The sequence below is a fragment of the Carassius carassius genome, chromosome 34, assembly GCF_963082965.1.
Source record: "Carassius carassius chromosome 34, fCarCar2.1, whole genome shotgun sequence".
NCBI classification, from domain to species: Eukaryota; Metazoa; Chordata; class Actinopteri; order Cypriniformes; family Cyprinidae; genus Carassius; species Carassius carassius.
In genome coordinates this window covers 2,077,555-2,149,643 of record NC_081788.1, presented here as the reverse complement: position 1 = coordinate 2,149,643, position 72,089 = coordinate 2,077,555, and the positions used below count along the sequence as shown (strand labels likewise).

Below are 72,089 nucleotides of genomic sequence, written 5' to 3'. Positions count from 1 at the left end.
TGAAATCCCTTGCACTTGCTTGGGGAACCGTTATACTTCTCTGAAAGTGAGAGACGGACGCCATGAGATAGTAGTGATAGTAGTAGTGAGCGTGGTGGCGGGTGCTGATGCAGGTGTAGCACTCACTGTTGGGGCAGTGACATAGAGAGCTTGTAGCGTCTTTACTAGCTGCTCTGTGAGAGAGTTAAGTCTCTGTAGCTGTTGTTGATGGGTGGCCAGCACGGATAACTGGAAGAACATCGCAGGATCCTGAGTTGGCGAAGTCTTCTGTAACGAGGAGTCAGAGACATTCGGATCCATGTGCAATGTTTATTAAGAACTCGTAGTGATAACAGGCAGGGTTAAACAGGATAAACACTCAGAATTGCAAGAAGGGCTAAACAAGACTTCACATTGAGTGAGTGCTTGGCTTCAGTTTATATAGGCCGTGGAATGTCAATGTCAATGTCACCTTTATTTATATAGCGCTTTAAACAAAATACATTGCGTCAAAGCAACTGAACAACATTCATTAGGAAAACAGTGTCAATAATGCAAAGATGATAGTTAAAGGCAGTTCATCATTGGATTCAGTTATGTCATCTCTGTTCAGTTAAATAGTGTCTGTCCATTTATTTGCAATCAAGTCAACGATATCGCTGTAGATGAAGTGTCCCCAACTAAGCAAGCCAGAGGCGACAGCGGCAAGGAACCGAAACTCCATCGGTGACAGAATGGAGAAAAAAACCTTGGGAGAAACCAGGCTCAGTTGGGGGGCCAGTTCTCCTCTGACCAGACGAAACCAGTAGTTCAATTCCAGGCTGCAGCAAAGTCAGATTGTGCAGAAGAATCATCTGTTTCCTGTGGTCTTGTCCTGGTGCTCCTCTGAGACAAGGTCTTTACAGGGGATCTGTATCTGGGGCTCTAGTTGTCCTGGTCTCCGCTGTCTTTCAGGGATGTAGAGGTCCTTTCTAGGTGCTGATCCAGCATCTGGTCTGGATACGTACTGGATCCGGGTGACTGCAGTGACCCTCTGATCTGGACACAGACTGGATCTGGTGGCCACGGTGACCTCGGAACAAGAGAGAAACAGACAAATATTAGCGTAGATGCCATTCTTCTAATGATGTAGCAAGTACATGGGTTGTTATGGGAAGTGTTTCCGGTTCCGGTTTACCTAATTAATGCAGCCTAAAAATCCTTTAACGGATTTGGATAATAAAAGCATATTAGTATGTTATGTGTATGCCAGGTTAAAGAGATGGGTCTTTAATCTAGATTTAAACTGCAAGAGTGTGTCTGCCTCCCGAACAATGTTAGGTAGGTTATTCCAGAGTTTGGGCGCCAAATAGGAAAAGGATCTGCCGCCTGCAGTTGATTTTGATATTCTAGGTATTATCAAATTGCCTGAGTTTTGAGAACGTAGCGGACGTAGAGGATTATAATGTAAAAGGAGCTCATTCAAATACTGAGGTGCTAAACCATTCAGGGCTTTATAAGTAATAAGCAATATTTTAAAATCTATGCGATGCTTGATAGGGAGCCAGTGCAGTGTTGACAGGACCGGGCTAATATGGTCATACTTCCTGGTTCTAGTAAGAACTCTTGCTGCTGCATTTTGGACTAGCTGTAGTTTGTTTACTAAGCGTGCAGAACAACCACCCAATAAAGCATTACAATAATCTAACCTTGAGGTCATAAATGCATGGATTAACATTTCTGCATTTGACATTGAGAGCATAGGCCGTAATTTAGATATATTTTTGAGATGGAAAAATGCAGTTTTACAAATGCTAGAAACGTGGCTTTCTAAGGAAAGATTGCGATCAAGTAGCACACCTAGGTTCCTAACTGATGACGAAGAATTGACAGAGCAACCATCAAGTCTTAGACAGTGTTCTAGGTTATTACAAGCAGAGTTTTTAGGTCCTATAATTAACACCTCTGTTTTTTCAGAATTTAGCAGTAAGAAATTACTCGTCATCCAGTTTTTTATATCGACTATGCAATCCATTAGTTTTTCAAATTGGTGTGTTTCACCGGGCTGCGAAGAAATATAGAGCTGAGTATCATCAGCATAACAGTGAAAGCTAACACCATGTTTCCTGATGATATCTCCCAAGGGTAACATATAAAGCGTGAAGAGTAGCGGCCCTAGTACTGAGCCTTGAGGTACTCCATACTGCACTTGTGATCGATAGGATACATCTTCATTCACTGCTACGAACTGATGGCGGTCATATAAGTACGATTTAAACCATGCTAATGCACTTCCACTGATGCCAACAAAGTATTCAAGTCTATGCAAAAGAATGTTGTGGTCAATTGTGTCAAACGCAGCACTAAGATCCAATAAAACTAATAGAGAGATACACCCACGATCAGATGATAAGAGCAGATCATTTGTAACTCTAAGAAGAGCAGTCTCAGTACTATGATACGGTCTAAATCCTGACTGGAAATCCTCACATATACCATTTTTCTCTAAGAAGGAATATAATTGTGTGGATACCACCTTTTCTAGTATCTTGGACAGAAAAGGGAGATTCGAGATTGGTCTATAATTAACTAGTTCTTTGGGGTCAAGTTGTGGTTTTTTGATGAGAGGCTTAATAACAGCCAGTTTGAAGGTTTTGGGGACATGTCCTAATGACAATGAGGAATTAATAATAGTCAGAAGAGGATCTATGACTTCTGGAAGCACCTCTTTCAGGAGCTTAGATGGTATAGGGTCTAACATACATGTTGTTGGTTTAGATGATTTAACAAGTTTATACAATTCTTCCTCTCCTATGGTAGAGAATGAGTGGAACTGTTCCTCAGGGGGTCTATAGTGCACTGTCTGATGTGATACTGTAGCTGACGGCTGAATGGTTGCAATTTTTTCTCTAATAGTATCGATTTTAGAAGTAAAGTAGTTCATAAACTCATTACTGCTGTGGTGTTGGGAAATGTCAACACTTGTTGAGGCTTTATTTTTCGTTAATTTAGCCACTGTATTGAATAAATACCTGGGGTTATGTTTGTTTTCTTCTAAAAGAGAAGAAAAGTAATCGGATCTAGCAGTTTTTAATGCTTTTCTGTAGGATATGTTACTTTCCCGCCAAGCAATACGAAATACCTCTAGTTTTGTTTTCCTCCAGCTGCGCTCCATTTTTCGGGCTGCTCTCTTTAGGGTGCGAGTATGCTCATTATACCATGGTGTCAAACTGTTTTCCTTAACCTTCCTTAAGCGTAAAGGAGCAACTTTATTTAAAGTGCTAGAAAAGAGAGAGTCCATAGTTTCTGTTACATCATCAAGTTGTTCTGAGGTTTTGGATATGCTAAGGAATTTGGATACATCAGGAAGATAACTTAAAAAGCAGTCTTTTGTGTTAGAAATGATGGTTCTTCCATACTTGTAACAAGAAGTAGAATTTACAATTTTGGCTATATGAATTTTGCAAAGAACTAAATAATGATCTGAGATATCATCACTTGGCTGAATAATTTCAACACCATCAACATCAATTCCATGTGACAGTATTAAATCTAGAGTATGATTTCGACAATGAGTAGGTCCTGAAACGTGTTGTCTAACACCAATAGAGTTCAGAATGTCTATAAATGCTGATCCCAATGCATCGTTTTCATTATCAACATGGATATTAAAATCACCAACTATTAAAACTTTATCTGCAGCCAGAACTAACTCAGATGTAAAATCACCAAACTCTTTAATAAAGTCTGTATGGTGCCCTGGTGGCCTGTATACAGTAGCCAGTACAAACATAACAGGGGATTTATCATTAACATTTGTTTCTTTGGATAATGTTATATGAAGTACCATTACTTCAAACGAGTTATACTTGTAGCCTGCCCTCTGAGAAATCCTGAAAACGTTGTTATAAATTGAAGCAACACCTCCACCTTTGCCTTTTAGACGTGGCTCATGTTTATAACAGTAATCTTGGGGGGTGGACTCATTTAAAATAATGTAATCATCAGGTTTTAGCCAGGTTTCTGTCAAACAGAGTACATCTATATTATGATCAGTGATCATATTATTTACAAAAAGTGTTTTCGTAGAAAGGGATCTGATATTCAATAAGCCAAGCTTTATCATTTGTTTATCCATATTGCTTCTGTTTTTTATTTGTTGAACCTCAATTAAATTGTTAATCTTAACCTGGTTTGGACGTTTTTTGTTTTTTCTAGTCCGGGGAACAGACACAGTCTCTATAGTGTGATATCTAGGTGAAAAAGTCTCTATGTGCTGAGAATTAACTGACCTCTGTGACGGGAGGCAGCTAGCAGACGGTCGGTTTAGCCAGTCTGTCTGCTTCCTGACCTGGGCCCCAGTTAGTCAAGTATAAACACTAAGACTATTTGCCATATTTCTAGAGAGAAGAGTGGCGCCACCCCAGGAGGGATGAAGACCATCTCTTTTAAACAGGTCAGGTCTGCCCCAAAAGCTCGTCCAATTGTCTATGAAACCTATGTTATTCTGTGGGCACCACTTAGACATCCAGGCATTGAGTGATGACAATCTGCTATGCATCTCGTCACCACGGTAAGCAGGGAGGGGACCAGAGCATATTACAGTGTCTGACATCGTGCTTGCAAGTTCACACACCTCTTTAATGTTATTTTTAGTGATCTCCGACTGGCGAAGTCGAACATCATTAGCGCCGGCATGAATAACAATCTTACTGTATTTACGTTTAGCATTAGCCAGCACTTTTAAATTTGCCAAGATGTCAGGCGCTCTGGCTCCCGGTAAACATTTGACTATGGTGGCTGGTGTCTCTATATTCACGTTCCGTACAATAGAATCACCAATAACTAGAGCACTTTCATCAGGTTTCTCAGTGGGTGCATCACTGAGTGGGGAGAACCTGTTTAATGTTTTGATCGGAACAGAAGAGCGGTGTTTTGACCCACGACTACGCTGCCTCACTGTCACCCAGTTGCCCTGCTGCTGGGGCTCTGTTTCCGGAACCGAACAATGTACAGGAATCCCTGAGCTAGACGCATCCAAAGCCGTATCTAGAGCCCTAACATTTTTACTATCCTCAATTAAAGTTTGGATGCGTGTCTCTAATTCTGAAATCTTCTCTGTCAGCCTAACTATTTCCCTGCATTTATCACATGTGAATCCCTCATCAGCGACAGAGATAGATAAACTGTACATGTGGCAAGAGGTGCAAGAAACAATGATAGGAGAAGCCATTACTCACCGTGCTTGATGAAAATTCTTACTGCGGTTGTTTGATGAACTTGTGCCTTATACTGGAATGAGGAACGCCTGGTGGTGATTAGTCCGAGGTACAGGGCTGCTGGGTAATGTAGTCCATGAGAATGTCAGAATGTCATAATGAAACTGATATACATATCTTTTGGGATTGTCCTCATACACAGCTATTTTGGATTTAATTTTCTAATGTTTTCCATCGGTTAACTCTCTGTTTTTTAAGGATGTACTGTTTGGCTTCTTTAATATTCAAAAAGACAAAATTTATTATTTTATTGTTAACATATTATGACAGTATATCCAAACTATTTAATCTTCCAAAATCTTAAAGCTGAATTTAATTTATTTTGTTAAAGCTTTCGTTTAGTATTATTTATTTTTATGTTTTACATCCGTTTGGAAATGGTGCTTTGCATGTAATGCCACTTCTTTGTATGTAATTATTGACATTCTCTGTACTTTTATCTTTGGTACCTTGGCATTAATAATAATAAATAAATAAAATGAACTAATCAATTCTCTTTCCGGCTCAGACTACATTGGTAACACTTATAAGTCTGTCATGTGATAAAGGAACGACTCAAACCAAAAATACCTTATGAGATGAACTAATCAATTCTCTTTCCGGCTCAGACTGCTTTGACCTAAACAGGTAAAATACTAGACTAATTCCAGTACAGAACCTTTAGAATTTTGCACATGCACAACTGAACGAATCACTCCCCAAGACGCCTCGTTCTTCCCGAGTCACATTAAAGATTCGTTCAAAATAAACAAATCATTCAAAAACGACCATATCTGTATTTGGGCCATGGAATATCACAAAGCTTTCTTAAACAGGCCCACACAGACTCTGCAACCACAGAACTCTGCAGCAAGGAAATGCTTACTTGTTGTTGTTTTTGTTTTTTTTTGTCTTTTGTAAAATTTTATTATGCTTTTAGCGGTTTAATTAGAGTGCAGTCTCTCGGCTCAATTTAACCCTTTTTAAATTTATGAAAATTGACTCGTACTCGAAAATTGAAAAGTACAGATTCTGTTGGGCCTTTACAGTCAAACAACACAGTAGTGTCAATCCCTTTCATAGGTTCACTCGATGCTGCATCCGTAGTTACGGGAAGCTGATGCCTTATACTGAGCCACTTGATGTAGTCTCGCAAGATTGCCCTAATCTGGCCCAGACAGAAACAGAGTCTAAGTTAGACAAGCATTTCTTGACTAGTGGTAACACTTGCCCATGCAGGCCACTGCACTTCTTCCAAGTGCTCCTTAAGAGTTTGGGAAAACAGCCTTTTCAGCATGATTGACTAACCCAGCTAGTCTAACTTCACCACTGTGGTGAAGGTTATGGAGCAGGGATATACAGCTATGTCGGCAGTTGAAGATTGTGGACTATATCTGACCATCTATCTCTTGGCATGGCCTACCTTGAACATTCTGAGCCAGCACCCACGCAGGAACATTGACCTGAAGTGGAAGCCACTTAACCTTCGGGTCAGGCTGCCTGTTTCTGATCAATTAATCAGTAAAAGGAGGCAATGTGTAATGGCCTCAACGTGTCTATCATTTATATTTGCATATCACCACCTACTGGGCAGTTGTGCAATCAGTTTTTAATCTTATTCAGTTTTTTCTCTTTACATTACTTTGTGAAGAACTGTTCAGTTTTTTAATACTGTGAACAAGACTGATATTGTTTTGTTTATTAATTAGTTAAAAGTCATCTGGTAATATAATGTCTTATTCACAGAACTGGAAGGAAATGCATTGTGCGTTGCTAAAGTCCTGGTATAGTTTCACCTCACCTTATCACTCTGAAGTGTGGTGCAAGAGTATGCTCTGCTGACCATCAGAGGAGATGAGACTGACATTCATCGTGTCAATCTAATGGCTCATACAGACAAAAATTCAGCCACATAGAATTTCATTCAAAATGTGTGCCATGATTCATTATTAAATAATTCACTGTTACTAAATCCTCTTAAATTGTTTAAATCTAGTTATAGATTTTGATGTCACCTTTATTTATATAGCGCTTTAAACAAAATACATTGCGTCAAAGCAACTGAACAACATTCATTAGGAAAACAGTGTCAATAATGCAAAAATGATAGTTAAAGGCAGTTCATCATTGAATTCAGTGATGTCATCTCTGTTCAGTTAAATAGTGTCTGTGCATTTATTTGCAATCAAGTCAACGATATCGCTGTAGATGAAGTGACCCCAACTAAGCAAGCCAGAGGCGACAGCGGCAAGGAACCGAAACTCCATCGGTGACAGAATGGAGAAAAAAACCTTGGGAGAAACCAGGCTCAGTTGGGGGGCCAGTTCTCCTCTGACCAGACGAAACCAGTAGTTCAATTCCAGGCTGCAGCAAAGTCAGATTGTGCAGAAGAATCATCTGTTTCCTGTGGTCTTGTCCTGGTGCTCCTCTGAGACAAGGTCTTTACAGGGGATCTGTATCTGGGGCTCTAGTTGTCCTGGTCTCCGCTGTCTTTCAGGGCAGTAGAGGTCCTTTCTAGGTGCTGATCCACCATCTGGTCTGGATACGTACTGGATCCGGGTGACTGCAGTGACCCTCTGATCTGGATACAGACTGGATCTGGTGGCTACGGTGACCTCGGAATAAGAGAGAAACAGACAAATATTAGCGTAGATGCCATTCTTCTAATGATGTAGCAAGTACATAGGGTGTTATGGGAAGTGTTTCTGGTTCCGGTTTACCTAATTAATGCAGCCTAAAAATCCTTTAACGGATTTGGATAATAAAAGCATATTAGTATGTTATGTGTATGCCAGGTTAAAGAGATGGGTCTTTAATCTAGATTTAAACTGCAAGAGTGTGTCTGCCTCCCGAACAATGTTAGGTAGGTTCATTATTGATCATTGATCATTATTGATTTTGTATAGGTTTGTGTTTTTTATGCTCTGTATAAGAAGTTTGTCATTTCTCATTTCAGTGTTTTCTTTTATGTAATGTGCAATGAAAACAAAAGTAAATACCAATGACATACAAAACATTTAAGGATAACTTTTTTTGTTGTCTTTGTTAAAGCAGAAAATGATATTTAAAAAAAAAAAAACTGCAGATAAGCAGACATAACCTATAAAAAATGCTGTAACCAGTAGCATACATAATTGTCATTTATATTATAAAGGATTTAATATTGTCATTATTTACCCATATGCTGGAATGCAATATATATATATATATATATATATATATATATATATTGAAGAATGTGCAGGTCTTTTCCATACAATAACAGTTTAAAGTGACCAAGCCTATCTAAGGACAAAAACTCCTATGATGACTGTGTGAATAATCCGATTTTCACTGTAGACCTTCTCCTTACAAATCTCATTTGAACTTGGTACATCGATTTGAATATCAGAATGGAGAATTTGGGTTCAAAAACCAAAGAAAAATAACTGTCTTAGTTGCAAGATAGCATGTAGTGCTTAAGTGCAGATAAATCAGAGACAAAAATAATGAAATTAGTATCTGCAAAATTTTTTACACTTTATAAAATACAATTTTTGCTCCAGTCCTGGAGGACAAGTGTTCTGCAGACTTTAGTACCAATCCCAAGGCACAATATGTAAGATTTTTGTAATAATATATCCAAAAAGCGGTTTCACATCAGTTTCCACTTTTAGAAACTATATCAACACACATGGACAAAAATGCTGCTGAACAGTTAAACTAAATCCAGTATGGCTGTCGCAAATAAAATGAAAATTAAATGAAAAGTATTGACTGCAGCATTAAATTTAGATCTGCTCAGTGTTGCCCCATGATGAATCTTTTTTCTGATTTTTAGTGTTGTGCATTATCACACTTGAGTCTGTTGAGCTTATGAATGCAATGGCCAATCAGAGACGTTCAGATGAGTCATTACTGAAACACCAGAGTTTTGTTCAGTGTGCGCTTGCTGACTGAATTTTGCTCTGTCACGAAATCTCTCAGCTTAAACCACAAATAGCAGATGTACGTATGATGTAAGTGGGAGATTCATTCATCAAACAGTGTAGACAGTTTTACTGATTATAAGGGGAGTTTTCTGAGAGTGCTTAAACTCATGCTAGACTGAAGTCATACTGTTCCTTGAAAATGTAAATGTTCTTTGCTTGCTTTCCCTGTATAATTTAGTCGCTGTTTGAATAACTTTGGAAGGTACAGGTAATAAAAAAATATTTCATTACATCCGTGAACATGATTTGGACATCTCTGGATGGTGAAACAACATCTCCCATCGTAAGAGTTTTTCAGGTGAGAATGTAACTGATTAAACCTCAAATATTTGGTCTATTTATAAATATAATGGCTATTTGAAAATTTGCTCCAGCATTTTTCTGTTCTGAGGCTCACTAGGCACAAGGATATATTTGTGCTGACATTTTGACAAATTTGTGCAATTTGTCATTTCTCTTTCTCTCTCATAATACATGAATAATACTCCGATACACCAATAGTTTCCCTGCAGCAGCATCACTGCTAGTGGGACAGCTGTGGCCTAATGGTCAGAGGGATGGACTTGTAACCCGAAGGTTGCAGGTTTGAGTCTCGGTGCTGGCAGGAGTTGTAGGTGGGGGGGGTAAATGAACAGCGCTCTCTTCCACTCTCAATACTCATGACTGAAGTGCCCTTGAGAAAGGCACTGAACACCCAATTGCTCCCCGGGTGCTTGATCTATAGCGCCACAGTTGTTACTTGTTTATTCACATGTATGTGCTGTTGAACTGTTGTATATTGTCTATTTATTGCCTACACATCACTATTTAACTACTTTTTCCTGAAAGAAATGAAAACTATCACCACATATTAAAACATCTGTTGTTTTTAAAAGCTGTTTGCTATTGTGGTAGACAATTCCCATGAGGGATAGCTGTGGGGCAAAAGTATTTTTTGATTAAACAATTTATAAACAAATATTTCTTGGCGGAAAGTTTTGCACAGAAGTGAAATTACTTTTCAAAATCATTCGGTTTTACAGATTTACATATGAATTTGTAGGTGTGCTAAAAGAAATTACATTGCAATCATACTCTGCTTCCTCAGCGAGACGAGGTGAATGGCACAGATCTCTCATCATGTTAGTTGCATCATACACAAGTGTCTCATAACTAGCTAACACAGCACTTGTTTTCGTTTACTACATGTACTCTCAACAGCACTCAGACCAAATCCCCCTAGCTTGACTCTAGCAAAACTACATGTGAGGCCTGTCACAAAAAAAAAAAACTTAAATAAAGGGAACAAATGAAAAGGCAAGCAGACAAGGGACCACTGGAATATCTGTGGAAGGGGTTAAGGGAGGCAGTCTCAAGCCCACAGCTAATTATCACCGGCAGCTTGACTGAGATGTTACTCCATGGAGAGTCAGAGGCACACTGGGTAGCGCTGTTACTTAGAGACTAGGAGCACAATATACCCTCCCTGATCAATTACCCACAGGGTCTATTGGGCCTTCACATCCCTAACTCAGACTTTACCGAGGAGACAAAGGCCTCAACAGATGCCTCTTTTCTGGAGCTCTCCCACAATTACTACCAACCCATACTAGTCACTAAACCAGGAAGTACAGAGATTGAAAATGGGAAATAGCCATATGCTCAATATATGTACATTTTAGGAGTTCAATTGATTAAAAACAACGGGTATTGTTTTTGACTACAACAGATAGAACCTACATTGCCAGCAGGGTAGTGAGATATATAAGTGTAAGCCAAATCAACACACTGGATGTTGTAGACTGTGTTTTGCATGCTCTTCTGTGGGTAATGAGGCTTAGGTGTTCTGAAATGAGGATCAAGATTTTACAAGGACAAGCTGAATGTGGAGTCAGCTCATCATCTTTGTTGAATTAATAACTTACATCAAATTAGAATAGCCAACAATTGAACCAGCACAATTCTTAATGTGCTCTAGAGTGTAACAAGAAAAAGAATGATAAGCAAAATATAAAGCATTTGACCCTATTCATAGAGGGTCATGCAACTTTCCTAATGTCTACTACATGGTAAATTAACTAACTGTTCTGAATCAGAATCAGGTGCTGCAGGTGCAAAATTGCCCACAGTGGATTTCAATCCTATTGTGAATTTGTTGTCCTGGATACGTTCTCTGCTGCATGTGTTTGCAGCTACATAAAACATCCCGTGAGAGCTGTTGGCAGAGCTGTTGCACTATTACCTGCGTTACACAGATGCTTTACTTTTACCAGCCAGTTCAGTTATCACAATCACCCTGACAAAGATATATACTATCATCATTTTGACATTTTCTTTGATGAAAGTACACCTAATCATTTTGAGCAGTAAAGTTGTGTTTGTTGATGAAGCTGTATTTTTTTATAAAGTGGAGAATTACTGCTACAGATCCTAAGATCATTAAGTGTTGCATTGCAGGGTCACTTTAATATGTTCATTTCTTGAAACTGGATTCCAGTTATGGATCTCCAATGGTATTTGTCCATTAATACAACATTGTGGGTTAGTGGTAAAGACAATTAATTGTAAGTTTATTACTACAGTATTTTCATTAATACTCAAATATATCATCATTTAAAAATCCATGTCACAGAAAATTTAGAAAAAGATATCATGCCTTTTATTTCAAAGTTATTTAATCTATTCCAACATAGAGAGGCACAGCAAGTTACTTCAATTTTCTAATGCTTGTTTTTCCATATGGAAGTCTTTGAGTGGTATATGATTCAGCATTTAAAAATGATCAAGATTAGTACTTTAAAATGAAGTAAAATACTGTTTGATGTGATACATTTCATAAAAGAGAATGGCATTATATGCAGTTAAGCTTTTAATAACCTTGCTTTTTATAGCAGGGTTGGGGATGCAGTAATCTGATTTAGTGTAATCTGCTCAAATCTGGCATAAATGCTGACTGTATGCCTCTCTCCAAATGGACAGTGCCTATTGGCTGAGCCACATCATTACTCTTATGTGCTGTGAAATTGGAACATGTCATACTGACATTCAGTATTAGATGAGTCTCAAGGAAATATTCCATCTATGTTTCAGAGAACAAGTCTGATATGCCTGCAGTACAGGTTTAAGACCCAGATGGTAGCAGTTTAACAATTTGTTGGAGCAAAGCAACATTTTACCCTGCACTCAGGTCATTTTTATATGATTTAAGACAAGAGAAGACAAATACAAACTCTTAGTGTAGCAAGTAACAAATTAAGAACTGTGCTATTTTGATCACACAGAACGTGTTTTTGCACTTAAAAACACAAGACACTATAATAGATACTAACAGTACTGTACTATAGTTACTAAAGTCACAAAACTTTTAACATATTTACCCTGGCTAATGGTGCGTTCAAGTTGTCATGACATGGACTTTTCGATGTTTTGTTTAGTTTCCTACATTTCCCATGTGCCTTTAGATCTAGTTTCCCTTGTGTTTTTCTATTCCCATATTTGATCTTTCTGTTCTTGCTCCCTGATTGTTTCCAGTTTGATTCCAAGTGTGTCTCTTCTTCCCCTGATTAAGTTGTGTACTTAAGGAGTGTTTTATTCAGAGATCTTTGTCTGGTATTGATTGTCTATCCCCATATCCATAGTTTTCATTGATTATGAATTAAGTCTGTTTTAAATCCGTATTCTCCCACGTCTCCTTGCTCCAACACAATAGACACCACGTGACAGAATACTGGACCAGGACAAAAAGTGAGCAGGGTTTTTTCAGTTTTTCCAAGTTTTCCCCCCTGTGATTATGGAGATCATGGCATTCTTCATTGCCCTAGCCCTTAGAGATTTCCCCTTTGTTTAGTATGCCAGGGAATTCTAGGGGCTCGCCGCTGCGACAGCTTTAGATTACACACCTTCATCCCTGCCCCGGAGCTCACTCCTGTGTCGGCTCCAGCCCCAAATCTAGCCCAGAGAGGGCTCCAGTCCCTGTGCTTAGCCCAGGGAGGGCTCATATCCCCGATTTTAGCCCAGAGTGGGCTGCAGTCCCAGAGCCTAGCAGAGAAAGGGCTCCACGTCCCATGTCCAGACCAAAAAATTCTTTAGTTCCCATGTCCAGCCCTAGGAGGGCTCCAGTCCCCAGGTCAAGCCCAGGGAGGGCCACAGTTTCCAAGTTAGTCCTATGGAGGTCCTCTGAAACTGACATTCTTCTGGAGGGGGGCGTTATGTCACGCCAAGGACTTTTCTGTGTGTTTTGTTTAGTTTCCTACGTGTCCCGTTTGACTTTTAGATCTAATTTGTCTTGTTTTTTCCTGTTCCTGCTCCCTGACTGTTTTCAATTTTATTCCAGGTGTGTCTCATCTTCCCCTGATAAAGTTATGTACTAAAGGAGTGTTTCGCTCAGAGCTCTTCATCTCGGTCGTGTGCCTCGTTCCGGTGCCACATGAATGCCTGAGTGATCGATTTAAATATTTGTCCTGGTTCTCATAAAATGGATGTAAGAATCATGGGAGTCACTAGGCCATTTTTAGCGGAGCTATAGCCATTAACTGTACACAAATTTGTGATCACCTCAGAGTCAGTGCATCTTAAATTTCATATGAAAATTTCATTGATTCATTGATTCAATTGATTTTACATATTAAATGATTTTCGCCATGAAATATAGCCACATATGCTGGTATGGCTTAATAAGTAAATAAACAAACAATCAGCAATACGGCTCCATGTTTTCTAATAATTCTCTATAGCTACTTCTAAATTCCAGATGCCCATTCACTGTCCCTCACGCCATTCAAAACTAAAGGAGTGACACGTCTTGGGTATTCTCTAGTCTTTGCTCATGCAGACCAGCCGGTCCCCCTTCAAACTCTAATTGTATTTTCAAATCTTCTTTTCATTCTCTCCCTCCCAACCTCTCTCCCTGCCTCCCTATATCTTGCAACACACCCCACTCACAAACAACCTTTCACCCCAACATCCTTTTTTCCACCCTAAATTCAGCTGTTTACAGGAATATGGCCCTGTGTCTCTAATTATCTCTAACAAATCTGACAACAACCGTGTCATAATGTTGTTACTTCCGCCCAAATAGCATTATTAAAACTGCAGCTAACACCACCACCACCACCACAGCGGCACCTCAGGTGGACGATCACACAGCTAACAACAGCACCACCACGGCAGCGCCTCAGGTGGACGAGTCTGCAGCCAACAACAGCACCACCACGGCAGCGCCTAAGGTGAACGATCATACAGCTACAACAGCACGACCACGGCAGCGCCTCAGGTGGACAAGTCTGCAGCTAACAACAGCACCACCACTGCAGTGCCTCAGGTGAACAATCATACAGCTACAACAGCACCACCACAGCAGCGCATCAGGTGAACGATCATACAGCTACAACAGCACCACCACAGCAGCGCATCAGGTGAATGATCATACAGCTACAACAGCACCACCACAGCAGCGCATCAGGTGAACGCACCACCACAAGCAGCGCCTCAGGTGAACGATCATACAGCTACAACAGAACCACCACAGCAGCGCCTCAGGTGAACGATGATACAGCTACAACAGCACCACCACAGCAGCACCTCATGTGAACGATCAAACAGCTACGATAGCACCACCACAGTACCGCCTCAGGTGAACAGTCATACAGCTACAACAGCACCACAACAGCACCGCTTCAGGTGAACGATCAAACAGCTACAACAGCACCACCACGGTAGCGCTTCAGGTGAATGCACCACCACAGCAGCGCCTCAGGTGAATGATTATACAGCTACAACAGCACCACCACAAGCAGCGCCTCAGGTGAACGATCATACAGCTACAACAGCACCACCACAGCAGCGCCTCAGGTGAACGATCAAACAGCTACAATAGCACCACCACAGTACCGCCTCAGGTGAACAGTTATACAGCTACGATAGCACCACAACAGCACCACTTCAGGTGAATGATCATACAGCTACAACAGCACCACCACCGCAGCGCCTCAGGTGAACAATCATAAAGCTACAACAGCACCACCACCGCAGCGCCTCAGGTGAACAATCATACAGCTACAACAGTACATTTCTAAGACTGCTGACTGTTTCTATAGCAACTGGGAAGATTCTAATGGCAGCTGCAGTGACGCGCTGACTTACTGTTCGGCTCTTCCATTCAGAAGGTGGTGCTTTCTGCGATTTAAGCAACCTATTGAGCATTTCATGTTCTATAGTGTTTGCTTACACAGACCAGCCAGTCCCCTTCAACCTCCAAAACCTCTTTCCGCCCCCCCTCCCTCCCTCCCTTCCTGCATCTTGCAACACACCCCACTCAAAGACATCCTTTCATCCCAACATCCCTTCTTCCACCCTTCCTCTCTCCCTACCTTCCCCTACCTCCCCACCTCCTATATCCTCTCATCCCTTCTTCCACCCTTCCTCTCTCCCTACCTTCCCCTACCTCCCCACCTCCTATATCCTCTCATCCCTTCTTCCACCCTTCCTCTCTCCCTACCTTCCCCTACCTCCCCACCTCCTATATCCTCTCATCCCAACATCCCTTCTTCCACCCTTCCTCTCTCCTCTCATCCTCAACCCCCCCCCACTCAAAGCCATCCTATCATCCCATCATCCTTTCTTCCACCCTTCCTTCAGCCACTGTCAGGACTGCCTCTCGTCTACAGGCACCTTCACACCTGCGCATTCTGTGATGGAGCCATGCGAGAAACTTCTGCTCTCATAACCCTACGACACCAGCAGACTGACTTGCAAAGTACCTCCGCACTCCTATCACGAACCAGACATAGTCGACAGGCCACTAGCAGAAGAGGCTAAATTAAATCAACTTATCTTCTCTCCATGACACTCTTATTCCAACCATTAACCATATCACAACCACAGAATACTCATTCACTTAGCAAGCCATGGAGCTGGCTGGCCAAAGCCGTTACCAATAAATGCCAAGTCTTGCCTATCCGTCATGAATCCGGTGCGGCTTCTGGGATGGTGCCGTTAATTTATCGTGAGCCTCATTCATTTGCAGAAGCATCCCTAGGATGTTGGTCTCTCTTCCGAAGCTACAAAAGATTCTTACTAACAAACACAGTCTCCTTACGTTCTTCACCTCCTCAAAGACTTCAGATAGTTGCACCTCCATCTGCACCTCCATAGTGAGGATATCCACACTAATCTACATCTCTCATCCCAGTTGCTTCCAACTGTATACAGATGCAAAACCCTAAATAGACTTCAGCAGTTAATATGGTGGCTGCCAGGTCAACTGTGAACAGCCTCCGGAATTTAGTTCCTACAATCCACAGTCAAGAGCAGTCGCCACAGCATTATGAAATGTATCCCATAGTCATAACAGCCATCCTTGGGGGTTTGAATCTGGGGTTCAAATCTGCTCATCTGTTCAGACTATGCAGTTGAAATTGAAACCATAAACAAGGGATGATTATGTTTGGCAGTTATGCAATTCATGCATAGGCCCACTTAATCTATTCAACAAAAATTCCTCCTCCGAGCAACTCCTATACCACGACTCCTTAATCTCGTAAACCGACTCCAAACAGTAAATAGGCTTCCCAAGAAGCCATTCTTATTTGCCTAGCTCCAAGCTTGATCTCCAGGATACCTCTCTGGCCGGAACTGTCTCAAAGTTTCCTTTTCCCATCAACCGACCAGCCATCCATCTACAACTTAACATCTTACGCTCATTCCGTCCTCAGATCCCCATGTGCATTTAAACCTATTTGTGAGGGATCAACTATTCCTATGAATAACCACTGGCTACGAATGCCCAGCTTCTCTCATTTTCACACATTCATACTTCTAAAGGCTTACGAAAACAAGAACCTGTGTTAACCATCTAAAGCCTGAACTAATCAGCCTCTGCATCCTCTCTGTATGATCAGGCATTCTGAGCTCACGCTTAACTCAGCTCTTCCCAACTTTGGGGGTCCTCATTGTCTGGCCTAAATAAATGCTAGAGACGATACCCCCATCCTGAGTCTCATTGAGCCTTCAATTCAAAATGCCCTGATCAACCTGACCCTCATCCCATTCCCTCGACCCCTTCATCCTCTTTCTACTCTGCCCCAGTTTCTTGGCGTGTTTGTGGCATGGTCCTAGCTTGTGAAATGGAGTTAATTGGTATTAACTAAAGTTCGGGGCAGGGACACGCCCCAAACAATCAGCTGACTACTAAAAACCTCCATATATACTGGGCCACGTCACACCGCACTGCTAGTCTCGTTCTCTCGAAACCCACCCTTCCCTCCCTTTCTCATCCATTCAGCCATCCTTCTCCCACATTATATTTCTATCAGGATGTATTGGGGGGGTCCTCATTGTCTGGCCTAAATATATGCTAGAGACGGGACCCCCACCCTGAGTCTCATTGAACCATCAATTCAAGATGCCCTGATCAACCTGACCATTATCCCATTCCCTCGACCCCTTCATCCTCTTTCTACTCTTCCCCAGTTTCTTAGCGTGTTTGTTGCGTTTTCGTAGCTTGTGAAAACATATTACAGAACATGGCATGCCATACAGTCATTTGCAGAACTGATTAAAGACAGTAACAGACAGCACTCAGTAGGGGTGGGTGATATCTCGATATTTAAAATATATCGAGATATTTTTTAAACACGATATGGATTTTGACATATCGTATATCGATATTTTGTTTATATTTAAATCTGATTCCACTTTTTTGCCTTCTCTGTGCTGTGCTCGCCCCCGCTCGCTCACCCCCCGCCTCCTTGATTTTCTCCCCACTCCCCTCGCGTGTATAGAACTAGCCTAAAAAAAAAAAGTCTCAAAAAACTGGCTCCATTATATGGAAATACATCGGTTTTAAGGCGTCGGGCGAACAGCAGACAGATGTCTACTGTAAGGCCCTATGATTTCCGTCATGCAGAAAATGCTGACGGAATCGCGTAATCCAGTCATAAAAAAACGGAATTTACAGTTTAACATGGAATGTCACGGAACTTGTCAAATTTTGAATGAATTAATAAAAAGTAGGTCATTGCACACATCAAATCGCGATATGGACTAATATCTGTAAATATTAAGCCGGAAAAGTCCATTTAAATATGAATCCTGCTTGTTCTGTGCGTCTGTGTTAATGAATGGCGCAGAAGCGCGTCTTCGTCTATTACACACACGGAAGCGCGCGTGATGCTCAGCTTCTGACGTCTCACTAAATGAGGACGTGAACACATGAACAACATCTCCGGAACAGCACTGAGAATCACTTCATGAGCATCTGACTGTTTGATTTGAGTAAAACTAGCGTCATAGATCACATCATAGACTGTAGTATCACATACACAGAACTATAAAGGTACGGTAACCCGGCAAAATAAAAGTATTTGCCAGAAATCTATTACTATTGTTCAGCAGAATGTACATAGCCTACTTACTACTAGGTTACTACTATTAAAATGAAACGAACATAATTTAAGGAATAATCACACAACATTTCTTCCATGTTTTATTTTTAATAGTAAATCCCCTTTGTTTACCAAAAAATAAAGTTTGCTTAATTTTCAATAATTAAAAGATAAATTAAATGAATGTTTTATGCCTGCATTTGTTAACCAGAAAAATAAATACACAGAATTTCAGAGGTGAAAAAACATTTCACATAAGGCTATTTTAAGAAAAGAAATTAACAAATTAAGTTGTTTTTATGCATTTAAATAATTACACATGCTAAAACACAGAATTAGGTAACAATAAAAAATATGGTAAAAAAAAAAATAAAACATTTCATAGTCAAGTCAAGTCAAGTCACCTTTATTTATATAGTGCTTTAAACAAAAAAAATTGCGTCAAAGCAACTGAATAACATTCATTAGGAAAACAGTGTGTCAATAATGCAAAATGATAGTTAAAGGCAGTTCATCATTGAATTCAGTGATGTCATCTCTGTTCAGTTAAATAGTGTCTGTGCATTTATTTGCAATCAAGTCAACGATATCGCTGTAGATGAAGTGACCCCAACTAAGCAAGCCAGAGGCGACAGCGGCAAGGAACCGAAAAATCCATCGTTGACAGAATGGAGAAAAAAACCTTGGGAGAAACCAGGCTCAGTTGGGGGGCCAGTTCTCCTCTGACCAGACGAAACCAGTAGTTCAATTCCAGGCTGCAGCAAAGTCAGATTGTGCAGAAGAATCATCTGTTTCCTGTGGTCTTGTCCTGGTGGTCTTCTGAGACAAGGTCTTTACAAGGGATCTGTATCTGGGGCTTTAGTTGTCCTGGTCTCCGCTGTCTTTCAGGGCAGTAGAGGTCCTTTCTAGGTGCTGATCCACCATCTGGTCTGGATACGTACTGGATCCGGGTGACTGCAGTGACCCTCTGATCTGGATACAGACTGGATCTGGTGGCTACGGTGACCTCGGAATAAGAGAGAAACAGACAAATATTAGCGTAGATGCCATTCTTCTAATGATGTAGCAAGTACATAGGGTGTTATGGGAAGTGTTCCCGGTTCTGGTTTACCTAATTAATGCAGCCTAAAAATGCTTTAATGGATTTGGATATTAAAAGCATATTAATATGTTATGTGTAAGCCAGGTTAAAGAGATGGGTCTTTAATCTAGATTTAAACTGCAAGAGTGTGTCTGCCTCCCGAACAATGTTAGGTAGGTTATTCCAGAGTTTGGGTGCCAAATAGGAAAAGGATCTGCCGCCCGCAGTTGATTTTGATATTCTAGGTATCATCAAATTGCCTGAGTTTTGAGAACGTAGCGGACGTAGAGGATTATAATGTAAAAGGAGCTCATTCAAATACTGAGGTGCTAAACCATTCAGGGCTTTATAAGTTATAAGCAATATTTTAAAATCTATACGATGTTTGATAGGGAGCCAGTGCAGTGTTGACAGGACCGGGCTAATATGGTCATACTTCCTGGTTCCAGTAAGAACTCTTGCTGCTGCATTTTGGACTAGCTGTAGTTTGTTTACTAAGCGTGCAGAACAACCACCCAATAAAGCATTACAATAATCTAACCTTGAGGTCATAAATGCATGGATTAACATTTCTGCATTTGACATTGAGAGCATAGGCCGTAATTTAGATATATTTTGAGATGGAAAAATGCAGTTTTACAAATGCTAGAAACGTGGCTTTCTAAGGAAAGATTGCGATTAAATAGCACACCTAGGTTCCTAACGGATGACGAAGAATTGACAGAACAACCATCAAGTCTTAGACAGTGTTCTAGGTTATTACAAGCAGTTTTTAGGTCCTATAATTAACACCTCTGTTTTTTTCAGAATTTAGCAGTAAGAAATTACTCGTCATCCAGTTTTTTATATCAACTATGCATTCCATTAGTTTTTCAAATTGGTGTGTTTCCATGTGTGCATAGGGTCCTAGATGTGATATTTGGCATATTTGTTTTTGCAGTAGTTTTTGTAAAGATATCGAGATATATATTGTATATCGAGATATAGCAAAATATATCGAGATATATTTTTTGCTCCATATCGCCCAGCACTAGCACTCAGTCGATTCACTCATTTTAACTAAATATCAGTTTGACTGACAGAGATACAGTAGAAATATTACAGGGGTCCAGACTGCGACCGGCTGTTCTTTCTGCATGTGCGACTAAATTTTGTGTGCAGTTGCACTGTCGCGACCACTGCATTGTTCAACCCATAACAAGCGCTGTCATTTTTGTTGCATATGACAAACATCAAATGGTAAATGTTACATAAAGCATAATAAAACCACGCTAAACCACGCTTGATTGTGTAGAGCTGACATGAAAAACACATTATTGTTGCTCCTCTATGCCCAGCCTTTCTGAAACGTGTTGATTTTTACAAAGCTCATCGTTCTGAAAAGCGAGGTGTGCTATGATTGACCAGCTATCCAGTGCGTTGTGATTGGCTGAATGCCTCAAGCGTGTGATGGAATTGATATGCCCCTTGCCATACTGTGATGACGTCTCATGGGAGCGCAAAGACAAAACCAATAAAACCCATTACAAATGAGACATTTGTTGTATCCAATGGGGATATAATTACTGATTATAATGACTTATACTGTATTTTTACACATCGCGTTGCGTATCATGCCGCATGAACATAAAAGCATGTCTGCAATTGTGATCTGAGAAACAACCAACAACAAGCGCTACTCTACACTGCTCAAAACTGCTCAAAAATCCTTTACATATGAAAACATACTTACAGACTGTGAGTCAGAAGCCAGACTGAACTTGCAAAGTTGTTATTGCCCCACTTTATAGAAACAGACACCGACATTGTAGGCTACTCTCCAAGGAAACAGTCCTTGTCCTCCGCAGAAGCACTGCACACATCTGAATATTTGGGTTGAACTGTTCTAGAACAGTGTTGTAAATACAACTTAACCACTGATTTTGGAAGACCAAACAAATTAAATAGTTTCACTTTCACAACGAAACACACAGCGTCTCTACGACATTGCAGTAGCAACAATACTACAGTGAGAATCAAATTTACGCTTTGTTTCTTTGCAAGAAAATTTGGGGGTGTGTTAGAATGAGCCGTTTTAGGGGGGCATGGTTGACTCTTAACTTTTATAAAGAATATCTCTTTGGATTTGAGACCTTAGTCTTTGCAACTTTACAGATCTTTATGCACCAAGAGCTTGTAACACTCCGAAGAGAAAGATCTGCTTTTAACAGTCAAGTCGGGAAATATTTAAGCCTATCGTCTGGTTCCACTGACGTATGCGCACAGTTGAGGAACCCTTGCGCATGCGTAGTAAAGGTATAACCTTTGGGGAAAAAGGAGTTTTAAACCTTATTTTGGGGCAAAGTCATCAAAAGTTTTCAGCGATTTTTATCATATTTCACTGCTTTTTCTATACATGCTGTTTTTATGTCCCGGTGACCAGTGAAAGTGCAGTTCTGACTCTCTGCCCATTCATTTAGATAGGAGCTGCTCTTGTTATTCTGAAATAGATGCCCGGAGGCATTGCCAAGATGGCGGCCGAGTGGCACGACTTGCCTGAAAGGACTTTGACTGGACTCATAGTAGTAAGCCATTCCTTTGTGTATACATATCCTTAAAGTACAATTTTAGCTGTATTATTGTTTATACGCCCCTGTCACTGATAAAACCAAAATCACTGCCCCTTCTTCCAAATTGTTTTATTATACTTAACTTAAATTTAGAAACGGTCTGTGGTCTTCCCATAGTTTTTCAACTTAAATTAAGTGATCTTAATTAGATCTGGTAGATGATAGACTTCAGGCTACACCAAAAAATGTCTGTAAATACGATGATAATATCACAAATTATCCACTAGGCTTTAATGATAATAATAATAATAATAATAATAATAATAATAATAATAACAATGCATTTTATTTATAACGCGCTTTTCTTAGACACAAAGCGCCACAACAAATATAGTACAAATAAATAATAAAAAAACACAATAAAATATTAAGAAACAAACACTATCTTAAAAAGATTTGTTTTTAAAATTAAATTACTTTGTAGTATAATTACATAAAATAAAGTTTATTCTAACCACAGACTGATTTTCCTAAAATTAGGCGAAACAAGATTTCGCGCCGAAAGCGTGGAGTCGGTTGCGTGGTGACGCAGGCGCAGCGTGGGGTTTCCCAGTCGTGAGAGCAGGGTCACCGCGCCCATCTCTGCTGTCTGATGGCCGGAGCGAGCGCCTGACAGCGAGAACACAGAAGAACAGTCCAGCGCCGGAGAACGACGAGTGTGGGAAGTACAAGAAAGGCCGAATCTGGACCGAGCGTTGTGTTGACCACGTTCACTACAGGGCATCTGCGTGAGGCTCGCGTTATTTGGATCAGAATCAGCGCGGTTGCAGCTGTCGCGGCTGCGGGTTCGGGGAGTGCCGCTCTCCGCTGACTGACGGACGGACTGTCTGCAGGTCGGGCAGCTGTGGATCTCTCCTCGCGGTGTACAGTCAATGATAGATACACACCGAACTGTCCCGACAGAACACAGGTCAGTGTTTATCTGCTGCTTCCTCTTTAATGTTCCCTGATTGGCCTCGTTTGGCTGTTCTGGGGTCCGGTGGGGTGGGGGCCGCTGATGGACCCCTCACAAACACATATAACTGTGCGCTCGCGTCTGTCATTATGATCGTTTTCACATTACGTGCAGCAAATACCAAAATTTAATCATTACTAGGCCACATAAGTGGTTTAGTGTGTGTTAACTTCCTCAAATCACGGTCATGTGGCGGAGATGTGCTGTTAGCTGACTAGCAGCGCTCCTGGTTTAATATGTTCACGATGATCGATGCTAAACGCGGTCAGGTGATTTCTGTCATCGGTAAGTTAGCAGTGTCCAGTAACGGCTACAGAAAGCCGCATTTTGGCACGAAACTGCTAAAACGTCCTCTTTTGGCACTAAGTAATGTTTGGCCTTGTTGACGAATATAAATCCTGGTTTGCCGTGTTTTGAGCCTGCATTGGTGCTTATCTGACTGCTCATGATGATAATGATGATGATGGACAATGAAGATGGAGGATAAAGCCAAACTAATGTTACCTCCTCAACTTCTTCATCGAGGCGCGCTGTTTGTATTTAAATACCTTCTTTGCCCAATAAAGCCTCGATGAAGCGCTGAAACACACCCGGATTCGGGTGTTGCGTGACTGGCGGATGTGATTCTCCCGGTGATGTGTGTGTGTTTAAACCGTTCGTGTGTCTTTGGTTGTTTTGAACCGTGAGCCTGTGCTTTTAACGACCTTAAACACCAGTTAATGGGATTTTCTCTATCTGTTTAACGCGTGTGTGTATGTGTGTGTGTGTGTGTGTGTGAGTGATTTACGGTTCCGTTCGTGGAGGAAATGTGAATGAGGAAGAGCAGCTCTAGTGTGTATCATCACAGAATACACTCATATTGGTGTGATTGTGTTTAAATCTGCTCATGATGTGCTGAAACATGAACGCGGGAGCGCGCTCGTGTGTGAGTGTCAGCAGTGTGTTCATGTACTGAATGTGTGTGTGTGTGTGTGTGTGTGTGTGTGTTCACGGCCTACAGCTGCTGCAGCAACAAGATGGCGACTGATGAAGACACAGCCTGCCTCACACACACACACACACACACACACACACACACATGCTCTGATATATTGCTGAAAACATGGCATATGTAATCATCTCGTTCACATTATATTCAGTTTGGAGCTGCATCCTCTAATGAATCGGTCATTACACTCTTAATAGTGAACACACAATATAAAAGCATTCCCACAGTCATGGAAATAAGGCTGTGGAAACTAAAATTATGGAAATACTTCAATAGCTTAGTATATTAATCTGACATCAGTATTTTTCATGCCTGTATTATAAATATATAGAGACTAAACATTTCTGATGCCTTTTCTTTGCTGGTTGTGCACAAAAACAAAAAATCACCTCGGACCTCTTAGTGTGTTTCACAAACGAATGTTTTCTCCTTTTAGCTGCTTCTCTTTAACGAATCTGTCAAGAAACTCGTAGGTTTCCTGATTGAATCAGTTGTAAAACTAAGGCTTGTAAATATTTAAATTCAAACAGCTCTTAATGCGTCTGATGAGCATGTTGTCCGTGAGACTTGGTTTTATTTTAAATGTGTATTTTTACTCTACTCTTTGGCTTTCTTCTGTGACAAGTGGGTTGGAAACAGAAGGTTGGTAGAAAAAAAGTTAATCTGCTCTATTTGTGTTTTTCTGTAAGTGCCACCTACTGTCAGAGAGCGATGCATGTCTGCCGTTTACTACATAGACCAGTCGCTTGTGGAAAAATGGACAGAGTTTTCATGCCAGATATTCACATAAGAAAGAGCCGATGATTAAATCTTGATATCTGAATTTGCACTCAGATGCCATGTCCGTAATTTATAGCAAAATTCTTGCCATTAATTAATTCTTTAATGGATAAATTAAAATAAGTTATTACTCTACTAACTGTGTAACATCATTAATCAACGTGGTTGAATAACAGATTTGTAACATTATTGTTTTGTCAAACAGTCGTGATGTCATTGAATGGGAAACACATCCCAGGATGTTACATGAGATCTGGAATATCAGTTATATGTCTAAAATATCTTTATTCTTTTTCATTCGCACTTTACAAACAAAATTTGGCCTCTGACTCTTCCCTTAAGTGCTTATGAAATACTGTGGCTAATTAGATGTTTTTTAGCTAGCAGTACGAGTTCAGGGATCTCCGCTCTGTTTAATCTATTTTACAGTTTGCATCAATTCTGCAAAAAAGAAAGATGTCAGACATCTGCAGATTTAATTTGAGCCTGCACATCCGTCATGTTTCGAGGGATTCAGGCTGCTGTAAGGATGGGCTGCGCTTCGATGCATGCAATCTTATGTAACACAGCCCTGCACACATTCACACGACACTGACCTCATGAAAGAGGGCAAACAAAACTCAGAAGAAAACCTTTTTATTCATCATTTTCAAACCATATTAAATTCTCCCCGTGAGCATGATTCATATCGCTGGTCCACAGGAAGTGTGTCAAATATGTGACACTGTACAGGAACTGTAGAGAAGATCCCGCCTGCTCATTTACGCTATAAAGTGCACGAGCTGCTTATAAGCTCAAAACATTCTCCTGAACGCCGGCTTCGCAAGGTTCACACATTGTTGCTTTCTGAACGGTGTAAGTGTGCAGTTCATTAGCCAGCGTAGGGCCCTATCGTGTCCGCAATGTGGAAAACATGGACAGAATCGCGGAATTCAGTCAGAAAAATGGAATTGACTATATAACATGGAATGCTTGAGAAATTGCAAAGATTTGGAAAGTAGGTCAATAAGTTTAAATCAAAATGTGATATGGACTAGTGTCTGTAAATATAAAGCCACAAAAATATGACTTAAATATGAATCTTGCATGTTCTGCATGCATGTCTCTGTGTGAATGAATGGTGCAGATGCACAGTTTAGTTTACTACACACATAGTGAAGCATGCGTCACGCTCGCAGTGTTTTCAGCCTCTGTCCCCTCAATATACGAAGACACATACACATCATCTGTAAAACTGCTCTGAAAGTCATTTCATGAGCCTTTTACCAAGAAAAACTATCATATCTGATAACTATCATAGTTTCTGTTTGTATATATGATATGATATGATATCATCATATCATATATACAAACAGAAACTTAAGGTGTCTTCACACTTGTCTCTTTTGGTTCGAATAAAACAAACTCTGGTGGTTTGCTCTGTTTGTGCGGTTCGTGAGTAAGTGTGAATCTGGCATCCGAACCCTGCACCAACGCTGAGCCGACTAATCGATGAAGAGGTACTTTGATATCAAACACCGATCGGCCTGCGCAGCACTGCTAGAAGTCGAAAACAGGTTTTGTTTGGGGTGTTCAATGAGTTCGCTAAATATACGCCGTTCAGCCCAACCAATCAGCAGCCCAACCAAATTGTAGGGAAGTCGTGGCCTAATGGTTAGAGAGTCGGACTCCCAATGGAAAGGTTGTGAGTTCGAGTCCCGGGCCGGCAGGAATTGTGGGTGGGGGGAGTGCATGTACAGTTCTCTCTCCACCTTCAATACCTCGACTTAGGTGCCCTTGAGCAAGGCATCGAACCCCCAACTGCTCCCCGGGCGCCGCAGCATAAATGGCTGCCCACTGCTCCGGGTGTGTGCTCACAGTGTGTGTGTGTGTGTTCACTGCTCTGTGTGTGTGCACTTTGGATGGGTTAAATGCAGAGCACAAATTCTGAGTATGGGTCACCATACTTGGCTGAATGTCACGTCACATTCACAATGTCACTTCACAGATTGTGAACGTATGACTATGCCTTTAGGTTCGCTGTCAAAAATGCCAGTGTGACAAAAATGTGACCAATGTATTTCATACTGCAAAGATAGATCTACTACTAATAGTAAAAGTATTATTAAAACTGGAACAATCACAATTTTTCTTCCATGTTTTAATTTTAACTGTAAACCTCTGTTGTGCATCACGTTGTTTGCCAAAAACGGAAGGGTTCAAATTGGCAGCATTACAAAACACGTAAAGATGCAGAAAGTACGTGAAGCCTGTGATTATTTGTTGCTTTTGTTGTAATGCATTTATTTCCTAATCTCATTTTATCCCACTTCATGTTTTCAGCCGCTGCTCTGAATAGGATTAAATTGTTCCCATTTGTAGATGGAGGCTTCCAGGATTATGGGTTTGGTCAGTGATAGTGCTGATTTGACTCGTGTCTGTTTTATCCAGCTGTCTCCACAGTTGATCTGTGATAATCCTTAAGCAAAGTTCATGCCCCTGCATGCTGTTGTATACTGTAACTTTGGCCCTCATGGCATCTGTTTGTTTGATGTGTCAGTATTTGTAGTTGCGTTACATAATCTGTATGAACGACGAGGTCGTAGCGCATCGGCTCATGTTTGCCTTCTGATGAGAGCAAAATCAAAGCAGCCATCTCCCGTTCATCTAAAGCAGGGGTAACCAGCCAAACACAACCTGGGCCACCTGATTAGGGTGTTCAGGATTGGTCTGTTGGCATGCTTTCATACGCATGTGAACACAGGACACCAGAAACACTCACGTGAAGTTGTTTTTGGAGTAGATTTTATATTTTTGCATTTGTAGTAGGGATGCAACAACTAATCGATAAAATCAATTATTATCGGTAATGAAAATCATTGATAACGATTAGGGCTGTCACTTTTGAGAAAAATCAAATTCGAACGGGTATCGAATATCATGCAATGTATTCGAATATATTCGAATATCTACCCCCTCACAACATAAAAACATAAAAAAACAAACGGTCTAATCATAAACTGTAAAAAATGCGCTACGGATGGCATTTTAAAAACCGGATATTTTATTTATAGTTCGATTACGGATATTTCACGTCATGTTCGAATGCATATTCGAATATGGAATAAAAAGTGACAGCCCTAATAACGATTCTCATTATCGGTAAGTCGGGTCTGTCCACAGTGCAGCCGGTCGCATTAAATTACAGAACTGAATAAGACATTTACAAATATTGAAGGAAACAGAATAAGCTCCTGCAGGAAAAGTTTGTGATCCAAGCTGCCCAAAACATGATCGATCTTTATTTTAAACTTCAAGCTAATGCATGTCAGGCACTTTGACAGATACGTGTGTGCGTCCTCGGTGCAAAAAAACCTTTAGTTAATGGTCATATCATATCTGTAAATGTCACTAATTCATGCAAGCCTTTCCATTTTTGCGTAAAGTCCCATCCTGACAGTCTGTGTTAAGTTGAAAACTTTACTGAAAGAGCACCGGCGTTAAACCAATATATCTGTTGTTTAACATTTCTATTTATGTTTAGAAGTCAACATGCCGTGCGAGTGATTTATGAGAGTAGGACCTGTGAAGGGACATCAGCATGTAATTATCACATAATTAAAGTATCTCATGATTTAGAGTTGCTCCAATACCATAATTTTGGCTTTGGCAGTGTACCAGGCTCTGCTACCTCAGATTGAGCCATGTGAAATCATTTCTATCTTCCCCCAAAATCAGGGTTTTTTTTCTAGGTTTTCCCATTTTAAATTTTCTGGTTTCTGTTTTAATGGTTAAATAAAATTTTAGTAATGAAAAATCTACCAACGGTACTGTTTTAAAAGTTACACTTTTACAATAAACTCAAACGCAAATGTTATGAGTTAACGGGACATAGGTTTTTGACAAGAAGAAAATGAAATTAATTTTTTAGATGAGCTGCTGCTTTAAAACGACATGTAACCTAATGTACTTTAACAAAAGTGCTTCTCAAAATGATTAGGGACTTCTGTGTGTGTGTGTGTGTGTGTGTGATCATGCACACCTGTTGATCTCGTATAATTCTGGATGAGCACAGGACAGATGCTACTGACTCCTGAAGTGGCACACGATGTGTTGTTTACATACTGACTGGTTGGGAAAGTCCTGTGAATATATTGATCACACAAATTATACACCTGTGTGATTCCATGAAAGCAATAGTCATTTCACTGGGTGCTGTGTTATACAGTGATAGGTGCTGGTGGATTGTTTACGAATTTCCACCCATTTTGACACTAATCACTGCACTAAACCGGGTGTTTTTTGCAGAACATAATGATCAGTGTACATTAGCAGTGAACAAGGTGATCAGCAGTGGCCCAGTGCGGTCCTGACCCTCGCTCACGCAGACCTGGGCCAGCTGCCGTCCGTATTGTTGAGCAGCTCCGTCCTGCTTCATTCGGTCCTTATTTAACACTCCTTTTCCAGGCAACACTAACAGTGTGGAGTTAAAGTACTATTTTCAGATTAAGGAATGCAAAACTATTTTTAACCCGACCATGAATAAGGGCGAAGTGTTTCCCGCCCTGCCACTGCTCAGTCGGTCAAGACAAAAGAAATCCCATTTCATGTGAAGTTGTGAATGTGAGTTGGCTGTCTGAATTGAATGTGGTGAGAAACAAACCGCATAGTGGCATGAAAGCACATATTTCAGTAGGGCTGTCCTTGCATTCAAGCGTACAGTGCGGGCAGTGTTGTCTGATTCATGAACAGGGATCGTTCTGAGAGCTCAGTCTGAACTTGCTGAATCCGAGTGCTTCCTGAACCAACCTCCAACTCACCTGATTTACTGTAAGTTGTCTTTGCTGTCAGAGTAGCAGTGGTGCAATCTCTGGTGAGGAGCGGTGCTCACGCAGCCCAGCGTTGGTCCGTGCCATCATGCTCGTTTCCTCGCTGGTCGTTTGAATACAGGTCTGTTATCTGACATTCAGGTGCTGTTTTGAATAAGCAAAGTGGACCACAGAAGGACAGTACCGCCAGTGCTATGCTAATACACTTTTGCATGTGAAAATGCATTATTTGCATTGGGAATAAAGCTTTGCTTTCTGTTGACATTGCTGGTGTTAAACAGAACGGTAGGAGAAATGTGCCCAAATCTGATACAAAGCTGAGCAACTGTCATGATTTGCCATTGTCTCATGTGATTGTTCACTATAGAGAGTATCGGTGAGCTCGCTTTGGTTCTCCATTCGTTGTTTCCATTGGGGAAGTCTTCAATCAAGTCTTGATGACTGAACCAATCTAAACCAGCTTCAGATAATTCACAACATTACAAACTTTAATTTAAAGCAAAAGGCATTCTTACAAGACAGTCAACTGCAGGTCAATGAGTGCGTGCTTGTCCTGCTAAACTCTGTTTGATGTGTATACACTGTACACCAGTGGTCTCCAACATGGTGCCCGCGGGGAGTCTCTGAGTCGCCCGCCGAGCACGTTCTATAAATAGCCTGAATTGTAATCTTTCATTTTTTTTTTATGATAATGGCATAAAATGAGAAAATAACTATTGGTGACATTTCATATACCATTAAAACATAATAAAATAATTCAATAATTTAAAATATTTAGAATCTGCACGTCTCTCTATCTCTCTCTTTCTGCGTCTTGTGTGCGCACCTCTCTCTCTCTCTCTCTCTCTCTCTCGCTCTTCGTCTCGCGCGCGCACCTCTCTCTCTCTCTCTCTCTCTCTCGCTCTTCGTCTCGCGCGCGCACCTCTCTCTCTCTCTCTCTCGCTCTGCGTCTCGTGCGCGCACCTCTCTTGTTCTCTCTGCGTATCGCGCGGCAGAGGAGCAGCGTTTTAATTTAGTTAAACACAGATATTATGTTGCTTTTCTAATTTTACATGCAAGTATGTAAAGTATATCATTCAGTCACTATTTCATATTTATGCCGTTGTTCTTTCTCCCTTCCCCCCGTGATTTTGTCTATATCGCGAATATAAGACGACCCCCCATTTTTTAGGACAAAAAAAAAACTTGTCTTATATTCGGGTATATACGGTAATTATATATTCAATAGTCATAATATTTAACAATATTACTGTTTGTTGTTGTATTTTTCAAAACTTGAAACTTTGTGTGTGTGTATGTGTGTGTGTGCCTATATCAAACAAGTAGCCCTCAAGACTATTTTATCCCTTCAGGGAGCCCTCACTCACAAAAAGGTTGGAGACCCCTGCTGTACACCGTGTTAATGAATCCATACAATAGACATGAAGTTCAGTCATTAAGTATGAAATCATTTTTGATGTAGATTGCCAAATATTCAGATAGCTATACAAATAAACTGAATTAGTTTGATGGTGTGGAAAGACTTAATGTCAGATCCTTAACCCTGGATTGAATTTTCATGGTACGATGATAACTTTAACAGGTAGTGCTTAGATCTTAACTAGGAATTTAGCAATAAAACCTTATTTAACAATGCGTTTGAAATCCCACTGAGCTCACGGGAGGTCTGTCTTCAGAGTTTATACAGTGTCTGTATGGAGGAGTTCCTTTTAATGAAGCTTCATAAAGATGTTTGATGTGCAGTATAGAGCCCGACCGATATATCGGCCGGCCGATATTATCGGCCGATATAAGCTAATTGCATTTAAATCGGCATCGGCATTTATAACGGCCGATGAAACATGAGAAACAGAGTCTCATGCTTCACTCATGTTATGAGTGTTGCATAGTGTGCCCACCAGAGGGAGCTCTGCAGCTCCAGAGTTAACAACAGCGCCAGAAGTCCACTACAGAAGAAAGCGATCAACTGTTTTGACGGTGAGTCTGTCGTTCGTCATGTGAAATGATTGTAGATTTAGTTCATACCCTGTATATAAAAACTGTGTGGTAGTTCTAGCTAACGGTCCTATCATTATTACTTCTAAATATTCTGTAACATCACTTACAGCCGCTAATGCATTGCTATATTAGATTAGCCACAAAGCTAATACCATGTTTATCAGTGGAAGAGCGCGAACGTTAATAGGAGGTCAAACTATAACGTTAGCGTTTAATTTATTCTTATTCTATTGCGGTGTGTTTCCCACATAATGACCGCGTAATTGGGCCTTTCACACAGGACGCGGTATGCACGGCGCTTGCCGCTGGGCTCAGCGTTGCCCTTCAGATACAACGCGATTTGCGCTGCGCTATGGCATAGGCGGAGTTTTAAAAACGTTTAGCGGGAGCTCTTTCATATTCTGTTGTTCCTCCTTTCGGCCAGCAGCAAACATGTATCTGTCCCGTTGTAAGAAGCGAGCGATAGCGCTAGTCCTGCTGATGAGAATTAAGAGAGAAGCAAGGAAGAAGAGGCTACCCTCAGGTCCAGAGAACAATTTGGTGAATTCAGGCTGGTTACGTTACTCTAACGCTAATAGCTTCCTTTTTAGCAGGCCCCTTAAATGCTTGCTTTTAACTTGTTTGAAGGTGGTTCTTCTCAAAATTGACAGCGGTGTGTTCATGACACTAACGTTAACCATTCAACTTCGAATTGATTCCGTAATCTTCCGGTAATAGTAGGCAAGACGATGTTTTGATTCAGACTGCACAAAGAGAAGAGCAGAAGATATACGGGTCTGTTGTGAATGTGTCTGTGAGAGCAAATATAGTGTAGTTACAGTAGCTGCGTCAGAAATGATTAAACCAGAGGGGACATGTAAATAAATGTGAGCTGAACTAGCGCTTTTTTTTTTTTTTACATATTGTTTCAAAGCAGCTTTACAGACATAACAGGAAAATGTTGAAATAATATTGTTAAATATAAGTAGGTAATACCTATTGCTTGACAAATAAAAAATATATATATATTTCTCATTTTTGCCTATGTAGGAGATCCCAGTTTATTATTATTATAATTCTAATGATGACATGAGTAATGATACATGGTGATATTATTAATACACATGCTTATTCTTTCTCCGTCTCTCTTTCTGCCTACAGATGGCTGAAAAAGGTGAATGCTGTAGCAGCAAAGTGTGGGACTACTTCTGCAAATACTTTAACTTTAGTATTATAATTTATTTACAGTACACACACAGACTGTTAAAACCAGCTTCAACTGGAAGAAAGTAAAAGTGTTAAATGTTTAAAACCAGACTGTTTTTTGATCATTAAAAAATATATACTTTTGATGTGCAATTGTTTAGTCATTGAGACTGTAATCTAAGGCTTTTTTTTTAACATAGTCCATTCTGGAAAATGGTTTATACAGCCCACATACATAGAACAGGCAGATATTTTGCTATTGAATGTTGTGTAAGTGCAGTTTATAGGAAATGGGTGTAATATCCAGATTATTTTTAAAATCAAAATATCGGCTTATAAATCGGCTCTTTTCGAGTTAATATCGGCATCGGCATCGGCCCCCAAAAATCCATATCGGTCGGGCTCTAGTGCAGTAGGGTTGGGTGTCATTTACGATTTTTACGACACTGGTGCCAAGTCGATACTTTTAAAATGGTACCATGCCTTGACGGAGCCTGAACCGGTACTTCGAGGAAAAAAGTGCTACAAAATAATGGTGGATGACTGTAAATAACTTTTTATTATTATTATTTATATATACAAAATAAAAACATGGATTGTCATGTCTACTTCAAATTTATGTATTAAGTATTATTATTTTTTATTTTTTTTTTTACCCAAAATAGGATGGATTGGCCATTATTGAGCTCTATAAATTGATGTAATATGTTTGATTCTTACTGGTAGCCAGAGGGCGCTCTCGTGCAGAAACTCCAGCGGTGCATCAGAGAAGTAATAGAGAAATCCCTAATATAAACAAAGACATCCAGCTGTAAGAAATGTTTGAACGATTAAGACAAACACTGGACTGTCACAATAGGGTTTATCTGTGTTCTTCGAGACATCCTGGTATTTTCATAAATAATTAAGTATATTTATAATCCATTGCTAATCTACATAACCTTTATTACAGTATAGAATACCTTTTCTGCCTCATTCTGTGACATGAAGCCACATCAGATCATAAAAGGATGTTATTTGACTGATGTTGTGGAGTAAAACATGACATACTGTTCTCGTTTGTTGGACAGCAGGTTTAGAAACGCTTCTCACTGCAAGTCTTTACAATGGAGTTTAGCTTTAGGAATTAAATTTATGCACGTCTAATGTAGCTTGCAAACGCTAGACTCCCTGCTGCCCTCAGAGCGAGTAAATTTCTGCATTCACACGCTCATCAGATGCTCTCATTACCTGAGTTGTGCTTTTAAATCGAAATGTGAAAACAACATGGACACTAACGTTACTACAAAGATTTGTGATGTCAGAGCTTTCCGACTTGCGTTCATGTGAAGTTTTGAATTATTTCTCTGATTATTCTAACAGCACATAAGGCCTATAGCAGCCTTTTACTTACATTCTACTGAACAATAGTAATATCTTTCTGTCGCAATGCCTTCAAGTTAAACCAGACTTTTTTTTGACGGTTTGCTATGAATACCTTAACATTTCTGTGTGTTTATGATATGAGGCTAGTTTTACTCAAATCAAACGGTCAAATGCTCATGAAGTGACTCTCAGAGCAGTTCTGGAGATGTTGTTCATGTATTTATGTCCTTATTTAGTGAGATGGCAGACACTAAAATCACCGCAAGCACCACACGCTTAGGGCTGAAACGATTCCTCGAGTAACTCGATTACAAAAAATGATCGAGGCAAATTCCTCTGCCTCGAAGCCTCTTTTAACTTATTTTAAATCTCACGTCAGGTTCTTTTGCAATGATTTTTTTAATGTGACAACGCGTTTACGTGACCCACAAAGCGGAAGGAGAAACAATCGCTGCTTCCGAGATCGCATACTGCAAGGAGTCAGCAGTGTTTTGATTTGAGGACACGGGCAAACATAAAGAGAACGTCGTGGCATGTGTCCATTGCAAGATAGAGCTGGCATACCACAACTAGGGCCCTATGATTTCTGCGATGCAGAAAACGCGGAGGGAATCGCGGAATCCAGTCATAAAAACGGAATTTACAGTTTAACGCGGAATGGCACGGAATTTGCCAAATTTTTAATGAATTAATCAAAAGTAGGTCATTGCACTTACATCAAATTAGGATATGGACTAATATCTGTAAATATTAAACCGGAACAGTCTGTTTAAATATGAATCCTGCATGTTCTGCGTGTCTCTGTTAATGAAAGGAGCAGAAGCGCGTCTTCATTCATTAAACACTCGGAAGCATGATTTCACCGGTGATTTCAGCGTCTGCTGTCTCACTAAATAAGACATGAACACATGAACAACATCTCCAGAACTGCTCTGACAGTCACTTCATGAGCATTTGACCGTTTGATTTGAGTAAAACCAGCATCACATCACATACACAGAGCTGTAAAGGTACGTCAACCCGTCAAAATAAAAGTCCGGTTTAAAGACAAGTATTTGCCAGATATGTATTACTATTGTTCAGCAGAATGTACATAGTCTACTACTAAAAAAAAAAAAATATCAAACATTTTTTCACACAACATTTCTTCCATGTTTTATTTTTAATAGTAAATCCCCTGTTTACCAAAAAGTTATGTTTGCTTAATTTTCAATAATTAAAAGATAAATTAAATTAATGTTTTATGTGTTTAATGTTTAATGTGCATCTCAGAAAATGCTTTATTTAAAACCCCAACTGAATGGCACTTAAATGCACTTAATTCATCTGTCAACTTTGTCATTGTTCACAGTACAAGTACAGACAGAGAAACACTGGGTAATAATTAAATGTTTATTTTTCATGTATGCATTGCATTCTATGCTTTTAAAAAATAAAAAATAAAATTTTCTTAAAAAGCAAACTTATTTGTTCATTTTAAGAGACCCAGGAGTCTTATTTTCTCTTGCATAATTATTGCGCTTTAAGCAAAAACACATTTTATCTGATTAATCGATGGGATTTTTGGTAGAATACTGATTACTAAAATATTCGATAGCTACAGCCCTACACGTGCTTCAGTACGAGTTGTAAACAAAACCATACGTCTGTGCCATTCATTAACACAGAGACACGCAGGATTCATATTCAAGTCATTTTGCGGCTTCATATTTACACACACTGGTAGGAGTGGGCGCATGGAGGGATGTAAAAGTTCTCATCACGATTATAGTGACCAAAAATATCACGGTTATCAGTGTTATCACGGTATTGTTAAAATGTGCTGGAGATGTTAAAGTACCGAAACACAAATCACTCCAAATTTTAGAATTAAAAATGACCAATGATGTACTGATTTTAAATGACAACTTGACTGACAACAGTTTAATAGCATTCAAGATTGAGATGTTTAATGTAAATGTTCAAATAAAGCTTTAATAAAAAGGTAAACCTCACATTTCAGCCTTTAAATAAAGATATGTCAAAATAATAATTGCTTAATAAATGATTATGTATTTTATGTGCTCCATAAATAATTCTAGATAACTGATCTGAAATGGTTAAATGTGTAGAATCCACACACGCTTGTTTTTCATCCACCAGTCAGAGTTTATAGCAGGGCTGGCAAATTCGGTCCGTGTTGGGCCAGACAGAAGCTGCACACAGGCTGAACGTGAATCCACTCTCTGGCAGCAGGTGGCGCTTGTGGAGAAGCAGATGTTTCCCATAACCTCTGTGGCAGAACAGCATTGCGATTAAGAACATTTCCTTTAGCTCAGAGGTTATAAACAATTATATAAATACTGTTCAGTTTCTTCCACAGACCGATTGTTTTGTGTCTACACATCAATGTATCGTCACGAGCCACAGGGTTTAATTTGGTTTTGTTTTATTGTATGTTTTAGCCGTGATTACAAACCCACTTACATTATAAGACTGATAGACTGCAACGGTTTGAGCTAAAAATCTCTCTTTGTGTTCTATTGAAGAAACATAGTCCCCTACATCTTGGATGCCCTGGGGGTCAGCAGATAAACATCAAATATTCATTTTTGGGTGAACTATCCCTTTAAATAACCATCAGTGCTGCCAAAGCATCTCTCAACGCTTTAGTGGCAGAACCAAATGTACAGGACTAAAGTACTGGGACCATTGGGACAGTTTACTTTTGTTATTTAGCAGATGCTTTTATCCAAAGTGACTTACAAATGAGGACAATAGAAGCAATCAAAAACAACAAAAGAGCAATGATATAGAAGTGCTATTAGTATATTATTAAAGTGTTATATTTCAATTTCACAAACTTGCAGGATTTGGTCCAAGCAATAATAAAAAGGACACATTTAATTTATAATCCGTCTTAAATCTTAAATTGAGAATCGAATCTTGACTTGAGTGAATCGTTACATCCCTAGCTATGTCAAATCTTGAAGTGACTCCCATGAGCACAGAATCGAGACGGATGTTGATCTAGAGTGATGAAAAGTCACATGAATTCAGATATGACTGTTCACACAGCGGTCGCATTGCAAAACGTCTGACCCGTGTCGTAGTTGGTAGCACATATGGAAGTGGCACAAATTGGAAATGAAAATATCAGACTCCATGTGGTTTGTGCTGTTCACAATGTCATGAGAAAAACTGATCTGAGTCCCACGTGAGCAAAACAAATCTAACTTTGGCCACATTTGCCTGCCGTGTGAACGTAGCCTCTGTGACTACTCTTTAGTGCCATTTCAGCATAGCATTTTATGTGTTGTCTAATGTTATTGTGGTTACTGTGATGGCTTAAAATAGACCAGACTTGTGTTAGTGGTCTTTAATGGCCAGTTAATGGACATGCTGGCAGAACGATTCTTCCCATATCATTCTGCTCAACCACAAGTGAATTCACCAGAATCTCTTTCAGTACGTCATGTGACCTACATACTTATACAAGTGCACTTCCCTTCAAGTCCAGCTCAAACATGCATCACAAACGTCCAAGCACTTAATAAAGCTTACCCTCTACATGCTTCTCTGCTCCAAACAAAACCAGAAAGGGACAAGTGTGTAGTAACACAGATTTGATATAGCCTACTCATCACTCAAATCAGTGAAACACTAGACGTACACCAAAGTTTGTGTCAGTTTTTTAGTGTGCACTCAGTATTGGCTATAAATAAGTATTTTGGTGGATTTCATTGTTTTATGTAGCAGGTTGTCAGTGTGGCTCTGCTCTGGGATCTTGTCTGTGTGTTGGTGCTTATAAATAGCTGTGATATTGACAGCGCAGGAAAACTCTCTCTACTGGACATGTGTCGTCCGGTTGATTGGCCACCGATCACAATCGTCTGATAGTCGCTTTGGGATGATTGATCGGCAGTCTCGATCGCATCTGTGTTATAAGTGAGCTGCATGCTGCACAGTTGATACAGGAATCGTCTCTTGCACTGTCAAGGCACTGTCACATCAACACTAATGTTTATAAATTGCATTTTTTTATTTTCATTTTTGCCAGTGTTTAAACCATTCAACATGCTTTTCTGGAGACCCTGTGCTCGTGCACACTTGCAGCGTACAAATATAATAATTAGGGCTGTCAATTTTGTGAAAAAAATCATTTTCGATTTTTAAGACATAAGTGTTCCTTGAATCGATTCTAAAATCGATTTTCCATGTCTAAAAAAAAAGACGTTTCCTTTTTCAACGTCAAATAACGGACGAACGTAAAGAGAGCGCTGGAAACACACAAGTCAGCAATATTTCTTATTTATTGGCATGAAGTTTCGTGCAAAATAACAAACAGCAACAGGAGTGCAACATTCTCGAAAAAATATATATGCAGAGGTGACGGCAGCCATAACATAAACGAAAAACATCACTGCAGGCTTCAACCCGGCTGCATTTATGATTTAGGCAATTCAAAACTCTCCAAGATTATTTTAAATAATGATTCAATCCATTTAAAATCAACTGTTCAAAAACTGAAACTTTAAATGGACTTGAGAACAGGCCACGTGTGTTTTTTATTGAACGTAACCGCACTAGGCAGGGATAATGAAATGCGCAAAAAGGCTAGACCCATTACAAACTATAGGACGGGTAACATTAAACAAGTCGATCAATATTTTGGGGGTCCAGAGCAGAGCGTTTTGTTATTCACTATATGTCCAGCTGTAGAGAAGACCGCACTGATGTCCCAGGGACAACTACTTCATTGCCAGCTGCTCAAGGGGGGGGTATTACTGCCAATCTTCCACCACAAAAGCCGGTCGCTGTCAGCTGGCAACGGTGGCTCCTTATCACAACTCATCATGCCGTTGTCCTCCATTTTCTTTGAAAACACTAGATGCAGCGATTGAATTTTTTTAATTCTTTTAAAATTATTAGTGTACATATTTGGTTAAAATCGATTCCCTATTTTTGTTTTCGAAACTTTTTTTTTGGTTGGTCTGATCGATTGTGCAATCGATTTTCGAATGAAAAGTGACAGCCCTAATAATAATACCAGGTTCAAATTACTCTGTTTGCGGTGCCTATTTTTTCCATCCTCATGTTAAAGGATTCAAGCGTTCACACTGCAAACATGTTTAGGAGCGGAGAGAGAGTTTCCGCACAGAGTCTATGCGCTGCACGCGCTGAATTAAAGTAACAGCGCATTGTTTGCGGTAAATATGAACATGCATCGACACAAAAATGTAGTAATTACACCATAAATCAATTCACATTGCTATCAAGTGCAAGGTTGTGGGTTCGATTCCCCGGGAACACATGATAGGAAAAAATTTGGATAAAAGCGTCTGTTAAATGCATAAATTTAGTTTAATTTAATTTAATAAATGCATATATTGTAAGATAAACAAGGCAATAATTTAAATGTTTTTTTTTCTCTTTTTATGAAACGAAGGATTGCTTGTAATAAGATTTAAATACAAAAAAAAGGACAGTACTGATAACTTTTCTATAAATAGCTTTAATTGGATTTAGGGGGGTTATTTATTGTTTATGTTTGTATTTTTTTGCGCATCCACATAGAAAATGAATGGGAAAAACAAAACAAAAACTAATTTTGACTGGAAATTTGTAGTGAAGAAGTGACACACTGTGACATTACGGTTTCTTGATCTTTCAGGTCATTGTGTATTTGGTATCTTGTGTGTAGCGTTAGCTTGTAGATGGATTGTAGAGCAGCAGCGTTCTGAGGATGGAGGCCAAGTGATGACGCTTGTGTTTGTTTGAAAGGGCAGAATGGAGTCAAAGAATCAGGCTTTTAAGACATGCCTTCGAGCATCTTCATCGCTTCCGTCCTCCGGGTAGAGTGCTGTTAAATATTGCATGCTTTGTGCTCAGCAAATGGCTGCAGGCGTATGCTGTCAATAAACACAAACACACACCCACACACACACAAAGCACTCAGGCCTATTCATTGTGTGCATATATTTGCCGGACGCTTCATACACTTCATCACTTCAGGCTACAGACAGACCTGTGTGTGTTTGGCTGGTGTTGTGTACTTCAGTGCCGGCACTCGGAGAGCAGAAATCATCTTATCTGAACCTTTGTTCAAGCACAGCTTAGTTTAGCCTTTTTAGTGAGGTACACAGGTGTTTTTTATGGTGGTGTGGTTAGGGCTGCTAACCAATAAATAATGACCCAAACTATGGATGCACCAAACTGAAAATACTTGTTCAAAACTAAACACTTAGCCGAGGGCCGAAGACCGAACATGTATTTTGGCAATTATCTTAACCATTGGGTAAATTATATAGCCAAAATGTGCTTTTTACTGTTTTATCTTGCTTTAAAAAACAACAACAAAAAACTACAATTTAAAAATATTTATTTAACGTTGAACATGTTTAACATTCTAGCATACATTATACCAACAAAGCACAATTTGACCTAAAATGGTTAATAAAATAAAATATTTTTTTGGCCATTTTTGAGAACCCCTTCTTGAATTATGCATGTGATTGTCTAAACACAAAAAAGAAAACTGGACACTTTAAGCAGCGAATCAGCATATTACAGTAGATGTTGATCAGCTTTGATCGCAAAAATAAATTACATCTTAACAGATATTCAAAGAGAAAACAGTTATTTTAAATTGTAATAATATTTTTCAGTTTAACTGTTTTTACTGTATTTTTGAACAATAAATGCAGCCTTAGTGAGCAGATGACTTATTTTTCAAACATTAGAAAATATTCACAAATAGCATGTCTTTTTATCAATCCGTCATTCCTGATATGCAATGCAATGCAAATGGGCTATCGTTCTTTATCATTTACCGGTCAAATATATAACTGAGACAAGAGGATTTCTTTTAAGAAAGTAGGATTATCTTAATGGTGGAAAGACCTTATATATATATATATATATATATTGACAATCACAGATTCTGCCTAATCACCATATATCGCCTTTGCGATGTAATTTCGGTTAATCGTGCAGCCATAGTTACTATGTAGAAAAGACACTTAAAATATTGAAATATTTAAGGAGTGTAGACTGATGTGGGAAAAATTAAATTATTCTTTAAATAAAGTTAGTTAATTATATTGCACAAATTCCTTTAGGATAGTTGAACTGTTTTCAGCGTTGTGTTCCCCAGTTTTACTCAAATTAATAAAACCGAGAGGTGAGCATATAACAGTAATCTGCCGTGTGTTTGGGCATCTGAATGTGTGTGTATCTTTGTTCTAGTTCTGCAGCTCACCCCACCCTCCATTTCCTGTTTGTAACACGTTCTCAGCTGACTCTGAGTGTCATGTGACGCCACTGCTGTGCCATATCTGAGCAATCGATGCACCGGCCTACAAATATCCATCTGCCATCTTCAGTGAATGCTTTTCTGTCATTAATTGGATAAAAAAAGAGTGTAATTTCAAAGCTATGAAAACATAGTGAGTGTATCTGTTTAGGCTGTGATATACATTGTGGAAAAAATGGGTTAAAATATAAACATTATATTCTAAAACAACAACAACAAAACAACAAGCCTACATTTTAACTGGTAGGAGGAACATAATTCATAAACCAGTTCACAAACAGATTAAAGTGTGGCCAGAAGGATCATCAGAGGTTCTTCAAGAATGCTTCAACACAACTGACTGGGACATGTTTAAGAAGGCGGCCACATACAATAACACCACAGACCTCCAGGAGTACTCAGAGACTGTCACTGCCTACATCAACAAGTGTATTGATGATGTAACAGTCACAAAGACCATCACTGTCTGGGCCAATCAGAAGCCATGGATGACAGGGGAGGTCTACAGACTCCTGAAGACACGGATCGCTGAGGCTAAGAGACAGCACTCCAGGAGGATAGCTCATCAATTCAGCAACAGCAGAGACACTAGGAACCTGTGGCAGGGGATACAGACCATTACGGACTACAAGCCCCCACCACGGACCTGTGACAACAACATCTCTCTGCTGAACGAGCTGAACACCTTCTTCGAGCGCTTAAAGAAACAAAACAGCACCACTGCACAGAAGACAACATCCCTGGGCGTGTACTGAGAGACTGTGCAGCAGAACTCACTGATGTCTTCACAGACATTTTCAACACCCCACCCCCCCCCCCCCCCCCCCTCCCTGGACCCCTTCTAGTTTGCATATCAGTCCAACCGGTCGACCGATGATGCCATCGCCACTACCCTCCACTCAGCACTCACACATCTGGAAAAAAAGGACTCATATGTCAGAATGCTGTTCATAGACTTCAGTTCAGCATTCAACACAATCATCCCTCAACAGCTCATTTACAAACTGATTCAGCTGGGGCTCAACACTTCGCTGTGCAACTGGCTGTTGGACTTTCTGACTGGAAGACCTCAGGCAGTACGGGTCGGCAGCAACACATCCAGCACCATCACACTGAACACTGGGGCCCCCCAAGGATGTGTGCTGAGACCCATGACTGCACACCGTCACACAACTCCAACCTCTTTATTAAGATTGCGGATGACACGACTGTGGTGTGATTCATAAGCAACAAAGATGAGACAAACTACAGGAGCGAGATGAGCCGCCTGTCACTGGCCAAGAAATCACAACAGCGTCTTTACTTCCTCCACAAACTGAGAAGAGCCAGAGCCCCGCCCCCCATCATGTGCACCTTGTTGTTTTTCACTGGTTAGCACACTATCTGCCATGTGCCTTATGCTACTTTATATTTTTTTTACATGTCCTTATTTGTATATTTGTGTAGTTGTATTTCATATATATATTTACTCTGTATTCATCTGTATGCACCAAAGGTCTGAGAGTAACACAAATTCAGTTCTCTGTATCTATGTACTGTACATGTGGAAGAAGTGACAATAAAGCAGACTTTGACTAATTGTATTATGTCTAGCTTATTACAACCATTTCAATCTTTCAATCTTTAAAAAAGGTTTCTTGTGCTATTTGTATGCAGTAGTGTTGTCAAAAGACCCGGTACTTCGGTACAAAGTCGGTACTAAAAAAATTTAAATGTGACGGTACCAGGTTTCTTTAAGTACCGGTAGTACCGAGGTCCTGTTCAAACCCGGTTCAGCGCTATGATTTCCGCGAAGCAGAAAACGAGGACAGAATCTCAAAATCCAGTCATGAAAATGAAACTTACATTTTAATATGGACTTTCATAGAATTTGTCAAAGTTAGCATAAATTAATCAAATCAAATCTCCATATGGACCAGTATCTGTAAATGTTAAGCCGCAAATGTTGCCTGAAATATGAATCCGTGTTCTGCGCGTCTCTGTGTGAATTAATGAATGGCAGAGACGTGCGGGTTTGTTTACTACATAGACTGAAGCGCATGACGCTTGCATTAATTTCAGCATCTGAGCTTCAGAGTTCTCTCTCCATCAAGCGATCTTTTCAGTTTCTCACACATGCAAAAGAGAGAGAGAGCGAGAGTCTTACCACGCTGAATCGACACGCTATATGTAAACTATTCTTTATTGTCTTTTCCTGTAATGGAGTTCATTTAGAATTATTCATATTCATTTTTGATCAAGCAGAAGACATTCCGGTTTCTCCGGTATTGGGCGGAGCTAATGCACAAGTGGCAATTTCATTGGCTGGCGCTAATTTTGTACCGTCCCTGTTTTGATTTCAGCAAATCAGTTTGACCGAACGCAGACAACGTGATTAATATTCATGAACCCAGCAGCTCATCAATTCATAGTGCATTGTATATACATTAGTATGATAGTGGAATTAGTAGCAGTATTATCTTTTAATAATAATTAATATGAATAATAATTAATATGATCTATTACTATTTTTTTTTACAGAAACCATCAATGACCAAAAATATCTTAAGCATCACCACCAGTTTTAAGTTCAGTTAAAATGACAAATATGCATTCATTAGGCCTAAAAGTTAATTTTTACATAAAGGCATTGTGCTAGAAATATTACTATTATTTAGTAAAATGTATGTGATACTGCTACTACTGTTGAAAAAATTTATAAAACTTTATTTTTTAAAGAAATAAATCACAATATTTCTTACATGTTTTAATTTTAATAGAAAATCCCCTTTATTTACCAGAAATAAAATGTTTAAATTTCATAAATTAAAAGACAAATTAAATTTGGGTGAAACTTGTTTACTGTTTTTCATAATTATATAACTTGTAGAAAAACACAATTGTAAATAAGTATAAAGAATGGCATTGGTTTTATTTTTAGTGCTAAAAAGTTTTTTTTTTAATTAGCATATTTTTGTGTTTTGCTTTGGTACCGAAATTGGTACCGAGAACCGTGGATTTTCACTGGTATCGGTACCGAATACTGAAATGTTGGTACCGTGACAACACTAGTATGCAGTGGTTTAGGAACATTTGATGTGAAAACTGTCCCAGATCTACATGGAGCGTACATCGTTTGAAGTGAATTGAATGCAAGTGGTCTACTTCTCAATTTTCAAGGCAGTATGACTTCTATAAAAAAATATATCTTTTGAATTGCTGAAAAGACTTGGGAAAGTTGCACACCCGTTCTGCTGTGCGAGCGAAACGCTTGGAGAGTAGGCAGCTCTGTTTATAATTGGAGCACATATCTATTTTTGTTGCATTGCGTCACGGTGCTTGCTCTGAGTAGACGCATGTTACAGTCGACGTGCTTTCTCCTGCCGTGCACACTAGAGTATCTGTGATCTGATGTGTTCACTAGCAGCTCTGACAGCAGCTCAGTCCTCAGCCATTCAGACTCCGGAGGAACACCTGAGGGAAAATCTGGGTTCGTTTTAGGGGTCAGCATTTTTCAAAAATGTTGTATTCAAATATTTGAGCTCATAAAAAAAAAATATATATATATATATATATAGAGAGAGAGAGAGATTTGAATTTGAATATGAAGACGTTATTTTTTTAATAATCAGGTTTTTGTCACAATTTCCGAGCAAGCCTGTGATTAGGAATTGTACATAACAATGTTCTACAGCAACATTACATTATCTCAAGCTTTTTTTTTTGTTACTTCAATCCACTCGAGACAGCCGATGTTTGTCATGTTTACATTGTCTTATCGTGTTAATGATTAAAAAAACAATAATATAACTGGATTCTCTGTATTTACAGCCAGCAAAGCAACACTGTAAAATTCAAAGTGTTTTTATTATTCCAATAATAATTACAAATCGAATATTCGACTATTTGTACTAGGGATGGGCGTTTTCCACAAATATCACATTCGAATATTTGAGCTCACAAAAAACGAATATTCAAATATTCGTTTATTTAAATTAAGTTTAATGAGTCAGACGTTATTTTTCAGCAACATTTGTTTTCGTCATTTTGAACAAGCTTACAATAAGCTTGAACATTACACATCGTGTTTTGTAGCTGAAAACCTTTAACAATGCGTGCAAACAAACAAAAGTACAGATTTAAAACACAAAAAAAATAAAAGTGAACAAAGAAAAAACGTAAACAGCCTGCAGCAATTAGGCTATTGTACAGAATGTAGCTTACACTTTTAAACTGTCAGCAAATCTTTTTTGCTTTTTTTCTATTGTTTTACATGTTCTTGTTAAGAAACACGGGCATGTAAACATGATTGGGGGAAAGTCGGCTCCTTAGTCTGTTAACAATAAGGCCGGCCGCGGAGAAAACGCGCTCAGCTGACGACACAGACGTTGGCGGGACTCACAAATAACGGTGTGCTAAGCGAATAAGTTTTGTGAAGCGCTTCGTGTTTTCGTTTCACCACTGAATGGGATCCTCATCTGGTGGAATACATGGCTCCAGCAAGAACTGTTCCCACTCGTCTCGGCTGGACTCTCTGTAATCATCGCTGAAGAACTGGTTCAGTCTTTTCCAACGAGTGGGCATTGCATCTTCTTCATCGTGGCGACTGCATCCGCACCACTCGCATCAAGGAAAATGTTCTGATAATGTTCAAAAAAGTTTTTTTTTCTGACTTCTGTCATGTTTTCATCGAGAAACATGAGATGTTTGTGCCGAGGGTCTAGGGCAGACGCGAGAAGAGGAGTTTTCACTGCATTCTCCAAGTTAGCAGTGTTTATTCGTTGCTTGAGAGATGCCGCAACAATGTTCTTGGATCACTTTCTGTGATTCTCCACTGCATATTTGAAGTAGAAGACCGCAGTTCTTTTATGGGGCGTTCACATATCGCGTCTTTTGCATGCTCAAGTTCGTTATTTCCAATGTAGGCGCGTGGTATGCGCGCTTATAATGGAAGCGACGCGGTCGCGATGCGCACGCGGTGCGACGTGGTCCCGTTTTTTCCAGGCGCATCCGCACAGCATCGAGTTAAAAACATCTCAACTTTCAGAATGCCGCAAGCGCACCGCTGGTCATGTGACAAGAACTAAACATTCAGCTTCATCCTTTCCTGTAACAACGTTGAAAGCTCAGCCAAGATGAAGGAACAGCTGCTCATAGCTGTATATGGATTGCCATTTTGAAATAAATTTAGTAGCAGAGCTACTGAAAGCGATTTTTTTTTGTGCTGCAAATCCATTTATCCTTTGCTGAAATTTCCGCGTCTTCATGGAGAGAACGCGTCGCCTCAGGAGCGCTTCTGCCCGAGCGCTTTGGAAAGAAGGAGAAAGCGGCGCGCATAGCCTTTTCCACGCCTTATTAGGCGCGATATGTGAATGGCCCCTAATCATTCATTAATTATTTTTTGCTTGCATACACCTTCAAATATGCCGTGGAGAATCACAGAAAGTGACCAAATTAGGTTTTATTGTGAACTTTTTTTTTTTTTTTGCGAAATTCGAATATCATTTTTATTTATCGAATAATTAGAGCAAAACGAATATTCGAATGTTCGACTATCCGTGCACATCCCTAATTTGTACACACCCCTACTTCACAGACATTAACTTTCCCATTATGTGCAATACTTGCCCTCTTAAATTAATTTATTATGATGAGGGCAATTTTCTTATTTATTCTTCTTTAATGTGAAATTCTTAATTTTAAATGTATAAATGTGTTACACATTTAAACGATACTAAAATGTAGAGTAATAAGACACATTGGGCTGTTACCCATCAAATTAAACCAGTTTCCATCTTTGCACTTCACAGGTGGCATAGAAACTGCGTCTGAAGTGCCATTCAGATCATACTCAGCTCAGAAATGACATCAAGGCATTTATATTGCAATTGCAGTTGCATAAAAAGTTATTAGAGGTATTAAATATATGATTATATAGAGTTACTGGTATTTTGTTTCTGATGTGTGAATGAAGACAGAACACCTTTGCTATTTATTTTTTGGATCACTGAAGCATCTGAAACGGTGTTTGTGATTTGTGAAGCCTCTAAGTCAGCTCAAGTTTAAAGTGACCTGAAGCAGAGAGGAAATCAACATTTCCATTTAGAAAGCATGAAGATTCGGGTGTGATCACACTGCTTTTAACTTCCTTGTGGAAAACCCCTTCCCTAGATCAGGCCTGATGGGAACTCAAACACACAACATCAACAGATGCGGTGATCATGTTCAGTTCTGATGCGATGTACGACTGCTAGCTGTGTCAGAGATCATGACGAACAGATTTGATCTGCTGCAGCGAGTCGTTTGTAGTGTAGAGCGGTCCGGTTCAGGCAGGAAGGAGTTAACAGCCTGCAGCTCGTGCTTGTGTCTGTGGGGCAGCTGGTCTGGAGGGAGGGGGTCCTAAATTATTAAACCCCAGCAGAAACAGGGCAGCATGTAATAGACGCAGAGACCCTGCTCACCTTCTGTACAGCACCGATTTAGCTGCTCCCTGCACACGCTAAAGTCACTTCCGGGATCACTCTGCTTTAGCAAGTTCTGAGGAGACTTTTTTTTCTGTGTATTGAAATTCTGTGTATTGTGAGCAATATAAATATTTCCATAAAATCGGCACAAACTTCCTGTATCAACAGGAAATACGTCAACACAGGAGAGAAGAGTGTGCTTGTCGAGTCATTACATGTGGTCTTCGGGCTAATCTGCTGTTTTTGAGGCCCTACTAAATATTTCAATACATTAGCTGCCTCTACAGGAACTTCTTCCGATCGCATCTCCTTCCTGTCCACTACTGAAATCCATCCTTCTGTGTCCAGAGAGAAACACTGTACAGTCCCCAGTGTTTCAGACTTTATTCTGTGATCTCACACAAAATACTGCACCTGAGGTCCCATTTCGGTGCATTTACACAGACTGGTGCAGTTACATTAATAATAACAGTGAGATGAATGTTTTCAATAGAATTTTGAATAATATAATGTGACTTAGATTGTATGTTAAATGTGAAACCGTGGCATTAACACAGTGATGTCTTAATGAGCGAGGCATGGAGTCATTCATTCAACATGTTTGCTCACATGTAATGCAGCCGTTGAGTGTCGTTGATTGAATCATTTACTCCAATGTTTTGTTCAGAAACATGGATGAGTTCAGAAATGCTTATGTCTCTAAAAAATGTTTGATTTATGTCTCGGTTGTTTAACTTTTTAAATTAATCCAAATATTAACACTTCTTCAGAGTTGTGATTATTGCTGATTATGTCATATTGATTGGTTATGTAGAATGATCTGTTTTAGTGCAGACAGATTGGGTTTGCCATGTAGTTTATTCTGATGGTTTTGGAGAGAGCCGTGTTGTTGAGGTGAAGGTAAAGCCGTCTATTGATGACCCTGTATTAGCAATATTAACATGACACTTTATCAGCTGGATTATGTGCGGCTTAAGCGTGGAGCCAGCCAATCAGCCGCTGTGCTTCTGGTGAGGTGTTTGTCCAGTGTAGATCCCTTCAGAAGGACTTCGGCTGTTGGAGACACAGGAGAATCCAGGTAAGACTTTACTTTCCTCTAGAAAGAAGAGCGCACACCTGAGGTCTGGACAGGAACGGTGACCTCAATCATGTACATTTTTGGCAGCACTTGTAATGGCTTTTCGTCTCAGATGGACATCACGTGTTGATTTGAGCTGGTTGTGCTGAATAAGATGAGATATTACTACAGTAGTCTTTCTGTTGGAGTGTGTCACTCAGAGATCACACGAGTTACTAAAGTCGGTCAGATTTCATGTTCTTGTTCCTTGCGATGCGAGTGAAAGAGTCGGCAGTGGATTTGGGTCAGCAGGAGAGTTGATCAGCAGATTTGGTGTTAACCGGATTTGTAGGGATGCGCTGAATCAACTGTGTCCCTGGATTACAGGAGTGTCATTGAGAACGGGACGCGGTCCACGTCTGTGTCCACTCACACTTTCCTCAGCTCTCGCTGATCACCCAAGCAACTCTTGACCCGTACAGTTTCAGTGAAGTTCAGGAAGGGTACGGTATGTTTTTGTCATGGCTTTTAATTGTTTAAATGGGTAGGGCGAGGAATTGTAGCTCATTAGGTTTAATATTTATTTTGAAGAAAAAAAAAAGTGATCTAATTGAGAGTTTTTCTACTAATTCAGTTTCTTTTTAAACGCAGCCGTGTGACTACATATAAGAAGTAAACCGCAATATTTACCAGCCTGTAGTTTTAACTAAAATATTTGAATAACTGAAATATATATCTGATCATATCGAAGTGATAAACATTTGTTGTTGGAGCAAAGTTTGTTTAAATGAGACACTAGTACATCATTTTTGTCTTGATGCTCATACGGAGAAGTCAGAGTACAGATCTTAAACTTTCTTTAGTGACTGTAATGTGTCAATACAAATCACATTCAATTTATGACATACACATTGAGTCTGTATGTGAATACAGTTTATTCCAGGGTTTTTACAGAAAGCAGCTTTCTGAAACACGGTTTTACTAGCCCTTAACAGAAAGTGGTTTATCATGTGGGTTTCTGTCAGAGCACTGTTCACACTAGGGATGTGTGCAACCACGAATTTCATGAACATTTAAATGAAAGATTCGAATCGAATAAACCCCCAGGAGACTTCTTGAATTTAAACAGTCAAATCCCAGATTTAATGTTGCTAAAAACAGGTCTTGTAACATGTAATGTGTTTGTCTTGTGTTCATCACTGTACATTACACGACATCGGGCCAAACTTACTAAAGGTACTTGATCGTAAGGAGAGAGCGCGAGTGAATCTCACTTAGCACGAGCGTTATTTGGATTAAAGCTAAACCGTAAATATAAAACAAAGAAACAAACATTATAGGGGCATTCACTATAAACATTTATTTTAAACCTCACGGATACACAACTTTAAAGCAAAAGTGAAACTAGTAGCCTGTGTGTGTGTCCTCCTGCACTAATACAGATGTGTTTAGCTTGCTTGACGATAATTGAATTGTATGTCGCAGCACGTAAAGTATAAACCGAATTCCTCAAATAAAAGTGAGCCAGGATAGTTCAGCACATGTCAAACTGTTGTTCTTTACCTGGTCACCACTTGTGTGTAGTAGTAGTTTACCTGTGCTCATGACAGGCGGCAGCCGTTCGTTATTTAAGGGATTTGGGTTTAATTGTTCCCAGTGCAATATGAAGCGTGCGCTGTGCAGTGATGCTGATCTTTAGCACAGGCTCGCTGCACAACACTGTTGCTAAGCAACGACTTCACAGGATGACAAGAACACCGGCGGCGAGAGAGACGTGCTCGCATCCCTTCATTAGTGTTGGAAATGTCTTTTCTCGCTGTGTCCAGTGATAACGGCGCTCTAACTATAGCACTGTCTGATGTCAGACACACACACACACACACACACACACAGCATTGCTGGGATATCTGTGTGTTGTGTTAGTGACCAGTGGGAAGCACTGTACTGGTGTCCACCGGACTCTGTAGCTGGTGTTTCGGTGCTAAAAGCACAGGGTTTGTCCAGCAGTCCAACAGAAGCAGTGAAATGTGTTTTAATGACAATTCAGCAAATGATCTCCAGGAGGATGTCTGTTTAAATTCTACACAATGTGCATTTGTGGTTTTGTTTAGTAATATGCATCCAATAGAGTGATACTTGTGTGTGTTTCAGATCAGTGCGAGCGCCAGTGAGCGGACCGAGTGAAGCCCATCACCTAGCAGAAGAAAATGAGTGAGCTCGACCAGTTACGCCAGGAGGCTGAACAGCTGAAAAACCAGATCAGAGTCAGTCATTTCACACACGACATCGTACACACTTCCTTCACATTCAGTGATACCATATGCTGCCACAATAAAGCCATTCATTGGGAATTGAAGCCATGGCCTTGGCGTTGTTATTGCCACACTCTGCTATTTGAGGAAGATTTGCCACAGTTTGAGGAGGTTCATTGGACAGTGAGGTTAACAAAAGTTTGAGGCTTTCTGCTTTGTATCCAGACCACGCACGATTACATGATTAGTTGGATGTGATTAGGTTTTCTCTGCTGTCAGAACAGACCTGCAACCCATGAGTTGAGAGCCACTTTCTGAAGACAATATTGTCAACAAAAGAATGGCCATATCTGATGTTATCATTGTTTTTTTTACAATTGTTTTTACTCAAACATTGATGTGCCGTGTCATAACTGTGACAAAGGACGAGACTTTTTGCCAGGCACTGAACTATTTCAGTCATGTGATGCTGCATAGCCTCAACCACAGGGAAAGCTCATTGGCACAACAACTACAGAGCATACAGTGCCTGGTTATGACACTTCTTTTGCATTTCTGTCCTCCTGTCTGTATTTGTGGCTTTATCTGTGTTTTTCTTCTCAAGGATGCACGGAAAGCCTGTGCGGATGCCACCCTCTCTCAGGTAGGACTCGCTACACATCAAACCTCCGTCACAAATGAAGAGTTCTCAGATCATGTTGTTGTATTCAGATGGAGATTTGATTGGTGTGTTTTTAACTAGATTTTAATCTCGTGTGTTTCTGGCAGATCACAGCCAATATTGAACCTGTGGGGCGGATTCAGATGCGCACCAGACGGACACTGAGGGGACACTTGGCCAAGATCTACGCCATGCACTGGGGCACTGACTCCAGGTGATAAACCAGTACAGCAGTGTTATTAGTGCTGAGGTGATCTCCAGCAGGCCGATGAACTGCTCAGAGATGGTTTTCAGCCACGTGCAATCACAGTATGTGACCGGCTCAGCAAACATCACTTCACAGCTTCGTCTCGGAGTCTGCAATCACACAAAAACATGCCTGGATCACATTTACCACAAGATCTAAAGAAAACCTTTTACATTTTTCCATAAAGTCGACACACCTAGGCTCCAAAAACAGACCATTACATTCAATTTTAGTACTTTTGGTGTGATAACTTTTTTCTGTTTTCAATAGGAAATATGCTACCATGAACTTGAAGAACTGTATTTACTTTGGATATCATACTACAGTAGTGAGAGTTGGGATTTTATTTAGTGTTTTTCCAGGACATGCCCTGGCTGGGATTTCTAGATTGCCTTAAATTGTCTGGCTTTTGGCCACGATTGGTCAATGTACTGTGCCTGCTACTATTTCTAAACTACTTTTCTGTCCAAGACAAAACCTGGACATTTAGGGGTCATTTAGAAATCCCAGCCAGGACAAATCCCTGCTTAACTGTCTTCAAAGTGTGCAAAAGCTGTTAATGGTTTTAGCTGTCAAGTCCTCATCTGTTTCCTCACAGAAGTCACTGTAGCCTCTCCTCCTCGACATCCGGTAATAAGACAAACGATAGCGTGCTCTTATGGATTCACACTGGATGTGATGCCTCCGATGTCTCACAGGTGTCTGAAGCACTAGTTTACAGGCAGACGTCTATGTGAGCGGTGCAGCACGGTCTTGAACAGTCGTAGTTGAGCACCACTAACATGTTATTTTTACTCCAATGAATCGCAACAATTTAAAGGGTTAGTTCACCCAAAAAGTCAAATTAGGCTGCTTTTACTCACCCCAAGGCACCCTAGGTGTATAAGACGGTCTTCTTTCAGACGAATCCAGTCCAGCTGTTTACTGTCCCTCAGCAGGTGTTACAAGCATCAGTCCAAAAGAAGTTAAATAAAAAGTGTCCTTCCATAAAAACAAGATTGTAACGTTTGGAATATGGTTATTTTTCTTACAAAAACGCATCGATTCGCTACAGGAGGCCTTTGTTCACCCACCGGAGCCGTGTGAGACACTTGTTTTCTTTTTTTTAATCGATGGGTGCTTTTTATTTAACTTCTTTTGGACTGATGCTTGTAACACCTGCTGAGTGACAGTAAACAGCTGGACTGGATTCGTCTGAAAGAAGACCGTCATATACACCTAGGGTGCCTTGGGGTGAGTAAAAGCGGCCTAATTTGACTTTTTGGGTGAACTAACCCTTTAAATCAATCTTAATAAAATACAGACTGCCACACATTAGTGGCATTCTGTCAAAATGCTACGGTGGTTTAATGAAACCCAAGTGTGTTTGCGTTTCTGTATTTCAGTGCCTGTGATCTTCATTCTGTCTCCATAGATGAGCTGCTGCTGCTATTTCTGTCTCCCTTAACTTTGTGTGAAGCTGTAACTAGCAAGAGCGTTTATAATTACACAATGATCAGTTCATTCACTGTACACGTTTCTCCTTGAGTGAGACGCTTTCAGTCTTCATTTAAGGATATCATGTTTTATTTGCTCACTTAATCTCAGATATACAGTATGTCTTTATGCGTGCAGCATGTTTTCAGACTTCTCTCAGGCACTTTTCTTAACACATTGATGTTCAGAATGAGTTGAAATTGCTCTCATTGTTCTCAGTCTCTATATTTCCACCCTCTCTCTGTGTCTTCAGGCTTCTTGTTAGTGCTTCCCAGGATGGAAAACTAATAATCTGGGACAGCTATACTACAAACAAGGTAAACATGGAAGCCAAATACATGTGTGAACTGATGATTATATTAAAACTCTTTATTCAGATAGTGAATCGGTTAGGTACTGACAGCTCCTTTATGATCACTAAAGCTGTCCAGTATTGTAATCAGTGATGTGTCATAACAATGCATGGATGTTTTGCATTTAGTATATAGTTATGGGCAGTTGTTGCATTGCATTGATGACACCTGTAAAACACATGAAATCTGATCTCATTATTAGAGCCAGCAAACCTGTTTTTATATTCTTATAAATCTTTTGATCTGTCAGCGGTGTAAGCTTCAGGTTAATACAGATTCAGCGTTAGTAGCACATGTGTCATTGATGAAACTGAAGCGTGTTGATGTGTAGGTGCACGCTATCCCGCTGCGCTCCTCGTGGGTGATGACCTGCGCCTATGCCCCGTCTGGGAACTATGTGGCCTGTGGAGGCCTGGATAACATCTGCTCCATCTACAACCTGAAGACCCGCGAGGGGAACGTGCGCGTCAGCCGTGAGCTGGCTGGACACACAGGTGACCGCTTGCACAACACTTAAGCGTTTGTGTCTTTAAAGAAGTGGAGTGAATCTGGAGTGAGTTACGCTCTTCTTCCTGCTGTCTTCACACAGGTTATCTGTCCTGCTGCCGCTTCCTGGACGATAACCAGATCGTCACCAGCTCCGGAGACACCAGTTGGTGAGTTTAGTACTGCCTCAGAGCAGACCACTCGCTGATAACACACACACACACACACACACACAGACTACAACCGCTAGGTTGAAACTCTTTTTGTGTGAAAGTTTGTGCTGTGTTTTTAAATGAAGCAGTACTGTGGTTATAATACAGTGGCTCCTTTCCATCTGAATTCACACCGTTGACAATATTCTGTTTGTGTTTGTTCCAGTGCTCTGTGGGATATCGAGACCGGGCAGCAGACGACCACGTTCGCAGGTCACACCGGTGATGTCATGTCCCTGTCTCTGGCCCCGGACACTCGTCTGTTCGTGTCAGGCGCCTGTGACGCCTCTGCCAAGCTGTGGGACGTCAGAGAAGGCATGTGCAGGCAAACCTTCACTGGCCACGAGTCCGACATCAACGCCATCGGTGTAAGCGGCTCCCACATGCACTCGCAGACACACACACACACACACACATGTGCATGAATGAGTTGATAACTTCGCCGTCTCGTCTCAGTTCTTCCCCAATGGAAACGCGTTCGCCACGGGCTCGGACGACGCCACCTGCAGGCTGTTTGACCTGCGTGCCGATCAGGAGCTGATGGTTTACTCTCACGACAACATCATCTGTGGGATCACCTCCGTGGCCTTCTCCAAGAGCGGACGCCTGCTGCTCGCTGGCTATGACGATTTCAACTGCAACGTGTGGGACGCTCTCAAAGCCGACCGCGCAGGTCAGTGTGAAAGAGGACAGTGATGTGGATGCATGGGTACCTCATCTCAAACTTGATCAAGATGGAGCCAGTGCTTTGGTGTGATCAAATTAATCTCCGTCTAGATTTTGTTACTAGGCTGTGGCCAAAAAGTCCCATCCACCTTATATTTAACATCAGAGGCTGCTGGTGTCATGCACTTCCAGTTATTTTAGCGCTACATTTTGTTGTGCTGCTTGATATTGCAAACTGGTAATTAATGTCTTTCAATGTGGTGTTAAATGTTTAAGCACACAGATATTTGTCTATTTAATGAACTTCGTTCCTGTAGTTGTTTACCTGTTTGTGTGTCTGCAGGGGTTTTGGCGGGTCACGATAACCGCGTCAGCTGCTTGGGTGTGACTGACGACGGGATGGCTGTGGCTACAGGCTCCTGGGATAGTTTCCTTAAGATCTGGAATTAAAGCCGTAAGGTAAACTGCTTCTCATTTAACAGCAGTGCATTGATTTGTCACACCATTCCTGACATCGGCTGATATTCAGGGCGTCTGAGACGAGCTGCGTCCCAAAAGAAGCACTCTACACTAGGGCTGAAACGATTAGTCGACATTATTTTAGGAGCTAATGTAAGAGCCTGCAGTAATGCGGTTTGACCAGTGTGGCGCTGTAGTGTAATTCAGTCCTCCTGGATGCAGATCAAGAGAAGAAGACAGCGCTTCAGATCAGAGATGACCGGCTGATCTCTGCTGCCACCTGCTGTTAAAAACAGACGCTCTGCTGATCATGGAAAGGCACTCTGGGGTCACTGAAATGTTTTCACCTTTTCTTTTTCCCCTTTCTCTCTTTCCAGATCGCATCCGGACTCTTGAGGTTGACAGGAAGACCATTCCAAAATGAAAATGTTTGATTTTATTCCCCTCTCTCCTTCTCAAACACAACAGAACTGACCCCAACATCTACACACGACAAAAGAACAAACATGTCTTCTTTGGAAACAAAAAACAAACAAATAAGAGCACAACTGTTACACTCGGCTAGATTGTCCTTCTGGGACCATTTTCTGGTACTGTACCGAGAACACGAGACACTCATTCCACTGCTTCTGTCATTCTGCTAACTTCACCGTGAAAACGGGAGGTTTTTCTAAAAGAAACTAGCTCGATAGCTTCATGGGCCTTTCTTGGACCTCTCCCCCAGTCAGGATCATAGGCCTGCTTTTATCTCCTAGTTTTGACATATTTTGGGATTAAATTTATAGTTAAGAATTAAAATCAAGCAGGACGTTCGTTCTCTGCTCTGTCACAGCGCTTCAGTAAACTGTCAAGGATTCGATCAGGGCTCCACTAGCTGCTATCAGGCCTGTATATTTAGTCCCAGGAAAGTTGATTATTAATATTTGTTTGTTTTTCTGTCTAGTTGCAAATTTTTGTTTGCACAAGTTTAGTTTTGCCAATACATTTACTAACCAAGCACGTGCTGTTCATGATGACGAATGCTTGATCTTCAGAGACAAAACCATGTCAGTTTTAACCATACTTCTCCTCATGCTTTTTTGGAAAATGTAATTCAGTGACGATTAACCAATCATTTTAATGATTTGATTTGATATGTTTCTTCTCTGTGATGTGGAGGATGTTGAAGGAGGGTTTTTTCGGTTTCAACAGAGGTGCCCGTTCTGTGCTCGGAAAACAGTTACTCTGTGGATGACGTTGTATAAATCAATGTTTGAAAATAATGATATGGAAAACTTTTTAAGTTAAAAAAAAATATATTCAGAAAATCTTCTTTTGGTTGTCGCCCCGAGTGGGAAACTCGTAGAATCGCATGCTGTAGAAAAGCTTAAAAGAGGTGCACATGGATCCAAGTCCATGATGTTTTTCTTTCTATCTTTTCTTTTTTTTTTTTTTAATAACCTGTTTAATAGATCATCACAGTATTTATTTTAATTTTTTCTTATGCTACTCTGTGCATAAACAGTTTAGTTTAACTTTCAAAGCTATGCACTTAAGAGAAGCAAATATGTTGATCACAACAGCGAATGGTGAGTTGTTCTGTCCCTGGAGAGTTTGTGAATCCCCCGCGCGCACACACACACACACACACACACACTCAAATAACTAGAACAAAGAAATCTCTCTTTCTGTAGCAAAAGGAAAATTTCACATACTAAGACAGTGCTAGAGACATTTTGTAATAAACAGGTTTTTGTTCTTTAATAAAAAAAAATAAAAAAAAATGAGGCAGCATCTGAATGGCAGAACTTCTTCTGTTGTTCTCTTGACATGTATCAAGAAAAGCACTCTTTTCTTAGCTGTAGTGGCATTTCTTCCATTCTGTTATTTCTCTGCAACATTCTGTACAAACAACTAAAAGTGCTGTTCGTTGTGCGTTAGGCCTGGAGTTGGCAAGGAAAAACAAAGAAAAAATGAACTAAATGAGCTTCTCTTCTTCCTTCTCTTCTTCTCTCCTTGAATAACTTACAGCTCTGCGTTCCCACTCTACCCTTATCCATCTTTTGTATTTAATTTTAAAGTCAGTGTACAACAGAAAGCTGGATGCAAGATAGAAACTATATTAAAATGTACTGTTATTTAAGATGTAATAAAAGCAGTTTGAGATGATTTTGTTGTTTCTCTCTCTTTTTAATGAATTGATGATGCATGCCTGAAAAGAGATAGATTCAGAAAGTCATGCACAGCTTTGTCTGTAGGTGGTGCTATAAGCAAACTTTAACTGTAGGCTACTCTTGGCAATATTATCTGTCTGCAATACCCATAGACGGTAAAAGAAAGGACCGCATTTCTAGGACCCTAGTTTTTTGTGACAGCGCCACCTACCGAGTCGGAGAACCACAGTCCCAGGAACGCATTTCCAGGACCCTAGACTTGGAGGTTTTTAAAGATTTATTTCACACAAATACTACTTTATTGCAATTAAACCTGGTTCCTAGCAATGTTGAGTAATTATTGGGTCTAAGTATCATAATATAATAACTAGTAAGTAAACAAGGAATCATGGTATAGTGTTTTCAGTCACTAGATTAACCATGTTTTCAAGTACAGAGGGAAGACACAAGGATTTAAGATTGTGTATATTTGATAAAAGAATATATTACAACAGTTGAACACAAAAACCTCATAGAAAGAACTTGATGGACACCGTCTTCACTGACTCCTAAGAGAGAGAAAGAGAGAAGTGCACGAAATAGTTGAACATGATCTAATCTCTCATTTTAAATTTCATATTTAAAAGATCTTAATGACCACAGAGTGCACACACATATACAATACAAAAATAATTATATCAATCTATACCAGTTTATGTTCATAATACTGTTATTGCATACTGTTCAAAGATTTGGAAAGAAAAATATTTTGATGCGGGAACAAACGTTTTCGAAAAATAAGTCAATAAAGCCCATCTGAACTGAGGAAAAAATTATAATAGAGATGCAAGAATTTTTAATATAAATATTGACATGACTTTTCCTGACCTTTAAATATTTAAGACCCCAGCGTCACTCGCAGAGCGTCCTGTATCCACGCCGTCTAACCGCAGTGAATCATGGGATACGAGTTTTTGTGCTGGAGCAGAAGCAGCGGCTGGAGGTGGAGCACGAGAGCCTCCGTCAGGAGCTGAGAGAGGTGCGTGACCGCCTTCATCCGGGCACTGCCCTCACAAACCTGTCACTTACCCCTCTTTCACACCGCAAGCATTTGTTTAACACAAAACGTGCTCAAAATGCACAGAATAAGCAGGTCAAGAGTTTTAACAACAATGCCAGAAAAGAAAATTAAGTATAACAAATACCCAGCAAACATGCCCCTTTGGGGCCCGCGTGGGCAAAAAATCTTGCCAGTGTTGGCAGCCCACTGTGGGCCCCAAATTCCGGCGTGAAATGCGGGGCACGTGTGAGCCCCAGACTGCGGGGCCCGTGTGGGGCCCGAGTGGGACAGCCCAAAAGTGTGGGTTGAGTTTGGGCTGGCCCACACAAATCTGAGTGGGCCCCCAATAGGACCAATTGTGTGCCCATAACATGACCACAGGTATGTACACGGTGTGGGCTAGGTGTGGGCATAGTGGGGAGAGTGAGGGAATACTGTGGGCCAAAAGTATGCCCTCTATTCGTCCAAAGTAGCGTCCTAGCTGAAAATGTGGACCTAGGGCCCCAGCAGTCCTCACAGTATGCCCACACTTTGGAGGGAAATGTGGACATAAACCTGTGTAGGGCCTTTGTGGCCTTAACAAATAAAACTATTTACCTGCAGAATGCTGCAATATTACTATTAAATCACATGCAGAATAATTATAAGATGAAAGTAGAAGTAATAAATTAAAGAGTCATACATTTCAAATACTTTGATTTATTCACGGCCATGTAATAAATGCAGAAAAACACTGTTCAAAAGTTTAGGATAGGTAAGATTTGTAAATGTTTTTAAAACAAGTCTCTTATGCTCACCAAAACTACATTTATTTGATAAGAAATACAGTTAAAGCAGTAACATTATGAAACATTACAATTTTAAATAAACGTTAAAAAAATACTGTTTTACTATGATGTTTAATTTTCAGCAGCCATTACTCGTCTTCTGTGTCATACAATCCAAAAGAAATTATTAAAATATTCTGTTTTGGTGCTCAATAAACTTTTTTATTATTTTATTTTTTTTATTTTTTTTTAGCATCTCAAAAACAGTTGTGCTGCTTCAGTTTTGGAAACAGTAATATCTTTTTTTCAGGTTACTTTGAATAGAGGTTTTAAAAGAGCAGCATTTTTTTTTTTATAGGATTTTTGTCCAACAATGTAAAGTTTTTACTGTTGCTTTTTATCAGTTTAATGCACCCTTGCTGAATACAAGTAATATCTTAAAGAAAAAAAAAAACTTTCTGACCCCAAACTATTGAACACTAGAATATATTGAATAGATTTATAAAACAGAATAATGACCAATTATAACTTCATTAGAACATTAAGTAGATATTATAGATAATTAAAGATGAATCAATCCCCTAAGGGGCACCAGTAGAGCTCTGCCTGATCTCTGATCTTCTGCTCCTTCCACCGTCCCGAGTCTCTTATGTTACAGAGCCACTTTAATAGAAGTCTCCATTTTAGATGCTGTAGCCTGGCATCCAGCATCCACCTGAGAAAGAAAACAACAATTAAAATGTAAAAAAAAAAATATATATATATATATATATATATATAAACAAAGTCAAAGTTTCCTCCTCAGGAAGTCTCCCAGGGCACTTATATATTTTTTTTGTTGAACATTTTTTAATGTTAATAATAAATAAATGTATGCTTTACTGATAGCAGAGATACACAGAGAGTGACAGAGTCTGAATGACTAAATGATACAATGAGAGAGCAGTGGTTGATTGAGATTGAGAGTGAGATTAAGGGAAAACTCAATGAAAGACTAAAATAATTCATTTACAACATTTTCAAATTTCAGTTCTGAAGACATTGACTCACATACATGTCCATATCCAATATGCGTGTGGTATGTTAATTTTTTCCCACTTCAACAACAGAAGGCATTATTGAGTACATAATTAAAAATTGTTTTAACACAAGGTTGAATTATATTCTGGCAAAACACTGCGATATTACTGGGGTGACCCTGAATAGTCAACGATTCAATGATTCGATAGGAGGAGCCCGATTTGACCACCAATCTAACAGTTGAATATTCACGGCTGTTATAATCATGCCATTTTGGCTATAAATGCTCAAATGTCTGATTTCACACAAAACTACCGGTGTTCACCCAATAAGTTTATATTCAGCCTATTAAGATAATGCTGTAAATACAAATCTGAAAAAGAAGCTTTAAATATTTTAACGTGCATGATCAAATCCAACCACCCCCCTTCACTTTCTATAATCTGAGACCAACAGAGTATACAGGGTACATGGTATACAGGGTACAAGTGATTTCAAAACATTTCAGCCAGTTAAATATATAGTGTATCTATTATTTATCTCGTATAAGATGCATTCGGTTGAGTCGCGCTGCAGTAAAGCGCTTCATGGTACGGTGAATGCAAAAATGCAGAACATTAAATAACATTAAAACATGCAGAACATTAATACCTACTGTCATATACATAACGTTATAATGAGAGCACAATTATTTTAAAAAAGTATTGTATCGATTATCGGCAAGATTAGAAAATTCCAATTCGACTATGAAAATCCTTAGTCGAGGACACCCCTAAATATTACCACTTTTATAAACTAACGTTACGGTGTTCGCTGGGTTTGAGACTTTATCCCAAGAGGATGTCTTTCATTTTTGGAAAAATGAGCGCTTTAAAAATTAACTAATGACTTTAACTTGATGCATGAATATGCAGCTTTAAATAAATTGAAGTGTACTTACATGACAAAAGATGCAGTGACCTGTTCCTAGTGACTCTTTATCTGCATCTGACACAAACTAAATGGAGAAAAAGAGGAAACATCAATGAATATCAGTGAAAGTAGTATATATTCTATACCTTCTGTCAAGATGATTTATGACTAAATCATGGTTTTAGGAAACCCTCCCCTACGCTGTTTGAAGTTTATCCCAGTTATACGGTTATGTGTGTGTGTGTGTGTGTGTGTGTGTGTGTGTGTGTGTGTGTGTGTGTGTGATTATATGGCTTCTCCCCCCTCCCATTACATTCCTGAGCAGTGTATAAATGGGATCGGTGTGTTCTACGTTTATATATAAAACATCCTATAATTTATATGATATAATTAATTATCATGCTATAGTTGAAAACATTTTAGTTATTTCACATTTATATATATATATATATATATATATATATATATATATATATATAAAACATTATAGAATTTATATATAAAACATTATATAATTTACTAAAACAATTAAAGTTTTAAAACACATTTTAGTTATTTCATATATGTGACATTGTTATTTCACATAAATATATAAAACATTATATAATTTATATAATATAATTAATTATCATGCTAAGGTTGAAAAACATTTCAGTTATTTCACATTCATATATAAAACATTATATCATTTATATAATATAGTAATTATCATGCTAAAGTTGAAAACATTTTAGTTATTTCACAAAACATTATATAATTTATATATAAAACATTATATAATTTATATATAAAACATTATATAATTTACTAAAACAATTAAAGTTTTAAAACACATTTTAGTTATTTCATATATGTGACATTCAGTTATCTCACATTTATATATAAAACCTAACTGAGACTTGTTATAGCACTTATATATCATTGCTCTTTTTGTTGTTTTTGATTGCTTCCATTGTCCTCATCTGTAAGTCGCTTTGGATAAAAGTGTCTGCTAAATGAATAAATGTAAATGTAATGTAAATGTGTACAGTATATATTTATATATATAAAATAAATAAATAAATATATTTATTTATTTATTTTGGATACGATTCATGATCGATCGTTTAATTATTAAATATTTCTGAAAGGAAAAAGTAATATTTAATAATATAATACATTAAAATTAACGTTAGCTCTTCAGCACATGATTAATTCTAGCCAATGAGAGCAGGAACTGCCGGAACTCTGCATAGTTAATGAGCTGTCATTCCGACTTCAACTGATACCGCCCAGCTCCGTAAGATTTTTAAATTTCTCAGTTAATTTCTTAATTTTTCATTACAACTTGTAAAATTTGTCAAAATAGTTGTGAATTAATTATTTAATAGGAATGAAATAACAAATTTTAATTTTGATTAACAATGTTGCTAGGGGCGTTTTTAAATGATCAACGGTTTTAACGGCAGACTTCCGATCGTTTTCTGAGGTAATGTAATCTCTGGTAATATATCCTTTCAAAATGCACATGAATTCATTAAATTAACATTTTTTACGTCCATTGCGGTGTTAATTAGGTTTAATTTCCTTTTCTGTCTTGTTGTTTTACAGCGAGCAGTAACTTAACTTAGTCTAATGGAATTACGTTAAGTCCGTATAATGTATCTTATAAAGTCCTAAATAGCAACATAAACGAAGATTAATATAGCATAATACAATACCTCAGCTACACACGCTTATCAAATCTTGTTATCATTAATGTATGGCCGTTCATAACTGATGGATTTCGGTAAACTCCACGCTGTCAGGTAACGTTACGTTACGACCACTTCGCAAACAATATACATTCGCTTAAATATTATTACAAAGATACAGTCATTTTTCTGTCATGTTAATGTTACTTAAAAATAATAGATTATAAATATATTTAGGAAGAGTTGTGCATCTCACACACGAGCTGCACGAGCACACAGAGAGAGAGAAAGAGAGAGAGAGACAGAGACAGAGACAGAGAGAGAGAGAGAGAGAGAGAGAGAGAGAGAGAGAGAGAGAGAGAGAGAGAGAGAGAGAGTAGCGTAGCCTACTCTGTATCCATAAAGATGATGACATGACACTGTCAGATGTAATGAGACATCAATAGTTTAGCAATCAACTATGAAAATTTTTAGTGAATGTAGCAATATAGCCTAGAAAATATTAAGGTAACTTATTTGTGTAATTATGTTTTCTCTTGACTGTATAGTTAATTTGTATGTACATTCATTCATACAAACCTATGTAATATTTAAGTGATAATTTCTTTTTTCTCCCTTTTTCCATTCTCAGATATTAAACCATATACTATTTTTTTTTACTTTACTTTTAATCCATTAACATAATGTTTGTCTTCTCTCTTTTGAGTATTGATTGCCATCTAGTCCTGATTGCAGAGTTGAGCTCCAGTCTCAATCCTGTGCTGCTGAAGCAGCTGATTGTGGTCTTCAGGATCACCACACACTTCAGACAGGTGTGTGGACAGACCGGAGATAAACTCTGCAGGATGCTGGTCCTCCAGGACATCACTGTTGTAAGTGATCAACCTAGCAGTCATCCTGCGTCTCTTCTCAATGGTGTCAAAATAAAAATACATTTTAATTTGTATTGATATATGCAATATTTCACTAGTATTATATATTCTATACCTTCTGTCAAGATGATTTATGACTTTGACCTTTGACCTTTTGACAGGTTGAACTTCCGGTGACCTTATGATGGATGGGTTGAACTTCCGGAATGAGTTCAAGGGCTAACCTATGACCCTTTCCCACACATCGATCATGCGGTTTTGACAGAAAGTTTTACCCTATTGACCTAGTTAGTACTAAATTATATATTTTGATGGGTAGTTTAAACTGTAAAGGAAACATCCCCCATGCATCGATCATGTGGTTTTGACAGAAGCTTTTACCCTACTGCCCTAGTTAGTTCTAGATCATGGTTTTAGGAAACCCTCCCCTACGCTGTTTGAAGTTTATCCCAGTTATACGGTTATGTGTGTGTGTGTGTGTGTGTGTGTGTGTGTGTGTGATTATATGGCTTCTCCCCCCTCCCATTACATTCCTGAGCAGTGTATAAATGGGATCGGTGTGTTCTACGTTTATATATAAAACATTCTATAATTTATATGATATAATTAATTATCATGCTATAGTTGAAAACATTTTAGTTATTTCACATTTATATATATATATATATATATATATATATATATATATATATATATATATATATATATATATATATATATATATAAAACATTATAGAATTTATATATAAAACATTATATAATTTACTAAAACAATTAAAGGTTTAAAACACATTTTAGTTATTTCATATATGTGACATTGTTATTTCACATAAATATATAAAACATTATATAATTTATATAATATAATTAATTATCATGCTAAGGTTGAAAAACATTTCAGTTATTTCACATTCATATATAAAACATTATATCATTTATATAATATAGTAATTATCATGCTAAAGTTGAAAACATTTTAGTTATTTCACATTTATATATATATATATATATATATATATATATATATATATATATATATATATATATATATATAAAAACATTATATAATTTATATATAAAACATTATATAATTTATATATAAAACATTATATAATTTACTAAAACAATTAAAGTTTTAAAACACATTTTAGTTATTTCATATATGTGACATTCAGTTATCTCACATTTATATATAAAACATTCTATAATTTATATAATATAATAATTATCATGCTAAAGTTGAAAACAATTTAGTTATTTCATATATGTGACATTGTTATTTCACATATATATATAAAACATTATATAATTTATATAATATAATTATCATGCTAAGGTTGAAAAACATTTCAGTTATTTCACATTTATATATAAAACATTCTATAATTTATATAATATTTATATAATTTATATAATATAATTATCATGCTAAAGTTGAAAAACATGCCGTTCTTTATATTCTATCTTTTATATAATATACATAATCTGAAAGCAATTTAACTAAGGTTGAAAAACATTGTGTTCTTTTAAAAATGTTATAAATGAAACGTTTATAAAAAATATACTGAAACCGACTGTTTCAGAGAAACATGAATGAAATATCCCCAAAATAAAATAATACGACTTAAAAAATAAAGTAAAATGTTTAAATCATAAACAGAATCTCACAGGTCCTAGTCCGGGTATTCTCCTGTATGTGAGACCTGAGGGGGGGTGCTTCACAGACCCCTCGTGCGGCGAGGGTGGAGTTCCAGACCGTATGATCTAAGCCAGAGGGGTACATTATTTCAAAGCTAACATTAATGTAATGTTTGAATAATCAATACCCTCACTACATCTGATGTAATTCATCTGATGGTTACATCTGTTTAAATGTTTCTTAATTCAACAAAATGATATATATATATATATTACCTAAAATATTGTATATTTTTATATAATATTATATAATAAATAATTATTTATATCATATCATATATATGATTATATTAATATTATATATATATATATATATATATATATATATATATATATATATATATATATATATATATATATATATATATATTAGATGCGTTATGCATTAATCACTTTAGATTCTTTAAAGTTCTTATTTTTGCACGATCTTCAAAGTTTTTAATACCATCTTTCTCTCTCCCTCTCCCTCTCTCTCACACACACGCACACACACACACACACACACACACACACACACAGAACAGGAAAGACATTTGCAGTCCCTCTGTTTAGCCGTCCCAAAATACCTCCATTTAAAAGCAAAAATAAAAAAATATTAAAATGACCGCCTGTACATCTAACGGCTGTAGTTCTATTTTTTATATTTTTATATTAAAAGTATCCATACTATCCATATTATATTCTTTATTTAAAACAATATATTTAACTGACGGTATCCCCCCAACGAGTGTTTTCCATCAGTTGTTTGGCCTTCAGCCTTTTTATGTAGTGCTTTTCATTTACTGTAAGATCGCTTTACACCGGTGTTTATATTAAAGTTTATAGTTGTATTTTACTGTATCCGCATCCTTCTATCCTGTAGAATGTATGCGTACTGTAAAATAACAAATATACATTTTGCTTAAAGTCAGTAAAATAACTACACCTACAATTTTAAACGTGTTTAAACTCATCGTGTGTCACTAAAGCAAGGCACACCGTCTATCGTCTTATTTTTTAAATAACCCGATGACCGGCATCGTCTCTTCATATAATTTATGCACTCGAGTGCTTTTCTCACACGAGTAGAAAACTCTTTCTCTTTGGATGTGTTTGGCAGAAACATAATTTCTACATCAGAAACATTTTTTTAATGTACGACTGAACTTTTCTCATTCGACAGAAATGTTCTTACCTAGAGCAGAAAGCATACGCTTTGATTATTTTGTAGGCATCGTGTAATGTTAAATGGTTTACTAAAAAAATTAAAGCGCCGGCAGCTGTGATTTTCAAAATGAAAGAAATGTATGAGCTAAGGATGTGTCAACTATTATCATCATTTCCTTTTGACCCGGATAATACGGTAATTCATTTTCTATGCGAGTGACACAATATACAGTTCTCATACTATAGGTGTAAATAGCCGTGCTAAACATTTATGACTATTTTGCAGGCCAGCAGATCATGTCAAGGGTGTTTCACATCTAAGAATCACAATGTTTTGTAAATGACATTTTTCTTACACCTCAAGATTTAGCCGTATCAAGATTTTCGACGGCCGTACGTTTTAAGGCGATCTTTGTGCGCCGTCATCGTAATAGAAATAAATGACAATTAAGAAATTAAGTTAGTTTTTCTCTTCGAGATATTTCTTTTAGTGCAACTTTGTGTCTGTCCAAAAAGTGTGATCGCATGAAGCATCGACGCAAAAATGAAGTCTAGCTGTTTTACACTTAAAACTATTACAACCTAAACAAATCAAACGGTACGCTCGTTTAAGTTTGAGCGTGTTAAAGTTTCCACACTCTTGTTGAGATACATTTTTTATCCATAACCTTTAGTGTATTCGAGCGACCAAATCACTAAGAAAGACAGTATAGCGAGAAAACTAACGTTTACAACGCATATAGAATTCAGAATACAATTGTTAAAGTTTTTTTTTTTTTGTTAAATGTTGATTTGTAAATGATATTTTTATTACTCCGTTAGATTTAGTAATTGTGTTCGGATAGCCTATGACACAATTCACATTTTGTTTTAAGACTCCTGTAAGTTCATGCTAACTCTCGCGTGGGAAAGAGAGCGGGGTGAGCACATTCTATTCATTTAAGAAAAATTATTAAACATTTGCCCAAACTTTTTTTTATTATTTTGACAAAACACAACACGACGACATTAAAAAATGTTATCAGTTCCTACGGCCATCTTCTTTGATTCAAATAAAGCAACATCTCTGGTGTACGTGTGTATGTGCTAAACATCTTTGCTTCTCCACTTCTCCAGATTTGTTAGATGGGCTACCGTTGTAATACAATCACATTTGAGAACTACGATGTTCTCACTTTTGTAACGGTTATAGAAAAATGCCATACACCCTTTTGCATTTCATAATTCAGTGATGTTAGCTGTATTGAGCACATAAGACAAAAATTGTCAATGTGTGACTCATAAACATGTATAATTTTATTTATTTATTTTTACCAGAGATAGGCGACCGATCTGTTGACACGTTGTTTTGCAGTTTTCTCTGACTGTGGTTAAAGAGTTTTCTCTGACTGCGGTCAAACATACAGTCCCTGTTCATAGGAATTTTACAGCATAAAAATATCGCCCCTACATCTAGAGCTCTTGTTCATATAGCCGATGACCACGTTCACATTTTACTCGTCGTACTTGTTTCAGCATCTCCGCTTGACATTAAAGAGTAGACCTATGCGTACGCCCCTTCGGTCGTAAGCATTATCATCTACCGCGTGCTGAGATTTTTCTGCTTTGTCCACTTTTGACGGATTTGTTAGGGGACTATGTCACCTTGTTGTAACGTGATTACGTTTAAGATCCATAAGATTGCGCTAAATGCCCTTGAATAGGTTATAGACATACTCTTTTATACAGGAAACGTGTATCAGAATAACAAATACCTAATAGTGAAATCCAGTATTCTAAACTATTGTGAAAGTTTTAATGCAACTCTGTAAATAGCTTCTTTTTTTTTTGTACTACTGTATACATTATTGTTTGGTTGTCTTTGTACAGTATTTCAATAAATAAACCGGTGTTGATAAGTCGTTCATTTAAGTGAGAGGCGGGATGATTTTGACTGTTTTAGTCATTCATCGTGCTTAAGGTCTGATCCGGAAACCGCGCTACGACTGGAACTGCACTTTGTCACGTCTAAATAACCCGTTGTTCTTTAAGAAAACACGAGGCGAGCAGTTTCTGACATCTATTAATTCACTTCATTTTTTCACAACCGCAAATGTTTTCTTTAGCATACATATTAGTTTTAGTCAGTTACATAGTCGTCACGCATGAAGTTTATAGTTATTTTAAATAATTATGATAGAGTTACAGGTTTAGGTTAGTGGGGTGCCTGTAAGCGGTGAAAACTTCAAGCATCGTAGACGACGTTGTTACTCAAACAGCCCATAACGTTATCTTTTAACAAACTATTGTATTGCGTGTTACTAAGACAAAATCTGTAACAGTGTTCATTAATATGTTGAAATGAAAATAAACATACAAAACTTTATAATGACCGTGAGTTCAATATAGCTTAACACCGCATAGACAAATGTTTGTTCTAACTCTTTCGCCCTAAAATTGCGAGATTTCTTGACTTTGCCGTGTTTAATGGACTCTAGATCTCATCGCGCCGTAGCGAACTGTAAACCACACACTTTCTCATCGCATTACGCTAAGGAAACAGCACATGGTTAAAGCTATTACACCATAAACTGTCTTAAGTTGTTAATGTACAAGCACAGTAAACTATTTCTACAAAAAATATCATCGCACTACTGTTTTTTTTTTTTTTGCGTATAATACATCGTTCAACAATACTTTTGCACACTCATTCGACTGTATTTATTACCGCCGTTGTCACATTCCTGCTGTTCATAATGTATATATAATCCTTCATTGCTCTGTTCATAATGTACATACAATCCCTACATTGCATTCATATTTATATTCTGTATATACTCTGATCAATATTGTACGTATATAGCAACTCCACTGTATATTCTGTATATCATAGCTTTACTTACTCTGCACTTTTATGTATATAAAACACTATATTCTTGCACTTCTGGTTAGATGCTAACTGCATTTCATTAGCTCTGTACTTGTACTCTGCATAATGACAATAAAGTCGAATCTAATCTAAACTAAACAAGTACAATCGTACGCTTCCAGGACTTTGCTTATTCTTTCTGTTTAAATTTGTTTAAACTGACTTTCACATTCTTATCTTATTTTCACCAACTAAGTGTAATTCCTAGGCCTCGCGGATTGTTTTCTAGTTTTGGCCGTCAACCTCTTTGTTCATACGCCGCGATATCTCTGTGAATCTGCTTGATTTCATAAAATATTTTATTATACTATCCTAGTTTATATCAGATACAAGTTTGTTTCTTCATATATATTCGTAACCAAGCCCCCTTCACCCTCCTCTGCTTTTGTGTGCAACACCCCTATTTCAACAACCAACCAAGCAACATTTGATACGTAGAAACAAGACCGCTCATTTTTATTTTTTGTTCGAATGTACAGAAGATCCGCCACTACTTCCTCGTGACTACGGCTAGTCTTTAGCCCCTGTGAGCGGCTGACCTCATAAACTCTGCAGTTATCGCAGGCTTTCTTATGATCTGCGAACATCTTGTCAATCAAACTGCAACATCTTGTCAATCAAAACATTATCTACGTGGACTGACAGAATCGGCTTCAACGATCAAAACGATCAAAAAAAACTGCGCAAGGCCCGGATCGTCGTGGATTTTAAAAACGCTCAGTTTACGTCTTGAAACTGAAATTGCACAAGGCCTGGATCGTCGTGGATTTTAAAAACACTCGGTTTACGTCTTGGAATAAATTCTGAAAAGGATGTCTGCCACTACCAGCGCTGCTGTGGATGAGCGAGTGGAGTGCGGCTGTGCCGAAGGAAAGATGTGTCCTGTAAAAGCCAACATAGACTCTATGTTTAAACAATGTTACAGAGAGCAAATGATTGATCTGATGCGTAAAATCATAGGCGATGCGTCTGATCCGAATCATGATTGTAAGACGGATTCCAAGCGGGTAACACATCTCAAGAAAGAAATGGACGTTGTAAGAAGCCTGAAAAATAATCCATGGCCTGATTTGACGAGCTTGTATACGACCAGCAAGGCGCCGATTTGTGTAACCACCAGAAAAATTCTGTATTTGACGGCCGAATGTGGCGACGAGATGTACATTAATGAGACTCTCTGTCTGTGTACGTGCATAACGGATTTGTGTATGATGTTAGTCGCTAAATATTATGGGTTCGCGATACATGAAATTATTGAAACCGTCGTCAATTTCATAATAGAACAAAACTTGAGGGCCTGCCGAGATTTTCTTTTCTGGCTAGATAACTTGTGATGTCAACCCTATTGTTTGTAATAACAATTTGATCACTTTCTTCATTACTTCATTGTATGCATGTAAATTCAACACTGTTTTGTTGAAATAAAAGTTTAAATCCCTTCACTGGATATTCTTTCACCGAGTTCATTTTTTGGATTTTAATGATTTAGCATACGTTCGAAGAGACTTACAAATGAGTATGACAGAAGCATAAAAGTCGTGGATACTCTAACGGGGTAGAATGGACGGGAGTAGATGTAAGAGAAATATGAAGAAACAAACTTGTATCTGATATAAACTAGGATAGTATAATGATATAACGTAAGAGATAAAATATTTTATGAAATCAAGCAGTTCCCTTTCAAAAGCTACTCTCGATGCTGCGCTCAATAGCGCTAATGAGAACATTCTTTGTTCGACCGGTTGTGAAGCACGTGTGTCAAACACGCCAAGAATTGGCTTACATAACCTCGGCAGGTGACGTCACTGATAACGTGCACCTGCAGGTTATAAATAGACGTGAAACGGAAACATCCTCAGGTTTCTTTGTCTTCGGAGACCGCATTGTCTGTGTGTGTGTCACGCTGATGAAAGTATTAGTTTAAAAGAAAGTATTTTGAGAGTTATAAAAAGAAAAAAAGGGAGAAAGAAAGTTCTA

General features: G+C 38.8%; 1 protein-coding gene across 1 annotated transcript; it reads left to right on the top strand.

Annotated features, from left to right (window-relative positions):
* The first annotated feature begins 22,783 nt into the window (after window positions 1-22,783).
* On the top strand, window positions 22,784-56,398 carry LOC132115313 (guanine nucleotide-binding protein G(I)/G(S)/G(T) subunit beta-1-like). The gene is made up of 11 exons (XM_059523710.1): window positions 22,784-23,149; window positions 51,264-51,376; window positions 51,969-52,007; window positions 52,133-52,239; window positions 54,002-54,065; window positions 54,433-54,595; window positions 54,691-54,757; window positions 54,966-55,167; window positions 55,256-55,472; window positions 55,809-55,924; window positions 56,302-56,398. The coding sequence occupies exons 2-10, from the start codon at window positions 51,320-51,322 to the stop codon at window positions 55,913-55,915; spliced, it is 1,023 nt and encodes a 340-aa protein (XP_059379693.1). The 5' UTR covers window positions 22,784-23,149; window positions 51,264-51,319; the 3' UTR covers window positions 55,916-55,924; window positions 56,302-56,398.
* The last annotated feature ends 15,691 nt before the right edge of the window (window positions 56,399-72,089 follow it).

Excerpts from the sequence above, each read along its gene's own strand:
- LOC132115313 (XM_059523710.1), top strand. The coding sequence starts at position 51,320 with ATGAGTGAGCTCGACCAGTTACGCCAGGAGGCTGAACAGCTGAAAAAC. Across the intron at positions 55,168-55,255 it reads CCGACATCAACGCCATCGGT|TTCTTCCCCAATGGAAACGC; the intron begins GTAAGCGGCTCC and ends GTCTCGTCTCAG. Across the intron at positions 55,473-55,808 it reads TCTCAAAGCCGACCGCGCAG|GGGTTTTGGCGGGTCACGAT; the intron begins GTCAGTGTGAAA and ends GTGTGTCTGCAG.